The sequence below is a fragment of the Cololabis saira genome, chromosome 20, assembly GCF_033807715.1.
Source record: "Cololabis saira isolate AMF1-May2022 chromosome 20, fColSai1.1, whole genome shotgun sequence".
Classification (NCBI taxonomy): Eukaryota; Metazoa; Chordata; class Actinopteri; order Beloniformes; family Belonidae; genus Cololabis; species Cololabis saira.
In genome coordinates this window covers 14907041-14976136 of record NC_084606.1, presented here as the reverse complement: position 1 = coordinate 14976136, position 69096 = coordinate 14907041, and the positions used below count along the sequence as shown (strand labels likewise).

Sequence of the window (69096 nt, the reverse complement as noted above, 5' to 3'; positions counted from 1 at the left end):
ACCTGTCGGCGCAGTGTGAGGTATATGAAGGTGATAAACACTTTGTCCATTAATTACTGCTAAACTCAGGCCACTCTTGAAAACATTTTTGCTACAAGTGATTGTTTTTTACATCCCTAACCTTTTTTGTTTTGTGTCTCAATTGTGCAATAAGCAGTGATTGAGTTTTCTGTTAAGACATGACAGAAAAATGTCTTTGCTGGACCTTTGCTGCTTTATTCTGGACCAAACCACGTGTCTGGTAGGTTGAACCAGTGTAACCTGTTTCCTCCTCAGGTGAAGCTAGGCAGTACAAGTGTTACAGTCTGAATCTGAAGACAACCAATCAAAAGTAACCCAATTTTTTATGCTGTCGTCTGCCCTTTCGCTGAAATCATTCCGTTCTCACAAGCTCTGACACAATGCAGCTGTGTGTGATCCTCTGTGGACTCCGTAAGTCTCTGACTAAAACGTTAATTTCATTTGGGATTTGAACTAATGCTTAACAATAATTGGCAGGTAAAATTTCTATAACGTTGTCTTTCTGACCTAGTTCACCTGTCAGCTGTGATCCACGCCGCATCAGTCACACAGGACACGGGTGTGAGGTCTGCCACCGTTGGGGAAAATGTGACTTTACAATGCTTCTACGACAGCCAGACAGCAATGCACTTCTCCTGGTACCGACAGCCAATAGGACGCAGACCTAAGCTTCTTTTTCATCTCTACAAATATGACGATCCGTCCAAAGTCTTCAACCGCTTGGAGATGAATCTTCGTTTCTCTGTGCAGAGGAAGGACGGGATAAACCATCTGCACATCGCTGATGTACAGCCCTCAGATACAGCGACATATTACTGTGGAAGCTCCCATTCCAATATGGTGGAGTTTGGCGAAGGGATATTTCTGAGTGTTGAAGGTATAGTACTTTTTTTTTACCTCTGAATTTAGATGTTAATGATCAGATTTAAGACAATTCCTTGACCTAAAAAGGTTTCCAGTAAGCAACTATCTATTAAAAATAGTCTTGCGTCTTGATATGGTATCAATCATTTTCAATGAAACAGATTATATTTACATGCTGAATGTCTATAAATCTATTTAATGTACAAAATTATTAAAAATTACAATTGTTTAGTTGTCTGGATGGTGATTTACAGGAATGGGCCAGCAGGGAATCCTCCAGGAACCAGCGTCTGAGACCATCCAGCTTGGTGGCTCTGTGACCCTCACCTGCACAGTAAATACTACAGCCTGTGTTGGAGGAGATGGTGTGTACTGGTTCAGACATGGCTCTCAACAAAGAGTTATCCACACACACAGGGATCATTGCAAGCCCAACTCTCCACCAGAGTCTCATTCACTGACCATTTGCCATTTGGAGATGACGAACGTGAGCTCTTTAGATGCAGGAACCTACTATTGTGCTGTGAGTTCCTCTGGGAAGATACTGTTCGGTCATGGAAGCAAACTGCTTGTCAGACATGAGGCCGAAAACCAAATAAGAATCTTGTTCTGGCTGTCCATCATGAGAACTGGAATTCTGTTGCTCTTTCTAACCGTTTCCCTGCTTGTTGTTTTCATAAAGAGATGTTAAAGCCCATAATGCACAATGCAGGGGGATGTGCAGTTTAGAAGGCTAGAGATACAAGTTGCCTTTAAAAAGTCTAGTTTCTTCATTTTCAGTGTGGCTAAATAAAAATTGTGCACCTGTGTTATGCAGAAACCCAAGAAAGTGGTCTTGGGCCAACAGGTTTGACTTGCAATACCACTGATGGCTACTTGAGGCTCAAAATGTTTCTCTGTCTTACTAAGTTCCATTCAAATATCATTAATTTCTCAAATGAAATGTAAAGTCAATAAATCTCCTTACAATCCACTGTGGTATAATGTCTCTATGTCACTTTTAATCTGTCAATAATGATTGATTTCAAAATATTACACCTCAGACATGGCAGCTTCTGCTCTATTGATTCATCACTCTCAAGCTCCACCGCCTCGTCCAAATATGGTCACCCCCCTTTCCTGACAGATCAAGATGGCACCAGCTGAACACCAAACTCAAGACCTCAAAATGGCAGTTGACAAGCTACAGCACGTCTGATGGACGGTCTATAGCTCCACCTCGCTTCTACACACACCTCCGCTCACATGCTGTGTGTGTTGAAGATTAATCCATTTGATAAGGTGGAATCTATTGTTTCATCAAACCATGAACCGGAGCAGCGTTTGGCCCAGAAGCTATGTGGTTTTAGGTACACACCCACACACACAAACCACATTGTTATGAAGAGCTGTAGAACATCGGTTGAATGTTTACATCAAAACAAGGAAATCCTGCTTGAAACCACCAATGTGCTGAAATAAAAGACAGAGCAGAGCATGAAAAGACATGTTCACAATGCTTGAGTTTATAAGTGACCACAGGAGAGCTGCAAATAGTGTTAAAGCCAAAATGCATGCAATATTTTGAAAGAGGGTCCACAGACAAACATTTACTGTGAGCAGTTATCTTTCGTTTTATCAGAAAGATAAAAAGCTTCTCTCTGGACTTACTGATTCACATGTACAGTATACAAGAAAAAAAATCATACTACAGGGGCTTTGCATCTGTATATATATTTAAATTCCCATGCCATGCCACGATAAAGATCAGACATAGATTCTTTCATTTTTGCTCTTTATCAATGTTTTTCTTGTAACCTTGGTAGATGAGATGAGACAAGGATACTCTTGAATGTTTTCCAGCCTTACTACAAGCTGTCAACACATATAGATACAGAACATTTTTCTTTTGTTTCTCTTCTTTATGATCCAAACTGAAATTATGTTACTTAATTTAATTCATTTACTTTATAAGTGTGCTTCAGTTCTGCCAGATTAAGCTAGAATCTAAGCCTGCTGTCACCGGGAGAGAAGACAATGACATTTGTTTTGACAGATGTAATGACCTCACACGGACAATGTTTTGCATCTTTGGATGTATTTGTATATTCTATAGTTTTTTAACTAAAAAAGCTTAATCGTAAAATACTTTAAAGGGTTTTGACTTCAGAGGCCTTGTGATGTTTGCCTTAGTTGTACTTAGACCACACTGAGCTGCCTCTTCCTGTCAGACTGTCAAGTGCATCTAAGCCCCTCCCACAGCAGACCACTTCACCCCCTTCATTAAAAAGTCTGAGATCCGGAGTGCTGGATTACTGACTAAACTGAGCAGGCGCCCCATGTTTGAGGGCAGCAGTCCTCATGCAAATGGCCCAGGTTTGACGTCTGCCATGTGGCCCTTTGCAGCATGTTGGGCCCACCCCCTATCTCTATTGCACGCTTTGCCCCCACTTCCTGTCAAGCTATGTTTAATAAAGGTTACCAAATCTTTACAAAAAGAGAGAGACAGGGAGACAGAGGAAAGACATGTGTCATCCATCTCTGCCCTGCAGAAAAAAAGAGAAATAACAAGCAAGAATCCTGAAAGTTATCATTTTTTGTTTTTTTGTTAACACAAAAGTGCATCCTCATATTATTGTGTTTGAGCTCTGAGGTGCAGTTCCAGCTACATCCTGTCCATCTGGTGGCAGCATTTACAACATGATGCTCTGCTCTCTCTCTCTCCCTCTTTCTCCCCCTCTCTCTCTCTCTTTCTCTCTCTCTCTCTCTCTCTCTTTCTTGCCAACTTTCTCTCTTTCTCTCTTTCTATTTATTCTTGAATTTGAATTGCATGTCTTTTGTTTTTAATTAAATGTGATGTAACAAAGAGATTTGATTCAAAACAGTAGCTCATGAAATTCAAACAAATTAAAAATATCAATGATTTTACAAGTAATCGGGGTCACTCCACAGTGGCAAGACCCCATCGGAGGATGTGGTTCATTTTGAGTTTCTTAAGGCCCCGGGTGTTGTTGGTCTGTGCTGATCCATGTGATGGAGAAACTGGGGTGATGGTTTTTCAAAACGAGAGTCAAAGTGTCACTCACAACAGGGGGATATCAGTGCTCAGCCTCCCTGCAAAAGCATAGTGCATGCCAAGTTTTTGGAGAGAAAATTCCAGGTGGTAGTTACATTTTCAAAGAATAATACAGTCTTTACCCTCAATCACTTTACCAGTCAGTCTGCATGTGTATGGAATCTAATGATTGTATGAAGATAAGCTTAAACAGATGCCCCTCTTGTTACTGTAACAAACAAAACCATCGTGTAGGAAGTTAGAAATCTAGTGATGCGTGATAAGCTGTTAGTTTTAAACTGTGAGGTATTGTCTTTCATATAAACACACATGCTGAAGATAAGGCTGCTCTAAAACAACTGCAGTGCAATGTGAAGAAAACAAATTATGGGTAAAATAATAAGAAACATGTTTTATTGTATTCAGTAAAGAGTTTGGTACTGGTACTGAGATCTCCCCAGGCCCTCAGTGAGAGACACCAGAGCAAACCATTTTGTCTGCACTTACCAGTGATGCATGTGCTTTTTGTAAGATGGCCTCTGCACTCTGCGCCACAGTACACTGTTATCTGTAAGCCACAGGCCAGTTCCTGTAAGGGACGACTGAAGTTTCCACCAGCGGAAACCTGTTCACTGTAATTCTCACAAGCTTTGCCACAGAACTCGAAACAGAAGTCACACTAGGAGATAGCTACATTAAAAGATGCTGCTTATTTGTCTGCTTACAAAAAGTTATTAATAGGTTAGGGGATTTTTGAGCATAAGTTGTGTGCACTGCATAACATATAACTGAAGCCTTTTTCATTTTGCGGTTTACAATGCTTCCACAACCACACCCCAGTCCTCCTGTAGCTAAAAAGAAGCTACACCCTCTTTCTGTTCTTAGTTTTTGCAAATATTAACATCATAAAACTATATGTGTGCCTTACCAGGTGTTGAAATTAAATAAATACTCTCTCAAAGAAACAATTATATGACATATTACATTATGCCATTATTTGCTTGTCAAATCCAAAATATACATAGTAGTCACATAATGTGCCTGTAAAACCACTTTAAGCAGCAAAGTTTGATGGCTGTATTCCCCAATGTGAATACGTTTGCATAGTGAGTACTAGAGGGAAGAATTGATAGTAAATTATAACACATTCCTGACTGAAAACCTTTAACAGTGTGAATAAACTTGTACATATGACAATAAAGGTTGAGTTATCATCAGGTTATGTAAAAGATTGTAATAGATCCAATAGAAAATGTTAAGTAAGAGGTAAACATCTTTGCATACATTTGGCAAAGTTATACAAAGTCCTGGAATACTTCCAATAGTCACAATACAACACTCGGACAGATGTGGAGAAAAGCTGTAAAATAACAACATTTTCTGAGATATAACATTGTAATGCTTATTTCTGAGCAAGCAGAAGAAAATAATCAATAATGTCCATATTTGCCACTTCCTTCAAGATACGCCTCCACAAAATCAGGGGTTCTGTAGGATTTATGTCAGGTTTGGGATTAACCAGTTAATCCAAACAGGCACTAATAAACATTATTCTGATTTTGCTCCAATTCCAACCCTGTTACTACAAACCAAGGCAGTACAGCTGCAGAATTATATGTTGGGCCGTTTCAACTCCTATGCCATTCACACATCACAGTACTATAAGGAACGAATGCATACACCGGCAGGGCTATGATGTAAAAAGTTTTTTTTTAGGAAAGTATTTAATTTGTCTCGTAGAATATCTATTGATATTAGTCATAGGGAAGGGTACAAAGGGTGAAGAGGCCAGGATTTGAATGGGATTCAGTTTAGTTTATATGATTAGTTTAAATTTATATCAAAAGCCAACTCTGGGGATTTTACAGAGAAAGCAAACAATGAGGACATTGTTTAAACCACAGAGTAAAAAACATCAAAGACAGTAGAGCTTCCTCAGTGTGCATCATTTCATCTCACCACACTTACACTACATACAAATTTCAAGTTCCACATCTGCATCTATATCTACAAAAAGATGCAAAGATACAACCCACATCAATGCACAGTGATAATGTAACACGCGCACTTGAACGAACTTATACCAGAGGAAACCTTCCACTCTTGTGGTGTTATTCCTCTATATCTGATTTGTTTGGAAAGTTAACACTTAAAGCACAAAAAGGGAGGCTCTCGGTGACCTGGTAACCCTGCAAAAATATATCAGAATAGCTCTTGAAAGCCCACCTCTTCCAAGAGCACCTCCTATCTTAAACAACTTTATGTCTCTAACCTTTTAATCCACACCGACATGCTCTCTGCAGGTCACAATGTTTACTGTGATTTTATAGTTTTTTCCCTATAGGGAAGTCCCTTTGGATAAAGCTTTGTGTCTTTGTGTCACGTTATGTAAAGTCACAAATCGCTTACAGTTTATGTCCAAACATATTAAAGAATAAAAAAGACGTGAACAATACCAAAAACAGCATTTGCATGTGTATTTGTTTAGGAAAAACCTGAAAATTATTTTTGATACTTTGCTTATCAAAAAGAAACATTTATCTAATTAAAAATTTCAGAAAATGTAGTCCACTCTCTGTAACGGCTCAGAGCCTAAGGATCCCAAAAGTATGATATCAGAGACAGCGGTATAGTCCAATGTTCTTTAAATCGGATCCGGGAAAACAAACAGGGGTCAAAAACCAGGTGAGCAGGCAGAGAAATCCAAAGCAGTGAGACTAGCATTTTAAACCAGGAAAACAGCCAAGGATCAGGATACAGGAAGACAGTCAGAGAGAGGCATCTAAGGGCAGTCTCCATCTTCTGATTCATTCCCTCAGTCTGGCCATTGGACTGCGGGTGGAAGCCGGATGACAGTGAATTGATGGCCCATGGTCAGAGACAATGTGTCTAGGGAAACATGATGCAACAATAGTTCAGCAGTTTGCTTAACAGATGGTAACTTAGGCAAAGGAATAAAATGAGCTGTCTTGGAGAAACGGTCAACAACAGTTACAACAACCGTGTGACCATTTGAGGGAGGAAGTCCTGCAATGAAGTCCAAGGACATATGGGACCATATGTCCCCACTGAAGAACCGGGGAGCAGAGGTGGGCTGGAACAAAGAGTCAGTTATCGGGGCAAGCACTGGGAACAGGAGACAGAATTAGCCTATATTACCTTGTCCTCCACTCGCCAGGTAACGGCACCGACCAAACAGGCAGACGGGAGGATCCTCTCTGGCTCCGACTGAGAGCTAATGATCTAAATGTGACCAAATGAGTGCTGCTCATACCCTTTTAAACAATCATCTGGTAATCAAAATCCCCATGCAGGTAATGGTAACTTAGGGAGAGACAGAGGCTTCTGTGTGTACAATTATATCACCTTTATTGGTAACCACAGTTAAAAGAAACAAGGCATTGAACAGGTAAAATGGGTACTTTTAGGTACGGGACCGAGGGACACAATGACACTTCCTACCACATCACTGCAAACGTAGATAAATAAAAACACTGCCCAAAGGCACAAATGAGCACACCAATACTATTAAAAATGCTATAAAAACGTCACACTGTAGAAGTGGGGAGGGGGGGGGGGACACCGGTCACCATGTACAAGGTACACCAAAATAAAATGACTTTTCCTAGAAAACTAGTTGAGGCACAAGAGTAGCAACGCTTAAATTAAAAACTGTATAAAAATAAAACTGAGGAAAGGAGCACCACCTGGGTAGTGCAGGAAAAGGGAAATAGGAAAGATAGGGTGAAGAACAGAGAGAGGCACCAATATATTATGTTTAGTTAGTTTACTACAGAGACAACTGTAAACTTTAGACAGCGGATACTGAGGGGGTCAGAGGGTGTGATTGCAGGTCAGGATTCACCTCCTGAAGCTCTGGCCTTCAAAAATGTACAGAAGAGAAAAACAGGGGGCAGACCAGCACTACTACTACTACTACAAGAACAATGGTGATGAGATACTTCTAATAAATAACTGTGGATTGAAGAAAAGGAGGAGAAAAAGGGTGAAGGGCACCACTCAGTGGATCATTTTGGTGTCCCCCTGCAGCTTTGCCCTGTTGCAGCATAGCAGGCTTCAACTGTTTGCTCATGTCTGAAGTGTGCAATATCTGTGTATGAAGAATGGATTTTTTGGTTTTTCAACCTCTCTAACACCAGGCATACACATACAGTATGTGGTCATCACACTTTTTACCGTCTATGTCAGTGGTCCTCATTCCTGGTCCTCGAGAGCCGCTGTCCTGCATGTTTTTGATGTTTCCCTGCATCAACACACCTGATTCTAATTAGTGGTCATCACCAATGTTTCCTCCAAGTCTGCACAGTTCTGTTGGTGACACAGTCATCTGTATCAGGGTTTACTGGAGCAGGGAAACATCTAAGATATGCAGGACAGCAGCTCTCGAGGACCAGGAGTGAGGACCACTGGTCTATGTCATAATCTTACATTTCTTAATGGGGGCCCAAAGCCGCAAGAAAAAAATGCACTAAGAAGTGTTAGGAGGTTAAATAAAAAAGACAGAGGATTAGATGAACCATATTATTTGATTACTATGATGCAATGATCTTCTCTTATGAGGAGGTCCAAGTTCCTGAACATACAGTGCAAAGGCCCTATTGTATCTGTAGGAATTTTTGTTGTTTTTACTTTTCCGACGAAATTAGGGCCTTTTTGCCCCCCTGAATGTGCCCCAAAAGTCACCAAATTTTTCACGCAAAGGCAAGCCTGGCGAAAAATTTAATATTTAATGGTTTGCATTAATGGGCGTGGCCTAATGGCTCAACAGCGCCCCCTAGAAAACTTTGTGCCTCAAGCTCCACAATATGGTTTGACGTACATGCACGAAAATCGGTACACACCTGTATCATGTCGCAACTTAAAGAAAAGTCTCTTGGCGGAGCAGAGCACAGGAGAGAGACGTTTAAATCAGCGCTTCCAGATGTGATCATCAGTTTGTCAAGTGTTTTTAATGGAAACATCAGACCTCCTGCAGACTCACAGCTCGACCTGGACCCAGCAAGGCAGATCACAATCTGGTCTTTCTCTCCTCCACCCATAAACCAATCATCCAGAGGCAACCGGTCACCAAAAGAATTGTGAGAAGGTGGTCACCGGAAGCTGAAGAAACTCTGCAGGGTGTTTTGAGGATGTACTCTGTGAGTCACACAGAGATGACATCAATGCCATGACTGAGTGTGTGACTGTGTGTGATATCATCTTCTGTGTAGATAACATCATCCCAACCAGAAAAGAGAAGTCTCCCCATTAATAAACCCTGGATCACCAGTGACCTGAAAGAGCTGTGTGTGGGTAGAGATATAATTGAGAGTAGTACTGTATCTGAATCGAAAAACATAAAAGAAATGTATTTTTGTATAAAAAATAGAATACTTTTTTGACATAAGTAAAAGCTATGTCTACACCTTCACTATTGTCTCATGAAGTTGGTCACATTTGTCACAAACATTCCTCCAGTCACAATGAAAGATAAAACCAGAGGTTTTGTACAAAGAGCTAAATACACTCCCATCCCAAGTTATTCAAACACCTACAGACATTTTTTTATCTAAAGTATCCACACTAGATCAAATAGATACCAAATGTTATGATTAAAAAACTACCGTGGATAAATTTCCATTTGATCATATACATCAATGTTTCATTTGGATGTTTATTGATAACTAAAGGCCTAAAAGTTTTAGTCATATGTGAATAAAAAAAAAAACATGAAATAAAAATTTGAGTTTTAATGGATCAAATACAATATAGGATCTTAAATGTGCACAATGCCAAATTTGAAGACAACATGAATAAAAGTGTATCTATTGGCTGCTGAACATAGGTAAGCTACAAAAATATTAATATGCATCTCAATCTCTGCTGCTGATTGTAAAACGAATATTTATTGAATAGCAAAACATGTTCAGTGCTGCAGTCGTAGAACTTTAGCGCAAAATTAAGTTTTTATCTTTTGGCCGCGAAAAAAAAGGTGAAGCACAAACGAATGTATATCTACCTGGATATCAAACATATATTCCTTGAACAGCTAAACAAGTTCAGCACTGCAGCTGTACACTGGAATAAACACAATCGCTGTTGATGGTGCTCCTCTGTCTTCTGGATCTGTTGGCTTGGTTAAGATCTAAAGCAGCATATTGTGGACTAGCTGTGTCTTGATTGGGTGTCTAGAAAAAAAAAGAATGAATTAAAGAAGAAAGGTGACGAAATGAACTTTGGCAATAATGCCTAATCAGCCTTTCAGCTTGGAATCTAAAAGGTCAAGTCTTACCCCTGTGCTTGCTGTGGGGGGAGCTTGAAATGTTTCCTCTGGTTGTGAGAAACAGAAAGAAGTCTGTTATTGAAAAGACATGTTGAGAGGATACGGAGAGAAAAAGCCTTTATAGTCTTCATTTTTGTACCTGCAGATTGAATTCTTTTGCTCATCTTGTACATTTGGAAAATAAGTACAACTACGAGGATGGAGGTGAACGTCAAGGTTCCAGTCAAGAAATACACCAGAACAGAGTCACCTGCTGAGAGCCAGAAAACAGAAACAGAGATTTCCGCTTTTATCTTTGTCTTCATTAAAACTTTGCATATGGTTATTGACCCAAATGGCAGTTCATTATTATTGTAACTCACATGTGAAGTCCAGTTTGGTCTGGTTTCCAAACAGTATGTGTCCACATGAAGCAACAGCACAGTAGTAGGTCCCAGCATGAGACACATTCAGGTTTTTCATCGGCAGGTGGTACATACAAGTGTGAATTTCTGAGTCGGGTTTCCTCTCACACTGATCATTCCCGCCTCCATGGGTGTAAATGAGGGCTGGATGAGATTCTTCTGACTCTTTGAACCAGTAAACACTGTGTTCTCCTCCACAGCTCCCAGCGTGTACTGTGCAGTTCAGAGTCACCGAGTCTCCTGGCTGGATGGTCTCAGATGACGATTGATGGATCAATGCCTGGATGTTTAAATCTGAATCCTTCACACTGACTGCGGTACCCTCCGCAAAATTCACAACCATGACCTTTTGAGCTGCACAGTAGTATGTACCAGAGTCTGAACGTTTCAGATCTGAAATTGTCAGGTGATAATTACCATTTTCTGTATCCAATGTGAAGCGGGAATTGTTATTGAATTTTTCATAAAAAGTGATTTGCGTGCTGTATACATAAAAGGTAGATATAAGTGTTGGTTTGTCTCCCAGTGATTGCATGTACCAGTAGAGGAATGATACATTGTCATAAAAACACCTTAAAGTGACACTATCTCCAACATGAGCTGATATAAAACTACCTTCTTGATTAACTGATGAAGATGTCAGATGAATTTTCTGAGCTGAAGGGAAATTGGGAAAAACAGAACAATCATTAAAAATTAACCCAAATTCAACACTGCTACGGTAAAAAGGAACAGGACATTTAATAAATCTCAAAACTTACCCATTGAAACTAACAAACATGTCAAACAGAAGGCAAACGGTGCAGATGTCATGTTTGATCTTCGCGTTGAATGAAAAGTAGCCTGAAGCGTTCTTCTCTCTTCAGACACAAGACTGTGTTTGATTGGCCCGTCTGAAGTGACACAGTCTCTCCTTCTTTGGTAACAAAGTTCAGAAACACCTACAAGTTTGGTTGTTGAAAAGATATGGGAGGGGAAAGAAAGATGAGGACCTTTGATGTCATTTAACTTAACATTCTTTTATAATTCAGGGTAACATTTTTCATTATGTTGATTTATATTTGAAACTATATCGATAGCAGAGTTATTACACCACATTTATCAAGAATGACACACTGTTGATTCAGGTGGTCAGAGGGTGGGACTGCAGGTCAGGATGTCACTCGCTAGTGCATCCCCTCGTGTCTCCACCCTGTACAGTAAATAGAACAAACACTGGCCAGAAGTGTTGTACACAGAGCCGCCCGATCTCCTCTGCGACCCTTCCGATGAGGCTGAAGGTGCACCCAGCAGATGCCAGTGAAAACTAAACTCACAGATGCAGGCAGATCCACCTCTGCACCCTATCAATCCAATGTGTTGTTTTCACTGATCACCACTTCTGCTGCGGGAATTGGTCACCATGTAACGCTGATTGGTCCGATTCTTCTAGCTGCCTTGTTGTCACTACTAGCTGCTATGTGCTCTCCTGCTCTCTGCGATCTCTCCCTCTTCTAAGTGTCAGTAGTCTATGTAGTAGACTCTAACTAGTCAGCTTTAACAGGTCAGTAAAACTGCTGATAGGCCCGTTCTTGACACACCCACAACCTCACAAGTGACTGTGATCAGCCAATTTGTCCATTTCCAAAAAGTCCAGAGGAGTCAACCAATAACATACAAAATACACTAAAAACATGCAATAAAAACTAAGATAGTAAAATCACACAAAGACAATATATATACACTCACACTATAAAAATAAAACTATTCCACTGCATAACCCCCCCACACACACACATTTTAACTGTGACAGTGCCTGGCACGTTATTCAAATATCGACCAATCAGAAGAAGGGGCGGGGCTTATTTGCACCAATTATGGTCAAGGACTCAAAACCATGTCCGATGACACCACCCACGAGTCTTTATGTCAAACCATTCATAAGTTATTGCAGAAAATAGGAACTATCACATATCGATCAATCAGAAGAAGGGGCGGGGTTAATTTGCACCAATTAAGGTGAAGGAGTCAAAACTGAGTCCAATGACACCACTCATGACTCTGTAGGCTATGTCAAACCATTCAAAAGTTATGGCAGAAAATAGGAACTATCAAATATGGACCATTCAGATGAAGGGGGGTTGGCTTTTTGGCGTCTATCGTCGCCACGGTAACGCTTTTGACTGAGAAAAGTAATGCCCATTGTCGCAGGATCAAGACGCTCATTTTGATGTATAACACACCTGGGTGCCTGTTACGGTTCGGGCCGCATTAACGGCCAAAGAAATGGTATAAATTGCGCCAAAATTACACGATTAATTCAAAATTGCTGACTTCCTGTTCGGTTTCGGCCATGGCGCCAAGAGATTTTCTTTAAGTTGCGACATGATACAGGTGTGTACCAATTTTCGTGCATGTACGTCGAACACTATTGTGGGGCTTGAGGCACGAAGTTTTTTAGGGGGCGCTGTTGAGCCATTAGGCCACGCCCATTAATGCAAACCATTAAATATCAAATTTTTCGCCAGCCCTGGCTTGCGTGCAAAATTTGGTGACTTTTGGGGCACATTTAGGGGGGCAAAAAGGCCCTCATTTCGTCGGAAAAATAAAAACAACAAAAATTCCTACAGCTACAATAGGGCCTTCGCACTGTCAGTGCTCGGGCCCTAATAATGAGCTTTGCTTCTGTATGTTCAGGAACTTGGACCTCCTCATAAGAGAAGATCATTGCATCATAGTAATCAAATAATATAGTTCATCTCATCCTCTAGTCAAGCAAACAGTTGGTGCTACCTTGGAACTGTTTTTTCTGGCCCGGAGCCAGTTATTTGTCCATGGAAACAGAAAGCCCGGTTCCAAACTCTTTGGACTCTCTCAATTCTGGACAACTCTGTTGTCTCTCTGCCTCAAGTAAACGAACCATGTGCAGCAGTGTCTGATTCAGCCGCTCGACCCCACAATTTCCAGCTGGAGATGGTTTTACTTTTTACTTCTGGATGACATGAGCCCATAGGGCACTGAGGTCTGTACAGTTTGATTTTTTGTGGGAACGTGTGAAGAGATCTGTCATAACCAAAATGTTCTTATGTCTGTCTGTGGGCCTCCTTAATGTAAGGAAGTCCAAAGCTACCACCTCAAGGGGATATGAAACTGTAGTGGGATGCAAGAGGCTCTAGGCCCATCTCTATTCCGCAGGCTACAGACAGCACAACCTAACTGGAATCCATGCACCTCACCTTCCATACTGAGCCAATAAAAGAAGCGACAGATCCTGGACAGGGTCTTCTCCACCCCTGCATGAGCAGCTGCCTCGTGGTCGCTCTTCCACACATCATCACGTCTTGCTGTAGGACATAGGATTTTAAAGTGGATTTTATGAGTCTTCGAGTCCATTACCTCTCTGCACAGCACCCCCTCATGGAGTTGAAGCCTCCTCCACTGGTCTAGGCAGTGGTCTAGGCAGTGATTTTCTCGTTTGTACATATGGGGAGGTTCCCTATTCCATGTAGCTTCTCAGCATCTTTAGACCAACATCTTGTTCTTGGACCCCTTTCCAGTCACCCATCTGCGGTAAAGGCTGCTGTAAATCATCTGGGGGAGCAATTTTGGTGCTTATGTGGGCTGCTTGACAGTCTGCTGGAAACCTGGAGAAAGCATCAGCATTAGCATTCTCTTTTCCAGCCCTGTACTTCACCTCAAAATCAAATGCAGCCAGCTGTGCCACCCAACGTTGCTCTGTTGCCCCCAGTCTAGCACTTTGTAGGTGGGCTGGATTATTGTCTGTAAATACAACAAACTTGGCCCCCGTCAAGAAGTCTTTGAACTTTTCAGTAATTGCCTATATAAGGGCTAAAAGTTCCAATTTGAAAGAACTGTAGTTCTTGTCATTCCGCTCTGTAGGATGTAGACTCCTGCTGGCATATGCAATCACATGTTCTTTGCCATCTTGTACCCAGGCCAGCACAGCACCCAAGCCTTGGTTACTGGCGTCAGTGTAAACAACAAATGGTTTTGAGAAATCGGCATAAGCCAAAACAGGGGGTTCAATGAGAGCACATTTTAGATGTCCAAATGCTTCCTGACATGTAGACCACTGGACCACCATGTTTTATCAATGGATAGAACTTCCACTCAAGTGGGCATTTAAGGCAGGAGCCTTATGAGCCAGGTCCTGCTCAAGATTTCTTCCCTCCTAAAGGGGAGTTTTTCCTTGCCACTGTTTGGCTTAAGGTTTTTCTCCCAGTATGGGCAGTTTTAACCTGCCATTGTTTATATAATAATTGCTCGGGGGTCATGTTCTGGGTCTCTAGAAAGCGCCTAGAGACAACTTCTGTTGTAATGGACGCTATATAAATAAAATTGGATTGAATTGAATTGAATTGTTGCCTCAGCTTCTGCAAGACAGTCTCTTGTTGCTGTAGATGAGTAGAAAAGTCAGGTGAGTAGATTATTATATCATCCAAATAGACCAACACAGATTCTGAGATGTGGCTGCTTAAGCCCCTCTGCATCAAGCACTGAAATGTAGCAGGGGCATTGCAAACCCTAAATGACATATGACTGAATTCAAACAAGCCTAATGGGGTTGTCGGAGTGGTTTTCTCACGATCTTTAGGATCCATTTCCACCTGCCAATATTAACTGGCAAGATCCGGTGTGGAGAACCACTCCGCTCTGGTCAAGCATGTAATTGTCTGTTCAATTGGAGGGAGTGGAACGGCATATTTATGAGTTACTGCATTACGTTTCCTGCAATCCACACAAAACCGCCAGCTACCATCCTTCTTCCTCACCAACACAATGGCCCAGGTAGTACTACTTTCCCGGATAACACCCTTTTTCAAAATGTCTGTCAGGAGTGTGTTAATCTCCTTATACATCAGTGGTGGTAAAGGGCAATGTCTTTGTTTAATCTGTGGTGCATCACTTGTGTGAATTTGATGTTGGACCAAATCTGTTCTTCCACAATCCTCTTTATTTGCAGCAAACACCTTCTGCCATCTCTGAAGTAGGGCTTTAAGCTCCCATTTCTGCTGAGATTCCAGGCTCCAAAGGCCCAGTTGCTTCCACCACGACCACTTCGACCACATATCAGTTCACAGTCCCCCTGAACATCAGACTCATTCACCTGGTACAGTCGGCCCAATTTCTGGTAACGACCTATGGTTACTTGATATGCATTGGCATTACAAACCCTGATGGGAAACCTTCTCCCTTTAGCAACAGACAAGGTTATGGCTACCCTCCAGCCTTAAGCATCAGCCAACGCTTCTACCAACACTACACTTTCCACTGCAGCCTTGCCTTTGCATGTGTGGCACCAGACCATAACTTCACAATTCAGGAGTAGTCTAACTCCTCTGCGATCAGCAGGAGGGACATAGCCCAGAAAGGCATCAGCTTTGTTGGTAAATGTCTGTTGGCTAACAATGAATTCCTCTTTCCATGCTCTGTGGCATTTTAACTTCTGAGGGAGATAAGCAGATTCATAATTCATAATTCATAATTCATAAAACATAATTCCAACATGCATTAATGACATTCATCCCAATAATTAAAGGGTGTGTGGAACATTCATTTTTTCACAGCCACAACTCCTGTATCTGGTATTTTCACTCCTTCTACTTCAACATCCATTACAGCGTTACCTGAATATGGTATGTCAAGTCCATTTGCAGCCTTCAAGGCAAATACCAAAAGTGTGTCAGTCTGGTACATAGCTGGAAAATGAAGAGCCATCAGTTGCTGCTGCACCAATGTGACCTGAGAGCCTGTGTCCAATAATCCAGTCATTTTAACTCCTCCCATACACACTTCTATAAGAGGACATTATCCCACAAAGGATGTGATGGCCCCCTGCTTATTTAACATATAACTTGTCCCCACCACCTGAGCCTCAGCAACAGGGTTTGTTAGTTTAAAGGCTGCTGTTGGTGTAATGTGTTTTGGCAGAACCTTGCAATGTGTCCAGCTTCCTTACAACTATGGCAAATGGATTCTCCATCTCTGGTCCAGCTGTTAGTGTAATTAGAGCACTTTGCCTTAAACCTCTGTTTATTAAGAGCTGTACTGGCTGAATTTTGCTGTGGCAGGAGAGGTTCAATCTCATTAGCAACATCTTTTAGAAGATCTTTCATTTGAATTTTGACATCATCTTTCCAGTGGACTCAGTTGGACTCTTTCCAGTCAAACTCACTTGGTGGCTTAGTACATCTGGACTCACCCACTGTGAAGCAGGTAGTTTGCAGCCCTTCATGTCTCAACTGTTCCTCTTCAAAGAGTCGTCCCTCCCGATACACTGCTGCAAAATTATCTTCCAGGTGGTGACGTAAATAGGCTCGCAGAGTCTAATCCCTTCCCAAAATGTTTGGGGCCAAAAATAAAATCTTTATTGGAATTTTTAATCTTTAATTTTAATTTCCAGACATCCAGTCCTTGATGTCCCTAAGACATGCCTGAAGTTTCGCTAATGGTTCTGTTTCATCTGGCTTCTTAGACAAATAGAGCTGCGTATCATCAGCATAGCAATGAAATTGTATGCCGTGATTCTGGATTATACTTCCCAAGGGGAAGTATAAACCCTAGCACTGAACCCTGTGGAACACCATAGCAAAAACACTGTATACACTATATTTTTCTGTGAGCATTTTGGCCATTCCAGAAAGATAAAAATCAGAGATTCCAGCCAGAATGCTCAATTACTCTGAACTGCACAGTACACAATGAGATCTTTGAGGGAGAACACAGTGGTTACTAGTTCGAAGAAGAATCTTAAGTAGGTCTCATCTACACCCATGGAGGCAGGAAACTACTGTACCTGTGTGAGATGAAGCCAAATACTCAAACACTTGTGTCTACACCCTCTGTAGTAATAATAGTCCCCCCTTTGTGCGTGCATATGAAAATGCGGATGATGTCACAGAAAGTGGGAGCCGCTTATTAGGGTTGCACTTTTGCGTGTACATGTACAGTACGTGCAAGCCAATGATTAGAGGAAACGTCACAATAACAACCCTGTTTATTGGGCTTGTTGAGGATATAAGCAGCTCAATCTGGAGGCTACTCATTTCACCTCTCGCAGGGAAAAGATTTGAGACAGATGCTTGGAAAGATCCAAGACGACCACTAGACTAGCTAAATAATCCAGCAGAGGCTGGTTGTGCCTGCTGGTCTTTAGTAGTGGCTGAGAAGATTGAATGATAACGTGCAGGTGCGCAAACAGGAACAAGCCAAGCTCCGCCTCAGGGTTCTGCGAAGCCTGTTAGCCCCACCTAGAGCTCAGTAGCAGCACAGCCAGGACATGATCGTGACAATATGGAGTTTTTGGTTTAAAGTTTTTGTGGCACACCAAAACATCATCTTTCAACTGTTGTGTTTGACAGGTTGGTATGAGAGGTTTCTGCTAAAAAGCTGTTTGGAAATTGTTCCTGAAATCTTTTGGTTATATTCATAAGCAGTGGTACTTTGATATTCTTTTGATCTCCTGGCAATCCCCCCCAAACAAACCATGCTTGGTCAGTCTCCTTCAAATGCTCTCGTGGACTTCAACATTAACATGCTTAAAGGGGGTGTATGGTCCAACATGTTACTAGAATTGCATTGTCTGACCATTGGGTATATGTGATGGGACGTTATCTCCATGGAAAATTGGCAACTGTCTTGAAAGCTTTCTGCTGTTGGATTAAGTTTCCCACAGTAGAATGCTGAACATCAAATTTTATGAAAATAAAACCGCAGCCTTTGTTTTTTTTTCAGGATTCTGTCTTGGCAGTGTGTCAACTCATACCTGAACACTCCGTGCCAGCAACACTGATGGCCAGTCCATCAAAGGCTGATGACAGGAAGCACATGGCAGCAATTTACTCCTTTTTAATGCTGTTGAATAATTCTTAATATTGCCCACGTGGCTTATGATTTTTGACTTCATTTGTGTTTAAATAGTGGCATGGTGAAAAATGTTTCTTATATTCTACAGTGCTAATTTTCTGACAAATGAAATTAACAGTGTGCCATTCTTGATAAATGGTGTGTAATAACACTCCCCTATTGATATAGTTTAAAATGTAAATCAACATAATGAAAAATGTTACCCTGAATTATAAAAGAATGTTAATTTAAATGACATCAAAGGTCCTCATCTTTCTTTCACCTCCCATATCTTTTCAACAACCAAACTTGTAGGTGTTTCTGAACTTTGTTACCAAAGAAGGAGAGACTGTGTCACTTCAGACGGGCCAATCAAACACAGTCTTGTGTCTGAAGAGAGAAGAACGCTTCAGGCTACCTTTCATTCATCATGAGAATCAAACATGACATCTGCACCATTTGCCTTCTGTTTGACATGTTTGTTAGTTTCGATGGGTAAGTTTTGAGATTTATTAAATGTCCTGTTCCTTTCTACCGTAGCAGTGTTGAATTTTGGTAAATTTTTAATGATTGTGCTGTTTTTCCCAATTTCCCTTCAGCTCAGAAAATTCATCTGACATCATCCTCATCAGTAAATCAAGAAGGTAGTTTTATATCTGCTCATGTGGGAGATAGTGTGACTTTAAGGTGTTTTCATGACAATGTATCATTGCTCTACTGGTTCATGCAATCACTGGGAGACAAACCAACAGTAATATCGACCTGCTATGTTTATTCCAAGCGAATCACTTTTTATGAAAAATTCAATAACAACTCCCGCTTCACGTTGGATACAGAAAATCGTAATTATCACCTGACAATTTCAGATCTGAAACATTCAGACTCTGGTACATACTACTGTGCAGCTCGAGGTCCACTGGTTGTGGATTTTGCGGAGGGTACTACACTCAGTGTGAAGGATTCAGATTTAAACATCCAGTCGTTGATCCATCAGTCGTCATCTGACACCATCCAGCCAGGAGACTCAGTGTCTCTGAACTGCACAGTACACACTGGTAGCTGTGGAGGAGAACACAGTGTTTACTGGTTCAAAGAGTCAGAAAAATCACATCCAGCCCTCATTTACACCCATGGAGGCAGGAATGATCAGTGTGAAAGGAAACCTAACATGCAAACACACACCTGTGTGTACAACCTGATGATGAAGGACCTGAATGTGTCTCATGCTGGGACCTACTACTGTGCTGTTGCTTCATGTGGACACATACTGTTTGGAAACCAGACCAAATTGGACTTCACATGTGAGTAACAATGCTAATGAACCCCCAGTTCTGGTCATTAAAAATATACAACCAAAGTTTGACTAAAGACCAATATAAACGCTGAAATCTCGGTTTCTTTTGTCTGGCTCTCAGCAGGTGACTCTTTTCTGGTGTATTTCTTGACTGGAACCTTGACGTTCACCTCCATCCTAGTAGTTGTACTTATTTTCCAAATATACAAGATGAACAAAATAATTCAATCTGCAGGTACAAAAATGAAGACTGTAAAAGTTGTTTCTCTCCCTGTCCTTTCAACATGTCTTTTCAATAACAGACTTCTTTCTGTTTTTCACAAACAGAGGAAAGGTTTCCAGCTCCACCCGCAGCAAGCACAAGGGTAACACTTGACCTTTTAGATTCCAAGCTGAAAGGCTGATTAGGCATTATTGCCAAAGTTCATTTTCTGATCTTTCTTCTTTAATTATTTTTTTTTTTTTCTAGTGTCCCAATCAAGACACAGCTAGTCCACAATATGCTGCTTTAGATCTTAACCAAGCCAACAGATCCAGAAGACAGAGGAGCACCACCAACAGCGATTGTGTTTATTCCAGTGTACGGCTGCAGTGCTGAACTTGTTTAGCTGTTAAAGGAATAAATGTTTGATATCCAGGTAGATATAAATCCCTTTGTACTTCACCTTTGTTCTGCAGCAAAAAGATAAAAACTTCAGTTTGCGCTAAAGTTTGGCACTAGTGAAATTTGAAGGTCCTATATTGTCTTTTCGGTCTCAAGCAGAATGTTTCTACATTAAAACATTTTGTTTTATCTCTTTTTATCTATTTACACATGACTAAATATTTTAAGCCCATAATAACACATATCAAATTAAACATTGAATTAATCAGCTCAAATGAGATTTACTCTTTGTAAATTTAGTAATCTCCATTTAGTCCTATAAGAGTATTTTAGATAAAAAATGCTTAAAATGCTGGATGTGAGTGTATTCAGTTGCAAGTTAATAAATTCTTATTTTCAGAGCTTTCGCTGGTTATATTCAGATACTGCATCACTGTCCATTATTTGCTCCTGTGTTGTGTTTCACCGTAGGCCTACTGGTCTCCTCTCTGCTCTAGTTGACTGGTCTTTATTTAAATTTCCGATGTGCAGCTTTTTCAGTTAAATAAAGTTGTGATACCAAATATATTTCAATCGGGGTCTTATGTGAATGTGATTATAGAGACATAAAAATTAAAACTGTTATTTACAACAATTTACAAACAGATGAATCATTTGTATCAATTAAGCTGTATATGTTAATAGTGGTAACATTATCTGAAAAAAGAAAATGTCTTTCTTTCAGAATAGTCTAAAGTTAAATCAGACAAGACAATCTGAAAACAATGATATCTGCACAGGTCGTCATCTTTATGACATGTGTTTTCTTGAAGGAAATAGTTGAATTTTATTCCTTTATTAACTGCAGTTCACATCTTGTACAGTGTCTTTAGTAACGTTTAACATAAAATAATTTTAATATGATGATTTTATTGATCTTAACAGTAAAATCCTCAGAATTAGAGAAGAAATCAACCATGCCCACGCAGTAGTGGCTGTGGGGATTTCTTTAGCTTTACTGACTTCCTTATATTAGGCTCTGACACGATTCTACAGTGCTTTGTTTCTGTAGAGCTCCCTGAGCTGACATCATTTACAGTATCAATAGACCTTAATCATCCACGTGTCTGTTAGACCCCATCTCGACTTGTATACTAAAAAATGTACTTTTCTCTTATTGACACAACAATACTGAACCAGATCAACTCATCCCTAAACATATGATATGTGCCACAGGTGTTTAAAATTACAGTAATTAAACCTTGATTTAAAAACCTTCTCTTGACCCCGACATTTTAGCTAAATATAGACCAATTTCCAACTTTCCATTTGTATCTAAAATTCTGGAAAATGTAGTTGCAAGCCAGTTATTTGACCATTTGTATAGAAATGATCTGTTTTGAAGCTTTCAGTCAGGGTTCAGAAATGCATCATAGCACAGAGACAGCACTGGTTCGAGTCACGAATGACCTTCTTATGGCCTCAGATGAGGGATTAGTGTCCATACTGGTTCTACTGGACCTCGGTGCTGCTTTTGACACTGTAGATCAGCATTTTACTGCACAGGTTAGAGCATGTTGTTGGGATTGAAGGGACAGCTCTAGGTTGGTTTAAGTCATGTCTATCTGACCAGTTTCCAGTTTGTTCATGTACATGAGTTGCCTGTCGAATAAAATGAACAAGAAGCCACCGTCAGAGTCGCTCTTTCGCTGATTTCCGCCTCCTGACTCAGACATCTGAGTCCAACCCCCTAACCAATCAGTGATGTGTAGTGAGATGACGTCAGATGCAGCCGACTCAGCCCACTTAGAACCTCGGCAGAGTAGTTACAGAAAAAGTATCTACTCGGCACGTTAGACCCCTAGTGGAAAGGCACCAAACCTAGGCGAGACACAGGAATACACACAACGGCCACACAAGCCTTTAGAATCTGCAAGAGAGAAAACAAACAAGCAGAAACGGGAACAGGCAGAGAAACAAACAACCAATCAGGACTCCTCAGACAGCAAGTTTACTTGTGGTTCCTAGAGTTTCAAAAGTAGAACGGGAGGCAGAGACTTCAGTTATCAGGTTCCTCTCCTCTGGAACCGGCTGCCAATTTGTGTTCGGGAAGCAGACACCCTCTCTACCTTCAAGATTAAACCTTCCTTTTGGATAAAGCTCATATTTAGTGATGGCTCAGATGCCCTGAAACATACCTCAGTTACGCTTCTATAAGCCTAGACTGAAGCCCCTCTCTTCTCTTTCTTTTCTTCTACTCCAACTCTATTAATAACATAATTGTTGTCGATAGTAACCTGTGTCCCTTTTCCCAGCAGGTGCTCTTGATCTTTTGTGCCTGTTATCTCCTCTTTCTTGATACAATCTGTTACCTTAACAAAGCAGTAACTGTTATTTTATTAGCTTTGTATTAATTGGACTAACTGAGAATGAGTTGAACTGTGTTGTTGAAGTGCCTTGAGATGGCATTTGTCATGATTTGACGCTATATAAATAAAGCTTAATATAATTTAATTCACCATCAAGTGATTCTTGCTTCTCTGTGTGTGAAGTGTGGATCTTTTTTAATTAATTAATATTTTTTTTACTTCAGTACCACAACAAATGACATCTACAGCTACGGACGATGAGGTTAACTAGATTCTATGACAACTATAATGCAATCAGCTTCTCAGATGAGGAGGTGCAAGTTGCTGAACACTCACGAGCAAAACTCAAAAACCTCCAGGTTGTAACAATGTTTTATTATTTTCAGATACATGTAAAGGGTTGAGGATAAAATACAACAGAGTCACAAACAATAATGATTTTATATGCAAAAAATAATCAGATTTCATAATAAAGACATTCAGTTGCAGTGGAAGTGAGCACAATGAAAAGAGAGAAAAATTAGGATTTGACCTTCTTCTGTCGGTCATGTCCTCTCACAGACCAAAGCAAAAACCATGTTTTAAGTATAACTCGTAAAGTTCTAAGATCTATGCAGGAAACACAGTTAAAAATAAAATGTGACTGACCTTTAAAAGACTTTAAAAACATGTATTTTTAATTATACATTTAGCCTCCTAAGACGCTATAATATACTAACAAAGTTCTACGGTTTTACAGTGTAGTACACACATTCACTCCAGGTGGGATCCCTCTGTGTTCTTGATCTGTTGGTCAGGTTGGCACTCAAAGTAGGACAATAGATGTTTTCTGCACGTAGGTAACCCTGGACACAAAGTGTTTAGTAGCAGTTTTAAGAGCGACATGAAGTGAATTGTTTGTTGTTACTATTACATATCTAGTGCAACTGATCACTTCAGTTATATTATTAAAACTCACTTTTGCATCCGTGGTGAGACGTGGTAATCCTGTTTTGGACTCAACTTGTGAAAAAGAAAATGTTTCATATAAAAATTTAATCCAGTGAAAACATAGGGTGTGAGAATAATTATTGTTATTTTATTTTATATTTTTTTTTAAGAGCTACCTGAAGATTCATAGTTGCTTTTCTTGTTCATCAAACACACCGAGAAAGCAAGTAAAACACACAGGATGGAGGTAAACGCAAGAGCTCCACACCAGAAATAAGATACAAAGTTGACCTCATCTGCAGGGAGAGAATCTCAATAAATATTTTATTAAAAGTGTAATTCTGTATTATTTTTGAAGCTCAGTTATAATGTTACTCACATGTCAAATCCAGCTTAGTTTTGTTTCCAAACAATATTTGTCCACATGAAGCAACAGCACAGTAGTAGGTCCCAGCATGAGACACATTCAGGTTTTTCATCAGCATGTTGTAGAAACATGTGTGTGATCCTGAATTGCGTTTCCTCCCACACTGATCATTCCTGCCTCCATGAGTGTAAATGAGGGCTGGATGAGATTCTTCAGAGTCTTTGAACCAGTAAACACTGTGTTCTCCATCACAGCCCCCAGTGTGTACTGTGCAGTTCAGAGTCACAGAGTCTCCTGGCTGGATGGTCTCAGATGACGACTGATGGACTTCAGCTTGGATCATGGAACTTGAGCCTTTTACAATGACTGTAGTCCCCTCTGCAAACTCAAACTTGAATAGGTGGCTACTTGCACAATAGTAAGTGCCTGAATCTGAAATGAGCAGATTATTTATCGTCAAGTGGTTTTTACCTTTGTCAGTGTCCAGTGTGAAGCGTGAATGTTTTCCAAATTCATCATGAAAATATCCACCGCTCTCATATTTGTAAAAGGTGGAGATGAGCTTTGGTTTTTCACCCAGGTTTAACTTGTACCAGTAAAACCGTGCATCAACAACATCGTCACAGAAACACTGCAGAGTCAAGCTATCTCCAGTTTTAACTGATACGAACCGTCTCACTTGTTGAACAGGTGAGGACATTTTTATGGCATCTGTTTGAGCTGCAGTAAAATAAACATAATAAAAACATACGTTACTAAAGACACTGTACAATATTTTCAACTGCAGTTACGAAAGCAAAAACTCACCAATTTCCCCAATGAAAAACCATGTCATTAAGGTAACGACCTGTGCAGATATCATTTTGTTCAGGTTGTCTTGCAGAATGAAAATGACCTACATCCTTTTCTCACTTTTTAAAGAAAGTCTCTGTATAATGGGCCACGCGGAAGTGATGCAACACTTTCTGCTTTGAAAACCTGATCACATGCTTACTGCAACTTTTGATGTCAGTTTTGGAAAAAAAACAAAAAACATTCAGAACGTTCAGATGGTAAAGACCACAACGACTCATCAACTCTGAATAACTTTTATCACTCTTTCTTTTATGATGAAAACAGAAGGTAAGGATATGAAAATCTCAATAGGAAAATATTAGTTCATTTCTGTCTCTGGAAAGTGCCTAGAGAAATTTTGCATAGATGCTATATAAATAAAACTGAAATGAAAACACCTCAAAAAACATTACCCTGTTTTAACTTTGCATACCGTATTTTCCACACTATATGACGGCCTTAAAATCCTTAAATTCTATCGGTGTGCCTTATGTACAGTACAAACTCTTCTTGTGCTTACTGACCTTGAACTAGTTTTATGTGGTACACACTCTCTAAAATCTGTCAACATGTTTTAATTCGTCTTTGGTAACGAAAAAGCCGGTCCGCTTGATTGATGATCGGACCGTTCAGCTGACACATTAAAGTTGGTCCTTGGTTGGATACGGGTTGCAACGTCAGACAACGTTAGATAACTAATTATGTAGCGCTGGCAAGCAACCATCATCCAACATCTAGTCAATGTTACATTACCATCATTAGACATCAAGCCAACCTTTAATTTTTTAGTGTTAACTCAATTTATTAAATCTATGTCATTATCCGATTATGATCAAATGTTGGAATCAGTGCTGGCCAACGATTAAAATTTTTAATCTTAATTAATCCATGATTTCTGTAATTAACTGCGATTAATCGCATATTAATTTCATATTTATTCACACATTTTGTGCTGTTCTAAATTACCTCAAGGTATTTTTTAATGTTTTTAATACTGTTAACAACCTGAGAAAGGGCAAATATGCTGCTTTATGCCAATTTCCACAAAAAAATCTTTTGACCTGAATGTAACATTCCTTCATAAATACAAACACAATGTAGTCCCCAACTTTACACTTGGAAAGACTAACTTGTTTTAAGCAGCTCAGTGTAAAACAATGAACCATATGCATCACAAACATTGTACAAGAAGTGCATTGGTCAGTTAAATTTTCCCTGTAATTATGTCTCTCATATGGAGGAAAATAAAAGGCTCAAAAAATATCCTGTTCTCCTAAGTGGGTTAAAAACAGGGGGATACAAAAACTGAATTACAAACAAATAAAGTGCACATGTAACGGAACGGGAGTAACTCAGCCATTTCCTCACCTGAATCATCAGTGCGAATCGCAGTGTGCGCCCGTCTGTGCGCGCGCGCGCGTGTGTGTGTGTGTGTGTGTGTGTGTGCGGCGGCGGGGGGAGCATTGTTGAGTTTTATGTTTTATGTAAAGCGCTTTGCGTTGCATTTCTTATTTTGTAAGAAAAGCGCTTAACAAATGCAGTTTGATTTGATTTGACTCGTCCTTTTTTGCAAGCTGCTATCCAGCGTTGTCTGATTTTGACGAGGGGGGGGAGCGGAGCAGCGCGGCGCTCTCTGGTATTTGAGACTCGACGTACTTCGATGGTAATTCATTTCAAATCGATGGTACATGTAAATAACTTCAGTCTTGTCCAGCGAACCATCTGGCATCTTTTTGAAAGTGAACTTGCTGTTCAAAAGTCCCTTTTCATTCTCCATCTTTCAGTTCACCAGACTTTTCCTTGAACTACGGGTACCGTCAAGCAGAGCCGCCGCAAGGGGTGTGCGAACCGTGCGACCGCACGGGGCCTCGCGCCCCAATGGGCCTCGCGCTATGGGCCGTTTTTAAAAAAAAAAAAAAATTTTTTTTTTTTTTTCGTTTTTTGTTTTCGTTTTTTCCCTTATAAATATCAACAGTCACATTCCATTACAGACCTAAATGTGTACTAGTCTGTGCATATCAATAAAATATATGTGCAATGATGACGCGTGTCTGTTGTTCAATACAACTGATCAGACCAAGCGCATTGACACAAGCTGCTCTGATCCACACGGTGGGAGTTGGAACAAACTGTCACACAATGTCGAGAGAACGAGACAGATTCAGGAAATTTCCATCAGGGGATGAAAAAAGAAAAAAACTAAAGAAAATGGAAGAGTTTAATGCCTCTCTGAAAGGCTCGTTTGATAAATTTGTCACAAAAATCACCAATCCGACCGGGTCTCAAGCAGCCGTGGGGCCCCGCGTCGAGGCAAGTCAAATGATGATGAGGCAGGGGAAGGTATCCAGTATTTTGCTAATTGGAGAGTTAAAATTGCGCATATAGACACCCGATCCGACCCAAAAAACCCAAAAATTTCGAGGGCCCCCCCAAGCCATTTCGCACAGGGCCTCGCAAATCTCCCAGACGGCTCTGCCGTCAAGCGCCTGAAATATGTGCACCTTTTTTTTTTCTTTTTTTTTTTTTTAATCGTGTGCGTTAAAAAAATTGTCGGCGTTAAGAGAACGTTAAATTAACGCGTCGTTAACGCACTAACTTGGACAGCCCTAGTTGGAATACAACGTTGTTCCAACCTCATGCTAACTTCAGGTGTCCGCTGAAGGTCCAGAGGGTCGTCACCACGGCCCAAAAAATAATCGGCTGCACTCTCCCCTCCCTGAGACACCCAGTGTCTCAGGAAAGCCAGGAAAATCATCAAGGACCCATCTCACCCCGGACACTTTGAACTGTTGGCATCAGGCAGACGTTTCAGGACACTGAAATCACGCACAAACAGACTCAAGAACAGTTTCTATGCCAGAGCCATAACTACACTCAATACTGCTAAATACTCAAACTGACTTTTTCCATGTGCAATACTGACCGAACCGTGCAATACCTGCCATAGAATCATGCAATACCTGCCAAATGTAAATACTGTATGTTGTCTTCCTGTTTATGTTTATTCCTTTTAAGGATTATTTATTTTTATAGTTGTTGTTGTTTTAATATATCTATTTTTTAAACCATGCACCTTAAAGAAGATTGCATCCAATTTCGTTGTACCTGTACAAATGACAATAAAGACATTCTATTCTATTCTATTCTGTCGCTGGCAACGATGAACCAATCAGAGAACAGGACGTAGTACGACGCTTACCCACACTTTTTATTGGTGGATTCTTGGAAGATGAATGATTTAAAATTTGAGTTTATTTTTCTGTATCAGTTACAACCGAACGATGTTCTGAGTTATTCTGAATGAGTGGAAGAAAGTTCCACTTATCAGACTTTTTGTTTCACTTTATATATGTTTTATCATGCGCCTTATAACCTTGTTATAAGGCGCATGTATGAAAATAGGCCTATATATATATATATATATATATATATATATATATATATATATATATATATATATATATATATATATATAAATATATATATATATATATATATATATTTACAGTAAATGACTTCTGTTTAAGATTACTATGACCTAAAGCCTGTGCTAAGAAGGAGGGTTAGTGGATATACAAGGTCCTTTCAGAGTCGTTTCTGGATTTTCAGGGTCAGAAATCTAGTTGATGTCTTATTGAAATGTAAAATGTGCAGAAAATGTAACTCGTTCCAGAGGTTGAAGTTCTATAGCACCGCTCTTCGAAAAATACCCCACATTGCTAGATTTAACAAGTAAACTGGAAGGCAAAACTTGTATTTCCTTAATGGGACCAATGGGAACATTTAAATACACCTAAGTAGGATAAACATATAACAGTCCATACAGAATAAAATACTTTTTAAAGTGTGCAGGCTTTAAGGTTTAAACTTTAAGGGTGAGTAGGACAATATCTGCATATAAAAACAAAAGGATATGTTCATATATAAAAAGCAAATTAGTACAGTTTTGACCAAAAGACAGCGCTATGTCTGCTTCACTATGGTCACACACAATGAGTGAGACTGATCATTTTTGTCATAAACATTTCTCCACAGTCAAATAGAGAGACAAAACCGTCTAAAGTGTTTTAAATACTTAAAAACATGTTTGATCTATAATATAGGACCTTAAAAGTACAGAATAGCAAACATGATCTAACACAAATTATAGTTTATCGTTTGAATGTGGAACAAAGCTAAGCTATCTCACGCTCTCTCACGCTGTCAGCTGCTCACGCTCTCTCACGCTGTCAGCTCCTCTCTCACGCTGTCAGCTGCAGCAGGAAACCACCAACACCGTTTGTCAGTTTGACAGCTGTTAGCCAGGAGGCTAATTCTACTCACCTCCCGGATCTCTGGGCAACAGACTACAAACCAGCGCCGATTCAACGCAGTGGGCCCAATTCGTTGGGCCCGTGTCTGTAAGTGTCGCCCTGAGCCAGGACTTTTTATGACTGTGATCCCTCCTTTAGCTGTTTCAAGTCTACTTATCACGGCGGGCTACAGTGTAGCCCTCGCTGGTACGTTTACACACAGCACCGCTATCCACTTACAGCAGCTCTTAAGAGCCCACATCATTTTACCATTACACTTTTACTGGCCATATTTGTTTCTTATCCCCAGCTTTCTCCACCACCGTGAGTTCATTCACCACATCATCCAGATTTGGGTAAGCTGTAATTGCCGGCGCTGGCTAGCAGGCAAGCTCCGCTAGCCAGAGGTGGCATACATATTAGCATTCGTCGCAACATTCGCAGCCTGCTACCCAAACTTGATCTGTTGAAAACCTGGGTTCACACTGTTACACCTGATGTTCTTGCTATCTCTGAGTCTTGGCTTGAGAAAAACATAGCTAATTCTGACATTTTAATACCAGGTTATAATATTTTTCGCCAGGACAGAGCTACTAAAGGAGGCGGGGTCGCTCTCTATGTTAAAGATCATCTGCAATGCGACAGCATTTTATTTATTTTTTTTGGGGGGGGGTGGGGTGGGGGGGGTGACGACATCCACTGCCAATCCAGGAAGCAGGAACACACGGAAACACACGTCAAGCACTGGAAATCTGCAACAAAAAACCACAAACAAAGCACGAAACCGGCACGGTGCCGACCAAAACATGAACAGCAATCGACCCAAATCTTGAGATCTGATCGCAGTCTGAGCTAAGCTACCGCTACCTAACCCCAAAAACTACAGAGCAAGCATGCAGGTGAACAAGTCAGTGTGTATGTCTATGTGTGTGTATGCGTGTATGTATATGATCATGCGTGTGTGTGTGTGTGTGTGTGTGTGTGTGTGTGTGTGTGTGTGTGTGTGTGTGTGTGTGTGTGTGTGTGTGTGTGTGTGTGTGTGTGTGTGTGTGTGTGTGTGTAATAAACCAAACAAAGCTCCACCTGAAGTGTATCTATAGTGGGGGAGGGGGGGGAGCAACCCCGCCACCCGCGAGACCAGAGGCTTACACGGAAGAACCCGGAACCCAGGCCACCAGCAACCCCACAGAGGGGAGAAGTAGGAGGGAGGCAACCCACCGCCTGCGAGGCCCCCCCCCCCCGGCGGCGGCCGAGAGGGGGGGCCCCCCCATGGCGCGGAAAGAAGCAGCCAGGGATCCCGCGGCGGTGGACCGCGACCCAGGCAATCCCCGGCCACCCGGACACGTGGCCAGGAGGCCCTCACCCTCCAGGCCAACGACCCCCACCCGGCAGGGGGCCAGCCTGCCCGGAGAGACAGAGCCGCCCCGGCCGCCGATGCGGGCAGGCGTACCCGCCCCCATGAAAGTGGCCCTCCAAGACCAGAGGGGCGCCCCACCGCAGAGGCAGCGGGGGGGACCGGAGATGGGCCCGGAGAGAGGGAACCCCCCAACAGGGCGACACCCGCGCAGGCCTGACAACGGAGGGCCCCAGACCCAGGCATCCCATTCATTTATCCATTCACCTATCCGATACCTATACTAATAATAAGATATACTATAATAATAAGATATACTATACATAATAATAATACTAATAATACTAGTAATAATAACAATAATAATAATAATAATAATAATAATAATAATAATAATAATAATAATAATTATAACCACCTTTTTATAATATAATATTGATAAATTATTAAGTTTTGTTGTCCTGCCAATGGAGGCTCAAATCCTCCATGGCAGGACACTTCCACACCGCATTCTCACCGACACAGACACACAATCACGCACCGTTTCCCCCTCCCCGGGGGGGGCCCAGCACCGCCAGAAGGCACCCCAGGCTGCACGGCGAGCCCCGCCAGGCCCGGGTATCCCGACCCACCTATCCCAGGCCGGCGAGGGAACGCGGGTGATGTGGGACCCCCTCCCGCCCCTGGTGTTGAGTGCATGTGATTAATGCCATAAAAACAGGGAGGGGGAGGGCCAAGTATCGATTTGACACCGACCCCCCCCTCCCGAACTACGTGTCATTGTCAAATGTATTTATTAAGTGTTGAATGTGCAGTGTCTACTTTGCTGTTAAAACCGTGAGGCGGGGAGTGCCGGGCCACACGGGACAATGCCCCCACGACCCGGACCCCCCGCCCCTCGCCTATGTGCGTATGAATCGTGTAGGGGGGGAAGGAGGGGGAGCGGAGGCCGAAGCCAGGAAGCAGGACCAGCAAAGCCGGCCCTGATAAGACACCCGCGCCCCCCGACCGGCCATCCAGTAGACGGGAGCCGGCCCTCCGAGCCGGGCCAGGGCCCCACCGTACCTCCACGGGCGGCCCCGGCGCTGCCGGAGCCCCCGGACGGAGGGGGAAATGGTCCAACATCCCCCCATTCATACTGACAACATAAGACATAGATACCTGGGAATGGTGCCACCCCGCCGCCGCGCCCGCCCGTGCACCCCCCGGTCAGGGGATGCCCGATCCCCGGACCCGGCCCCACCCGGAGCCACCCCGGTGGACACCCCAAGGGTCACGGAGTCCCCACATCCGCAGGGGCACGCGGCGCCCGCCCAGCGACGGTGGACCAAGCATCGCTGCCTTCATTGATCTTTGAGTGGCCTTTGGGTGACAGAGGCCTTTGACTCTGTCACTCATCCCATACTCCTACAGAGGCTCTCCAACATGGGTCTTTCACCCCACTCCTGTAATTTGTTCTCCAGCTATCTACACCACAGAGTCCAGCAAGTCAAGTCCGAAAATTTCATATCAGCCCCTCTGACCATCACCAAAGGGGTGCCTCAGGGTTCTATTCTAGGCCCAACACTATTCTCCATCTACATCAATGACATAACCAGGTTTGCCAGCAACTCAAAAATCCATCTATATGCCGATGACACCATCCTTTACTCTGAGGGCCCGTCCCTCCAGTCCGCTGCAGCCACACTACAACACAGCCTCACTTCCGTTGAACAGCACTTCCACAGTATCCAGCTCCTCCTCAACACCAAAAAAACAAAATGTATTGTCTTTGTCCGGAAACACACTCCCACCACTGTTCCTAAATTGTTCTGCGCCGACGGCTCTGAACTAGAGTTCGTATCCAGCTACAAATACCTTGGCCTCTGGTTGGACTCGCCCCTCTCTTTCTCCACCCACATCAAACACCTATAGTCAAAAGTCAAAGCTCGTCTGAGTTTTCTCTACCGGAACAAGGCCTCCTTCACCCGTGCAGCCAAACACACACTCGTCAAAATGACCATTCTTCCCATTTTCGATTACGGTGACACCATCTATAGTATCGCACCTCACTCTACTCTCAGTAAACTGGACCCACTCCATCCGTTTTGCAACTGGGGCTCCTTTCACCACTCACCACTGCGACCTCTATAACCTGGTAGACTGGACCTCCCTTCACACCAGACGGCTCCATCACTGGTTTCTGCTTATCTACAAATCTATCCTCGGCATTACTCCTCCTTACCTCTCCTCTCTTCTGCACCTCTCACAACCTGCCCGCACTCTAAGGTCCAGTGCCTTCATCAATCTCTCCATCCCCAAAGTCTGCACCACCTTTGGGCGCAATGCCTTCCGGTTCGCTGCAGCCTCTGATTGGAACACCCTACAAAAAACCCATAAACTTTCTGTTCTCACTTCCATCTCCACCTTCAAACTACATCTTTTATTAAGTACAACCAACTCCTGCACTTGCCTTTAGTCCTCCTTCGGGCATACTGACTGTTTTACTTGATTAATTGTTTTATCTTTTGTATTGTGTTTTAATGTCTTTTTGTGTATTTATATAACTTTGTTTTTTCATCTTAGCTCCCACCCCTTACCCCCCTAGGCTGCACTTGTAAATAAGAAATTTGTTCTTAATTTGCTTGCCCGGTTAAATAAAGGTTAAATAAAAAATAAATAAAATAAAGCTAGCAACATATTTGCACATTTCTTAGGTTCTGCTGCTGAATGTAAAACAAATATTTCTTGAATAGCTTAAGAAGGTCACTCATGTAATATCATCATTGGTTCCGCTTTTTTTATGAATCTATTGTATAAGTTAAGATTTAACTTAGTTTAATATAGCTTTATTAAAAGGCTATGATGCCAAATCATTACAAATCTTATCTCAAAGCACTTCAAAGATACAATTCAACTCAACCTTCAACTCGACTTATTGTGAGCAGTAATGCATTAATTGCATTAATAAATTAAAAAAGAAAGAAAGAAAGGACATTGACAATCCTGTGAAGCTAAAAAATTCTAATTCAGTTTGGAATATGTAAAGATTAGTCTTACCACTCTGCTTGCTCTGGGGGGAGCTGAATTTATGTTACAGCGGCAGACGAAAGGGAAGCAAGAAATAAACAACACCGTGAAAAAATCGTAGGCTTGTGTTTTCTGGACATTTTGTCATAGTTTAATTAACCAACCACACTGATCTGTCAGTGTCGAATGAGATAAAGAGTTCATAAAACAGGGATCAGCAATATAGAAACTATGTCCTGCCATTATATAATATGTAAATAAAATAAAACCACACACTTTTAAGAAAAAAAATATTATGGTTTTATTTTAATAAAAACCAGTCAAGTAGAGCAGAGAGGAGACCAGTACGGTGAAACACAACACAGAAGCAAATAATGAACAGTCATGCAGTATCTGAATATAACCAGCAAAAGCTCTGAAAATAAGAGTTTATGAAATTGCAACTGAATACACTCACGTCCAGCATTTCAGACATTTTTGATGGGCTTAAAATATTTAGTCATATGTGAAGAAATAAAAAGAGTTGTTTTAATCAAGAAACATTCTCCTTGAGACCGAAAAGACAATATATATATACAGGTATAGGACCCTAAAATTTCACAGTGCCAAACGTTAGCGCAAACTGAAGGTTTTATCTTTTTGCAGCAGAACAAAGGTGGAGTAAAAATTGATTTATATCTACCTGGATATCAAAAATATATTCCTTGAACAGCAAAACAAGTTCAGCACTGCAGCCGTACACTGGAATAAACACAATCGCTGTTGGTGGTGCTCCTCTGTCTTCTGGATCTGTTGGCTTGGTTAAGCTCTAAAGCAGCATATTGTGGACTGTCTTCATTTTGTCCCTAAGAAAAAAATTAATTAATTGATTTAAGAAGAAAGATCGCAAAATGGATTCTGGCAATAATGCAAACCTGAAAACTCAAATTCAACTTTGTAAAGTTAAGTGTTACCCCTTTGCTTGCTGCGGGTGGAGCTGGAAACCTTTCCTCTGTTTGTAAGAAACAGAAAAAGGTCTGTTATTGAAAAGACATGATGAGAGGATACAGAGAGAAACAGCCTTTACAGTCTTCAATTTTGTACCTGCAGATTGAATTATTTTGTTCATCTTGTACATTTGGAAAATAAGTACAACTACTAGGATGGAGGTAAACGTCAAGGTTCCAGTCAAGAAATACACCAGAACAGAGTCGCCTGCTGAGAGCCAGACAACAGAAACAGAGATTTCAGCTTTTATCTTTATCTTCATTCACACTTTGATTGCAAATCTTTACAGACCACAACTGGCAGTTGATTATTTTTGTTACTCACATTTGAAGTCCAACTTAGTTTTGTTTCCAAACAGTATGTGTCCACATGAAGCAACAGCACAGTAGTAGGTCCCAGCATGAGACACATTCAGGTTCTTGATTGGCAAGTGGTACATGCAAGTTTGAATTTCTGAGGCAGATTTCCTCTCACACTGATCATTCCTGGCTCCATGAGTGTAAATGAGGGCTGGATGAGATTTTTCTGACTCTTTGAACCAGTAAATACTGTGTTCTCCTTCACAGCTCCCAGTGTGTACTGTGCAGTTCAGAGACACCGAGTCTCCTGGCTCGATGGTCTCAGATGACGACTGATGGATGAACGACTGGATGTTTAAATCTGAATCCTTCACACTGAGTGTAGTACCCTCCGCAAAATCCACAACCATTGGACCTCGAGCTGCACAGTAGTATGTACCAGAGTCTGAACGTTTCAGATCTGAAATTGTCAGGTGATAATTACGATTTTCTGTATCCAATGTGAAGCGGGAGTTGTTATTGAATTTTTCATAAAAAGTGATTTGTGTGCTATATACATAGAAGGTAGATATAAGTGTTGGTTTGTCTCCCAGTGATTGCATGTACCAGTAGAACAACAATGGTTCATTGTAGAAACATCTTAAAGTCACACTATCTCCAACATTAGCTGTTATAAAACCTCCTTCTTGATAAACTGATGGAGATGATGTCAGATGAATCTTCTGAGCTGAAATGAAAATGGAAAAAGAGCACAGTCATTTAAGTTTGCCATAATCAAACATTACCAAGATATAAAATAGTAGCTACATGAAATATTTGTAGAAAAATGAACAAACAAAACTCACCTACTATGACTAAAAAGTGCCATGTCAAACAGAAGACAAACTGTGCAGACGTCATCATGTTTGATTCTCGTGTTGAATGAAAAGTAGCCTGAAGCGTTCTCCTCTCTTCAGACACAAGACTGTCTTTGATTGGCCCGTCTGAAGTGACGCAGTCTGTGCTCTTTTGGTAACAGAGTTCAGAGACACCTACCAATCAAGTATGGTTGTTGAGGAGATTTGCAAGGTGAAAAAAATTAGGACATTTGTTGTTCTTAAATTTCTTTTTGTGGCTAAAATTTGAGTTAAATTGAGTGTAAGGTATTTACAACAATTATCACAACTCTCTTTTGAAAAAGTTTTGTTCTGAAGAAGAATTGAATTGCTATTTTATTCAAAACATATACTAGTTAGTGCACACAGAAAAAACAGTAAAAAAAACTAACTGATATGTATATGTTTGATAATAATGTAATGTGGGATGAATACTGTACGTGTACTGCACATGAATCTAGTAGCAGGAAAAAAACAAAAGTGTAGATCTCATTTAACATTTTACTACCTCCAGTGTTTTCCTCATGGGGAGCCTCCATGCTGGGAGTGACTCTGGCCTGCAGGGGGTCGTCCTGGGGGTCGTTCTAGCCTGGATGGTTGTGGAGCTCTGCACCACGGCTTTACCGCTGTGGTGTGGACTCCTCTATCTGTCCGGTCCGGGATGGTCTCTGCGGAGGCCCCCCCCCCCCCCTTGTGGTTGCGGGTTATAAGACCTCCTGGCATGGATGGCTCCCTGATACCGTTTCCTTTTCCTATTGTAACAGATTGAGATAAGTAAAGTAAAATAAATATAAGGAACTTGTAGCCTCTTTAGAAATCTTGTTTTACCTTGATTTGGAAAAGTTTGAATTTGTTTTATAAAAGGCATATATTATCTGTAGATGGAAAATGTTTGTTGATATTGAGGTTAGACAAATGATGGTCAGGGAGAGCCAGGACTTCAGTCTTAGACAGCTTAAGGTGAAAGTGGTTATCCTTCATCTATGCAGGCAGGTCAGAGATGCAAGCAGAGAGTTGTGCAGAGATTGTGGAGTAGTAACAGATTTGTGCGTTATCTGCATAACAGTCATATGAGAAACTGTGTGATCAAATTATTCGGTCCAGAGAGGTGGTGTATATGGAAAAGAGAAGGGGCCCAAGTATTGAGCCTTGGTGCATCACTGTGGGGAGGCGAAACAATGAAGATGCTTTCCCTTGCCATGATACTTTAAAGGAGTGCTTAGTAACGTAGGAACAGAATAAAGACTGAGCTGAGCCTGGGATGCCCAAGTTTGAGAATATAGATAGCACTATATTGTGGTTAACTGTATCGATGGCAGCAAATACTGTAGGTCAAGAAGGATAAGAACAGAGGATTGACCCACTGCTCTCACTGTTCTTACGTGTTCTGTCACAGATGTCAGAGCAATTTCAGTGGAATGGCCATTTCTGAACCCAGACTGATTTATATGGAGAAGGTTATTTTGTGTGAGGTAGTCCATGACCTGTTTAGAAACTGCTTTGTCCATAACCTTAGAAAGGAAAGGATGAAGGGAGACCCACTGATAGTTATCAACCAGAGCAGGGTTGACTGAGAGTTTTTTTTTAGTAGCAGTATGAATATAGTTTGTTTCAAAGCTGATGGAAAAGTGCTTAAGGCAAGGGAGAAATGTATTACATACGCAACTGTTAGCATAACTGTCAGAGCTACAGCTTGAAATAAGCTTGAAGGAACTGTGTCCAGCGGACAGGTAGTACGACTGCTACCAGTGAGTAGTTTGGATACCTTACACTCAAGGGTGAGAGTTTGGGATCATATGAGTCACCAAATTGATTACTGATGTTGGCTAGCTTTCCTGTAAAAATGGAAGTTATCAGGTCGACAGCTTAAAACAGGTGGAGCTGGGTTCACCAAGGGGTTAAAGACAAAGTATTTTCTGTGTGTCTCTGGTACAGCTGGTCTTGTCATTGTAATCAGACATTTTTGCTTTAGGGATTAGGCTATGTAGAAAATCAGGTGAGGAGAGACTGAAAGTTTTTGGGATCAGCAGGATTAGAGGTTTTGAGCAATTTCTTTTCTGCAGTCTTGCGCAATATACGGATGGGCTCAGTCAGCCATGGGCTACGCTGAGTTGAGCATGCAGGTTGGTGGATAGAAGGCGCAGACCATCCAGGCAACAGCTCAATGTAGAGCTGAGAGTATCTGTAGCTGTGATCCTCAAGCGAGGGGAACGTGCTACAAGGACTGTCTTTCACACACTCTTACGCCACACCTCCAGTTTCTCACACTAAATAAAATCTATAGTTTATTTATCTGACCTACCCGTTTCATCGTGCCAAACACAATTTGCGATCCATCGGTTACCCCTGTTATGTACAGGGCTTTACAGGCAAGTAGTAGCAAGTTAATTTGGCAGGGTCAAGACCACACTGAACTGTGGCTTGGCTTAAGAAGATGGGTGTTTCAGCTGCTACCATGGTTAGTAACATCCTACAAGCTAAAGAGGCTAGCCTCAGTAGCAGTTGTTAACTATAGGCAAAGGTGCTGGTTGCTGATTTGCTAATATTTGTGTCTAAAAACCTCCAGGCCATCCCAGAACCAGTTCTAGTAGACATTTGAAATCATCATTAGCATAACAAGCCATGATATCTTTAGAATGATTTTGCTCTCTAATGTCTTTATTCAAGAAAAGTTCACTAAAAGCACTATCTAAAGTGCCTGCTGTTGGGCCTCCTGGCTGCCGACTTGGCTCCCAAAGGCCACAAGCCAGTCAGCAGCCTTTGCCTCTAGACCTTAGCAGGTCAAACCAGAGGCAGTCACGGTGCTCTGCGAAAACAGGTTATGCTGTCTTTAACATAAGATTATGCCCTCTTAGCTCTTACTTCACAGCTGTGAAAATGGACTTCTGGAGCAAGTCCCTAGTCAGTTTAAGAAATGCAATTTTCCCTGCTTCTTTTTGCACCAGGCCAGATGTAGCCCCTTGGATGGATCGGAAGCTAGTCAATGTCAATCTGTAGATGTATTCATTGTCATATTTATGAGGACTTTTTTTAAAGGTTTTTTGTGGCACTAGTGGCCTTTATAGAGAAAGTAGGTAGACAGGAAATGGGTAGAGAGAGTGGGGGAGACATTGCAATATAGAGCGACAGGCCGGGATTTGAACCTGCGCTGCCTGCATGAGGACAATAAACTCTACAAATGGCCCCCGCTCAACCCACTGAGCTTCCAAGGCCCCATATTTGTGAAGACTTCTTGACTAATAAAACTGTCCTTGTTTGTTCTTGACGGTCCAAGGCTTTCCAAGGCATCTGGAGAAAGCAGCAATGTCCAGATGCATCTCTGCATTTGGGAACAGTGGGGCCAAAATGACTGCATGCGGCCCGAATTGGTAGAAATTGTCATATTTATGGTAAATGTGTGCAATTATAGACTTTATGTGTATATGGATCCATTCACACAACATGATTTACATTTGTGATGTCTGGGAAAAAAAAACAATAATTCTGAGGGCATGGCACCTCTTATTTTGGTGGAGCAGTGCTCCATGATCATTTACATGTAGCAGAATTACATTTAATACAGAGCAAATTTGGGTTGTGGGCAGCATCACAGAAACGTGAGAAGCTATATATAACTTTAGTCTGCTGTGCTCCACTAGACTTTTCATGCCAGAGACACCCCTGAGCATATCAATGCATTAAATAAAAAAGATATGGTTTTCTTACACCTCTACACAAGGAAGTATGGGAAGCAATGAGTTTGTATGTCAAATCCCTTGGGACACAAGGACAGATTTCAATGACTTGTTATGAAATGTTCTCGTCATTTTGATTCTGTAAATGAGTTCATATTGTTATGTCAATAAATTAATTGAATAATCAATTAATTAATTTCCCTATGTAGGTTAATAAAGTATTTTTTAATTTGAATTGAGTTGAAATTGTAACACATGCCGTAAAACTTCAAATAATGGCCGAGTCCCAATTTTGCCGCCGGTCCCAATAGTCGCAAAATATTTTTTATATTCAACGCCCATTCTAAATAAAGGCTTTGTCAAACATTGTTTTTTTTCTCGTGGATCAAAAAAATATTCTACCGTATGTAAATATAGCCGACCTAAACACAAAAAAATGACTTAAAACGAATTGAAAAGTGTATAGACCTCCCTGATGACGTGTTATGAAGTTGAGCGGCTTGTGTATCAAATAGAGAGGAAAAAAAAGGAGGGGAAAGGAGGTAAGCTCGTAGCCTTTAGCTCTTTGCTCACCTCTTTTCCCCTCCTTTTTTTGCCTTTCTCTCATCCCTTAGTTTGGATACTTCACAAGCGTGCCAGACACCAGCATGAGTCGTGCAAGATTATACGAGTGATGGGAAAAGGGTTGTATCAGACCATAGCTGACGACGAGGAGCAGTTCGCGCCTAGCGCTAGCTGGCTAGATCGAAGACGCACAATAAGATTTGGGTTGAATGAAGACACACAATTAATGAACGCAGGTCCCAAATAAACGCCTTTTGATTTGAGCAATTTAAGCAAATAAACGCCTGGGCCTTTATTTGGTGTTTTACGATATGTACAGGCCTGTCGATTGGTTGCTGTCATGGGCAGGTCACTTTTCCAAAATATTAATTTAAATGACACATATGAATTTGAACTAAAACCATATAAGTTGTGAAAGATAAACAAGGCACACATCAGGGGCTTTCCAGCACATGAGTTAGAGATCGATTTGACACCTTCCCACTATGCCGAAAGAAGGTGCTTTACTTCTTCAAGGGTTTTGACATCAAGAAAGGTGCTGTGTTCTTATAAATTCAATCCAATCCAATCCACTTTATTTGTATTGCACATTTTAAAAACAACAAGGTTAACAAAGTGCTGCACAATGAGTAAAATAAAACATGATAAAAATAGTAAAAAGCTAAAAACAGAGTAAAATAGATAAGAGCACATTAAATTAAATTAAATTAACAAAGAGGAGTCAGATCGGTCCATATTAGGGTCTGGACTGTTTAAATTCCTCTTTAAGTTTACAGCTGTAATTTTTTCCTTTTTGTGGGATAAGAAGAGAAGATTTTACAATTCCTGACCTTGTTAATCTGTGATGACTGCCCCTTTTCCATAAAATTGTACACATATTCAGAAAATCTGGGTTTATTGATCAAGTTAACAATTTTGATAATTTGGTTTAACTAAACGCTATCATCTAACAAAACCCCAGATAAAAGAGTGTTTAGCAGACATGGGAACACTCAGATTGAGATTTTTTCCTTGGACTAAAAGTATGTACACTGTGTGGTGTGAGACAATAAAGATAATTGATGAAAGTAAGTCACAACAGTATGGCTACAATGGTTAACACAAGTTAAAAACATTAAAACATTAACTGTGAACACAATGTGGATTTGAACTGAGATGTAGGTGTTGTTTCTTTCAACAGGATAGACAACTAAAAAGAAAATGTCATCTCAGTTCTATCAGCATGCAGTGGTCCTTTCAGACATTTCAGTTGCAGGCTTGTGGGTTTACAAGTGGCTTTTGTCTTACAGTAAGTAATATTCACCTGAGCACAAACTCACCCACAAACAGTGCTTCAATTATATTGTAAGATATAACGTTTTTTAAAAAAGGCAACAACTCACCCGGTTTGAAAGTAGTTTAATTTCTTTGCATTATTCATACTTGAAATTGCGTCACAACATTTAATATGCATAACTGTAGTTTACATTAATACGTTCTTTTTTCACAGGTGGAAAAAGATAAAAGGATGCAAGCATCCTTTTTGCATAAACTGAACATAACTGAATGCATGAGTGAAAGAGTTTTCAAGTACAAAGAAGTTTGAGAGCACAATATTTGTAGATGCAGCTGTATATGAGACCAAATACATTGTCTTGGAGTGCAGCAGAGCAAATGTGCAAAAAACAACAAGAATTTTAAAGCTGCGCAGCACAGCTGATCCAGAAAACAAGGACATTTGTAATTAAAGATAGTAATATTGTATCAAACATATTTTAGCTGAAAAAGGAAAACAGTATTTACATACAAACTTTGTTTGACACTTCAAAGAGAATAAAGGTTCTTACATGTATTCAATTCCAAACCTTATCTAACCTTTAAAAGTTTTTACATTTTGGCTGTGGACCAAAGGAAAGCTAAAAACATGATATCATTAAATAAGTACCTTGAGCACTGGTCTTGAATGTAAAACTAAGATATCTTGATTGAATATCTACATTTAGTTCAGCTGCTTCACACTGGAATAAACACAAGTACTCTCGGCGCTGCTCTTCTGTCTTCTTAATCTGTTGACTTGGTTAAGATCTAAAGCAGCATATTGGGGGTTGTCTGCATCTTGGTTTTTCCACTAAAAACAAAACGCATAGAGAAAGATCACAATATGGACCCAGGTGGCAAAGCAAAACTTGAATTGAAATTGACCTGGTAAAAAGGTAATTCTTACCCCAACGTCTGCAGTGGGGGGGGCTGGAAATCTTTCGTCTGGTTGTGAAATACAAAAATGGTCTGTTATTGAAGACATGTTCAGTGGAAACAGAGGAAAAGACTTAATAGTTTTCATTTCTGTACCTGCAGATTGGCAACGACTTGTTTTGTTCATCTGGTGCACTGCGATAATCAGTAAAACAACTAGGATGGTGGTGAAAATCAACGCTCCAGTCAGGAAATACACCAGAATTGAGTCCACCTCGCCTGTAGACAGCCAGGCACATCAGAGAGGTCCGATTTTCTTTTTTACTATTATTATTTGTCCTCATGTATCAATAAATTATATCTTTAAAAACCACAAATGGCAATTCATCAATATTATTACTCACGTGGGGCGTCCACCTTGGTCTTATTTCCAAATAATATGTGTCCACATGAGGCAACAGCACAGTAGATGGTCCCAGGATCAGACAAAGTTAGGTTCATGTTCGGCAGGTTGTACGCGCATGACTGTGACTCTTTGTTGGATTTCCTTTCACCCTGATCATTATTTTCTCCGTGAGCGTAAATGTATGCTGGGTGTACATCCTCTGAGTCTTTGAACCGGTAAAGAGTGTGTTTGTTTTGTTTTCCATCACATTTCACAGCGATACTGTGCACTGCACAGTTCAGAGGGAGCCAGGGCGAGTCTCCTGTCTGCATGATCTGAGGGGCTGACTGATGCACCAAAACTTGAAGATTAAAACCTGAACCTTTCACACTGACAGTAGCACCGTCGCCAAAAATCAAGACCGCTTCGGAGCTAATTGCACAGTAGTAAGTCGCAGAATCTGAATATGTCAGATCTGATATTGTCAAGTGATGTTTATCATTTTTTGTATCAAGACTGAAGCGTGAATTGTTATTGAATTTATCATGAAAGGTGGTTACCATGCCATAGTCATAGAAGGTAGAAATGAGCTTTGGTTTCTCTCCCAGAGGTTGCATGTACCAGAAAAGCAGCGTTGAGTGATTATAGAAACAACGCAAAGTTATCGTGTCTCCAATATTAGTTGATATAAAACCACTGTCTTGAGTAACAGATGGAGAAGATCTTGATGGGGTCAGATGACTCCTCTGAACTGAAATAGAATACAATAAAAAAAAACAATCACTTATATTTGAAAAATATCAGCAAAAACATTACATAAGCTTTAATTAAAAAATATGTATAAAAACGTGTCAAAACTCCCAACTCACCCATTTTCCCTAACAGCAAACATGTCAGACAGAAGAAAAACTGTGCAGATGTCATCATGTGTGATTCTCGTGTGGAATGAGAAGAAGCTTGATGCTTTTGTCCTCTCTTAAGAGACAAGACTGTGTTTGATTGGTCCGTCTGAAGTGACACAGTCTGTCCTTCTTTGGAAACATAATCGCATAGTGGCAGACACCTACAGAGTCAAAGTTGGTTATTGACAAGATTAGGACGGTGATAGGTGAAGAGATAGGAACTTTGAGGCTATATAAATTATAATCCTTTTTTATTTTGGGGTTAAATTCAGAATTGACATTTATATGCATTTTAATGTCGTACAATGTAGAGTAGAAAAATACATAAGCCAGAGACTTGGCATAAAACAGATACATCTCACAGGTGATACATGTCTGTCATCATGTCTGACAGTAGCGTGTTCTGTCGTTCACCCCCACACACAGAGGTTTTTTCCTTGTGTTTTATCTGTGTAACAATCTCTGGAGGTACGTGCACAGTCATTCGAGTTGTGTATGGCTGCATGGACATTGCTGTGGCCATAAGTTCCATTGGTTGGACCAAATTTTGCCCTGCAGGGGTGTTTTTGATTTTGTTTTATTTCATTTGGCTTCGGAAAGTTACACGTTGTGATCGAGAGTTTACAACTGGCTGGCTGAACCGTCGCCATTGTGGTAGTTGCAACAGATGCAGTTCCTTTAATCATCACCAGGGGCTGGCTGTAAAAGCAAGTCACACACACACACACACACACACACACACACACACACACACACACACACACACACACACACACACACACACACACACACAGACACGCATACATTCATACAGCCCGGGAAATAAAACAATTTTGCCTTCCATAATCAAATAGTAAATCCAATACAATTGCACTGTTGAAGTTCTATGCACATCATCCAGTAAAATTGTATAAGGCTACAAATGTATGCATAATGTTTAATGTTACCTCCCCCTAAACGAACCGGGTTATAATAATCACCAGAAAAAAACAAAAGAAACACTGTTCCTATCCGCTAGAAATGAAAATAAAATACATTTAGAGAGTAATTTAAAACAGCACAAATAATAACTGTCAATCACCTGCAGTGACCACAGTTAGACCCTTCTAGACCAACCTGGATGGATCATGGTGGCAGTAACACACAAGGGTGTGGTGTTGTCAGTTATTATGGTTCCTATATGTGGTTTTATAAAGAATAACCTTTGACAGTTTCATACTTATGGTGTCACACTTCCAGGATGATTTACACTGGTAAAAGAAGGTCATCACAATTGGTCCAGACCATCTCCAAATGTGGATTGAGTGATCACATCTTAGCACATCTTCAGATGCTTCCTAGATCTATTTACAGTTGCACTTAAGCTGATCACTTTTGACAATCAGAATGGCAGAAATTGTCAATTTTCATATATGGTTATATGACCATACACATTGATTTTTACAGGATATAGTATACTTAAAGTCTACGGTTCTTTTACCTCAAGTCCCACAGCGAGCGTTTCCAAAGCAGATTGCTTTCAAATGCTGCAGTATTTAATATTATTTCTAAACTGACTTCTTATCAGTTTGATCTATTGTTTGTAAGTTGATGCAGTAGTAAGCAGCTGCCAAGCGCCAGAATAGACTCAACGGATATTTCCAGTGGAGCACAGTGGACGGTTGATTCTGGGACACAGCATGACGTGGGCTGTCTGATCATTCTCATTGAATAGAATGGTGGCAACTAACATAGGGCTTTTCAACCAACTCAAAATTGGTGCTGGAGCCAGTTTGAAACAGGTTCTACAAAGAAATGGATTGATTTTCATCTGGCAGGAGAGCTCCGGAGAGCCAGGACCCTATGTCATTTATGACGTCACCAAAGCAGAAGCAGGAAATCCATCAAAGGAGCATGGATAATGAATAAAATTAATGGAAATTGAATCTCATTATGTGCAGATGCTGATCCTGGTCCAAAAAATCTTGTTTGGAGCCCGGAATCAACTTCATGCAACTTTCCATCATAAATATGGATAGTGTTTAGATTTCAGGATGAAAGTAAGTCTTTTCAGAGTCACATGTTTGCTGTACAGTATATTTATCTTTGATTGCATGGTTAAATCAGTAAGAACGCATCTAGAATTTCCCAGTGTTTATATGTTTTAAACTCATGGAGTTTGTTTAAATATGACAGTTGCATAATTGTGTTTGGTTACAATAACCACACACTCGTGTAGTAGTTTTTGTATCTGGCCCAGCAAGGTTTGGGTGCCAGCATAGCACCCGTTTTCATGTCACCAATCAGTGGGTCCTTCTCAGCTGGTGGCCTAAAAACCATAGAACTGGTGGTAAGTCTGGCACTAGCACTGGAACCGCTATGATCAAAAACTCCTGAGAGTGGCTGGCAGTGGCTGACGCAGCGCTGTTGGTGTTCCACTCTCTGTGCAACCCAGGGTTCAGAGTAAGAGCAAGAAATGAAAAACAAGCCCTGGGGCCTCATTTATAAAAGAGTGCGTAGAATTCAAACTAAAAGTGCACGTAAACCCAAAAGCCGGAAATGGCGGGCGCAAAATAAAATCTGGATTTATAAAACCGTGTGCACGCACACTTGCACGCAATGTTTGCTTTATAAAGAATTTGCCTCATATCCCGCCCTCTACACGCCCACTTTTTACCATATATGGGCAATGCAAAGTAGTATTTGCATATGAATGAGCCTGCTGAGCATGCGCAGTGGCTTCCTGCAGCCTGTTTGGGCATCAGGATGAATGAGATGTGTCGAGCAACCGTGCGACTAAATTTCACGGAGACTGAGATCGAGATGTTGTGGATGAGGTGGAGGACAGGAAAACAACATTATTTGGTGGTCACAGTAAAAGTAGAAAAAGTATATAAATAGTATAAAATAAAGCGAGTGAGTGGCAGCACGCCGTTGCTGCGCTAAATGCCGTGAGTGCCACAGCGTAATTTCCACTGGGGACAGGGGGGACATGTCCCCCCTACTTTCCAAAATCATGTTTTTGTCCCCCCCACTTTTTACAGTTTAAAAACTAACGATAGGCTCAGCCTGTAATTGCAAATCATCAAGACACCCTGTGCAAAGGCGATGCGAAGACAGGACGGCAGCCCCGCTCCCCCTCCTCCCCTCCCCTTTCCCCTCAGTGCTGCTCAAGGCTGATTTATGGTTCCGCGTCACACCAACGCAGAGCCTACAGCGTAGGTGCGCGTCGCCGCGTACCCTACGGCGTAGGCTCTGCGTCGTTTTAACGCGGAACCATAATTTAGGCTTACACCCGCACATAAAGGTTTCATGCGCGCGTAAAACTCATTATATATTTTTAAAAATCTGTGTCCCTTTAACGCTAAACGCTCTACGGAGCCCCTCATTTGTTCTGTCCTCAGTCACTCTACGGTTGGAAGTGGCCGGTGGGTGATGAGGAGGTTCCCTCATCACCCGGCACGGCGCCCAGCACGGCGCCCAGCACGGCGCCCTGCACGGCGCCCTGCACCGCGGCTGCAGCAGCACCACCTGACTGACACTGTCCTTCACACACAGAGGGACACGATCAGCACTATTTTATTATAAGTCTGATATGTGATGACATTATTAAGAGTATGACATGAATATGGCTTCATTTCACCACCTCACTGCCTGCGTCGCCAGTTCCCCATATCTTAAGTATGTTCCTACGGGAGGGTCAGGGTTGTCGTAGAGATACGCACATTTTTCAGTTAGTTTTTTCTTTTTAAATCCCAACCTTTGCGTAGAAGGTGGCTTGCGCATCTTTCAAGCCCTGTTTTGTGTGCAAGCAAGCTTTATAAATGAGGCCCCTGGTCAGTTTCCGATTCCCTTTAGGGAGATACCGGCACAACACTTTTTGCAGAAATGCTGTGAAAAGGCACTGCTTCAAGATATAATATTATATAATCTACAAGGACAAAACAGTAGGCTGGGATTTTGGGTCAGCAGCTCCTTCAGCACTTCTCTCTGTTTCTCTTCCTGGGCATGGTAGACTCCCATTGTAGCTGGATAGGCATGGGGGGGGCGGTGAGTAGCGGAGAAGAGAAGTGAAAATGGAGGAGCATGTGAAAGTTGTCGGCCCTTAGTCACATACACAGTCACATACACAGCCACACAAACATATACATACACACACACACACACACACACACACACACACACACACACACACACGCATGATCATATACATACACACACACACGCACATAGACATACACACTGGCTTGTTCACCTGCATGCTGGCTCTCTAGTTTTTGGGGTTAGGTAGCGGTAGCGGTAGCTTAGCTCAGACTGCGATCAGATCTCAAGATTTGGGTCGATTGCTGTTCATGTTTTGGTTGGCTCCGTGCCGGTTTCGTGTTCTGTTTGTGGTTTTTTGTTACAGATTTCCAGTGCTTGACGTGTGTTTCCGTGTGTTCCTGCTTCCTGGATTGGCAGTGGATGTCGTCACCCCCCCCTGGAATGGTCGCTGTTTGTGTCTCTGCTTGTTCTTGTTTATTTTCTGTCTTTCCGAATGCCAAACGCTTGTGTGCCCCTTGTGTGTTGTCTTGTGTCTCTCTCATGCCCCCTTGCTCCTATCCCCTTTATATATATCTAAAAAAAGAAAAAGCTACAAACAATCATGAGAAAAATGGCTTATGGGCTTCTGGCATGTTGTTGCTGATACCTCTGAGTATTAAAAAAAAACACTTTACTATTAGCGGCAACATCAACATCAACATTAAAACTCCACAATTAACAATAAAAAAATGTACTGGTAGGCCTTGATTGACACAGCATTAGTATTGGTGTCAAAGTTGAGTATGTCATCAATAATGGTTCTCAAGTGCATGTATCGATTCACCATCTCTCTGAAATCAATGATCCCCTCCTTCCTTTTTGGTAGCAGTATAATTGTAATACTGACAGTCCTTACTACCAAGCAGGGAGAGAATTAGAGTAATCTGCATACCTAGGGTTTGTCTGCCTCCATGATGACTCTGGCAGTCATAAGGAATGTCATGGCAGCAAGACATTAAGATATTTGACCCAATAGACTGTTATATGGTGAATAAATGAATGCATACATTAAAAAAAGGCCTTTGTTATTTATAAATGTTTTATTTTTTTATTTTACATCTTAAATTCACCTCATGAATGAATGTGAAATGTTGTTCTGGAGACCAAAACCGTTGATTTTAACCCCCAGTAAAATTATAAATGTCAAGTTAAAATTTTGAGACCTAATGGAGATTAAGGTACCTAACCCAGGGTACCTAATTCGAAGCACAGTGTTAAAGTTACATCCAGTATAACTACATGTAAAAAACATACCATACCGGGTTAAAACTACACATCGGCCTGATTAGCCGTGCTCCTGTAGTTTGTATCTTAAAGGGACTGGAAAATAATCTTGGATGTCAGTAAAACTTACAAAAAAACACAACACTAGGCATGGATAAGACTTCTGGATTATATTTTATTGTATCTATATTATATGCAACAAACACATCCTGACCTGAGTTCTGAGTCTGAATGGAAAACAAATCTTGAATATTTTGTCTAAATTTCATCCTACTGTTGCACACTGGAATAAACGCAGTCAGTCGTGGTGGTGCTCCTCTGTCTTCTGGATCTGTTGATCTGGTTAAGATCTAAAGCAGCATACTCTGGACCGTGTGTGTCTCCACCTGTACTCTAGAAGCAAAACAGATTAAAGACGAAAGATCACAATAGGGACCCTGAAAATAATGAAACAATGCTGACAATGTACACAAATGTAACTTGTAATTTGAGAAGGAAAAGCCCTACTCCTGTGCTTGCTGTGGGGGGAGCTGGAAACCTCTCCTCTGGTTGTGAAACACAGAAATTGGTCTGTTACTGAAAGGACATGCTCAGAAGAACATATAAAAGGTGTCTTTGTTTCAATACCTGTGCATTGATTTCTTTTGCTCATCTTGCAAACTAGAGATATCAGTAGAATAACAAGGATGGTGGTGACCGCTAAAGTTCCAGTCAAGAAGTACACCAGAACAGAGCTAGCTACAGGGGAGAAGGCACCAGAAACAAAGATTTCAGCTTTTATTCTTGCCTTCATACGGACTTTGTTATGATATCTGTTACGGCAAGTCTTCAAAATTATTACTTACATGAAAAGTCCAGCCTGGTCCGATTCCCAAACAGTATGTGTCCACATGAAGCAACAGCACAGTAGTAGGTCCCAGCATGAGACACATTCAGGTCCTTCATCGGCAGTTGGTACATACAAGTGTGTATTTCTGAGTCGGGATTCCTCTCACACTGATCATTCCTGCCTCCATGAGTGTAAATGAGTCCTGCATGAGATTCTTCTGACTCTTTGAACCAGTAAACACGATGTTCTCCATTACAGCTCCAAGTCTGTACTGTACATTTCAGCATCACTGAGTCTCCTGGCTGGATGGTCTCAGATGACGACTGATTGATCAACGCCTGGATGTTTAAATCTTTGTCCTTCACAATCACTACAGTACCCTCCGCAAAATCCAGATCCACTGCATAGCTAGTTGCACAGTAGTAAGTCGCTGAGTCTGATAATTTCAGATCTGAAATTATCAAGTGATGATTACGATTCTCTGTATTTAGACTGAAGCGTGGATTCTTCTCAAATTTACCCTTCAAAGTGACTTTCTTCCCGAACACATAAAAGCTAGAGAGGAGCATGGGTTTCTCTCCCAGAGGTTGCATATACCAGAAGAACCAGGGTGAATCTGAATCACAGAAACATCTCAAAGTCACATTGTCTCCAACATGTGCTGAAATAAAACGTCTCTCATTACGATCAGATGAGGATGGTTTCAGGTTAATCTCGTGAGCTGAAACTGAATCTGTAAATGAATAAATATAAAGTCATTAAAGTTTGAAAGAATCTGACATAACCTTCAGATAAAGAAATATTTGTATGAAAAAGATTTGGCTGAATCCAAACTCACCCATTTTCCCTATAAACAAACATGTCACACAGAAGAAAAACTGTGCAGAAGTCATCGTGTGTGATGCTCACCTCGAATGAAAAAATGTTGAAGCTTTCTCTACTTTTGAGACACAAGACTGTGTTTGATTGGCCCATCTGAAGTGACACAGTCTGTCCTTCTTTGGAAACATAAACACATACTCACAGACACCTACAGACTCAAAGATTGACAAGATAAGGACGGTGAAAGAAATGTAAACTTTCATACTCTTACACCTCTCATTCTGATTGAACTTATTTATATTTTAATCTGAAACAACAAAGAGTGGGCTCTAATTACATGACATTTAACAATGAGAATTCAGTCATTTGTACTTTTCATAACTCAACAAAAAGCTTTCCTATGAAGCAATGCGGCAAAAGTCGCTTACAGAATTGAATTAGAAAGCAAACTTTGCATTATTCTATTGGTACTACATGAGCTAAATGTATTTTTCAAATCATTTTAAACTCTGCAGATGCACATCGGAACTCTTTCCACATTGCACATCATATTTTTTTTTTCTTTTTAATCTACACTTGAAACTTTCATTGATACGCTGCAATATTATGTAATTATATGCCACCAGGGGCGGAGCTTCAAGGGGAGCTGGGGGGGGGCGGTATTCCCCCGGCCCGGGGCCCAATGGGGCCTGCCCCTGAGGCAGCAGGCCCCGCCCGCAAGATTTTTTTTTTTGTGGCACCACTTGGTTCATATTAGCTATAAAGCATTGTATATATACAAAGGGCCCGGTCATATGCCCCGCCCCCCGGCCCGGCTCTGATATGTTCCACTATCTATCTGCATTCTTGTGGTGTCTGGATTCAGGTGCATTTGTGTAGGAGTGTTATCACCTCTACATCCTGCCGCAACCTCAGTACTTTCCACACTGATTGACAGAAAACAAAAGCTTGGACATAAAAGGCTCTTATTGTACTGCTTCATTTCTTTTCTGCATTCACTGTAAAAGCAATGTTACTCAACTAAAGCTGCTTTCAAACGGCGATTATGGAATAAAGATGCACTGCTATCCTACAAATCATTCAAAACAGAGGTAGTCTCAAGACCTTTTTTTTCTTTCAGCTGTTCCCCATGGGTCGCCACAGCAACTAGCATATGTTTCCATCTAACTCTATCATGTGCATCCTCTTCTCTTATATCAACTTTCTTCATTCAATGAAATTTCTCTGCAAATATAGTAGTAGTATTATTAGTAGTAGTAGTATTAGTAGTAGTAGTAGTAGTAGTAGTAGTAGTAGTAGTAATGTACTTTAATTAATCCTCCAAGGGATATTAATTAATTCATTAATTTATGTCCTCTTTCACTGCACCCATAAATCTCTCCTATTTGGTCTACCTGCATGTCTCCCGCCTGGCAGTTCCAACCTTATCGTCCTTCTACCGACTATTCACTATCCTTCCTATGGGCATTTTAAAACCACCTTAGTCTGGCCTCTTTGACGTTATCTCCAAACATCTAAAATGTGCTGTCCCTCTCATGTACTCATTCATGATCCTATCAATCCTCATTTCTCCCTCACCATTTTAACCTCTGCTACCTCCAACTCTGCATCCCTCTTTTCATCAGTGCCACAGTCACTAAACCAGAGGTGTCAAACACCAGTCCTCAAGGGCTGCCGTTTTGCATGTTTTAAATGTTTCCTTACTACAACACACCCTGATACACTTTTACAGAAATCTGCAGACATCGATAGCAAGCTAATGATCATCCATCAATTTGAAGTGTGTTCAACACCCCAGCTCTAAACCATAACATCAAAGGTCTCACCATTGTCTTTTATTTTATTTTTGCTGATAGACTTTTACAGGGGTCTGTTTTCACCCCAGACACTTTTCCCCACCTGTTCCAACCTGCTTGGACAGACTTCTTCACCTGTTTTCCACACTGTCCATTGCTCTGGACTGTCGACCCTAAGTACTTAAAATCTTCAACCTTCTGTATCTCGCTAGCTGAAGTCTCACTGCTCACTTGGGTTCCTCCCCTTCTTACACTTGTATGCTGTCTCATTGCGGCTTACCTGCATTCCTGTTTTTTCCAGTGCATGCTACCTCAACCTCTCTAGATTTTCCTCCACCTGCTCCCTGCTCATAGTCCATGGAGCTTCCTGTCTAAAATCATCTGTCAGCCGATCTATCACTAAAGCAAGCAAGAAGGGGGTCAGAGCTGATCCTTGGTGCAGTCCCACCTCCACCTTGAACTCCGCCGTCAATCTTAGGCCGCGTTCAGACTGCCAGCCAATATCCGATTTTTAGCCCATCCAGATTGAAACTGGATGACTCTTTTGAAGTCTGAACAGTCCCAAACCGCATGAGATCCGATTTTTGCAAACCAGATCGAAACCACCTCCGGGAGGTAGTTTCATATCGCATTCATATCGCATTTGGGCAGTCTCAGTCTGAACAGCTCCAAACACTCAGATCGGTTTTGACTGTCCGTGACGTCACTCTACGCGACGCCAGACCATACCCATGCGCCAAACCACCCGCCCATTTCGAGTTGTGGAGCTACGTTACAGGTATGGAGGAGTCGGAAGATGCCGAAAACAGCAGTCCTTGGACAGAGGAAGAAACGAAATGCCTCATTAATCTGTGGTGAGCTGGCTCCATCTTATTATTGTTTTTGTTGTCGCAATTACATGACGGCACACAATACACGCGCTGGGTGACGCCTCCGCTCCGACGTCGTTGCTACGGCAACCCGTCAGATCAGTCAATGATGTGGCCCAGTCTGAACAGAGCCAGATGCGATTTGGACACTTGCTAAAAAACAGTGTGGCCAGTCAGTCCTGAAAATCGGATATGAGAAGGAATCAGATATGAATCAGTCTGAACGCGGCCTTACAGCACACCTCACCCCTGCCTGTCTTGCACCACTTTAACATGCTTCTTTGCTACTCCAGACGTTCCCATACAATACCATAGCTCCTCCCACACAATGCTGTAATCTCTTACCTACATTATAAGTGCCAAAGACATGAAAAAAGTGGTGACCATTTAGTGCATAAAGTGTCCTGCATTCCACACTCCTTTTTTTGTTTATTGCACCATCCAAGGACTAGAATTTAATGTAATACATTTAAGTGTGCATGCTCCAAACTTCTCCAAACTCCCAACTTCTACTTGTTTTCACTGGTGCATGCGACTGTCATTCTAAACTAGTGTATACAGAAGTTGTATTTATGATACATGATAAAGCAAGTGTACTCTGTTCTGTTCATATGTTGTTTTGACTTCCAGTCCAAATAGATTTGGATTAATTTGTGTAGCAGCATTAGTATCATTCGTCTGACGGTGCCTTAATTCTATGAAATGAAACCTGATGACCCACTTGTCCATTTGCGGATGTCTTTGTGGTGTGATGCTTAAGGTGCACTCATGTGGGGGTATCGGCATCTCCACATCCTACCATGACCTCAATACCTGCCGCACTGACAGACTGAGAACAAAGGTACGCGAGTAATAAGCATGCCAACCTTCATCAGCCTCCTCAAGAACTAAAGGGGCTGATGACCTTTCTTCACCAACTGTATAGTGTTACGTGTCCAAGTGAGGTCCTCGCTGATGCAGACCCCCAGATATTTATAGCTGCTCAACCCCTCCAATTCCTATCCCTGGATAAGCAGTGGCTGATGAGGCCTCCTCTCCTTACTCATTTCCACTATCATCTCCAGGTTGAGGTTGCTGTCCTCACACCCTGTGACAAGGGTGTGCGGCAGACCCAAATACAGCACAATGGCACGGAGTGATCAGTAAAAGTCTTTTTTAAAGCCAACTCAGTGGTACTCAGTGGTAACGATCAGAGTGGCAGGAGAGCGAATACCAGAAAACCAGCTGCTGTGAGCTCTGAGTAGATCTGGAAGAGGAACTGAAACGCTGGTCAGTCATACCCCTTTTACACCAAGCTGGTTCCAGGGCTGGTTCTGGGCTAGAGCCAGACTTAGCACCAGTTCTTTGGTTTTACACAGCCTAAGCACCGGCTCCTGGCTCTCAAAACTGGTGCTACACCAGCCCCAACTCTTTGCTGGGCCAGGCGTAAGAACTGCTTTACGTTGGGGGCTACGTGCTTACGTCAAGGGCTGGGGGCGGGGCTGGGGACGGTGTTACTGAACAACCAAAGCAGAATAAACACGGAAGAGCGCCATTTTTAAACAACGGAGCGTTGAAGACGGCCGTTAACTTAACAGACTGTTAAAATCTAACGTTAAAATGGATGTAAAGCAGAAGCAGCAATGGTCAACTTGCTGGATCGCAAACTTTTGCTGTCCAAGAAAGGCTTGAGAAGCCAGCAGCAACACTTGGGGTGCGTCCCAATACTCCCCCTCGCCCTAGGCTCTGCGTTGATGTACGGGGCGACGAGCGCCGTACGCCGTAATTTCTTAACAGGCGTAGCTACAACTGATAGATTGCATCTATTAAACCAACATTTATTTTCCTAAATTATTTTTTTCATCCAGCGTAATTCTCAACAGAGTTGCAGGTTTCTCCCCCGGGAAGACGGCGCAGGTTGAGCCGGCGTGAGGAGCTGCTGTGCCCCGGGGCTGCCGGCTCTCGAGTCAAATTTCTTAACAGGCGTTATTTGGATAAACTGAGCCCAGGTTGGGGATCTTAAAGGTTACTTTTACGCCTGAAAAAAATATTAAAACTTAATAAATGGCCATATTAACAGCGCTACAGCAGGAATTAAAACAGCTTTTAACTGTCGGCTTCCTCATATGGTGTGACGATCGACGCAGAGCCTACGGCGTAGGTTACGCGGCGACGGGCGCCGTACGCCGTACCCTACGCCGTAGGCTCTGCGTCGATTTAACGCGGAACCATAAATCAGCTCCGGAGCCGGCAGTCACCAGAAATGTGGTGAGCCACGTGGGACAGTTTGTCCTCCTTGGACTCCTCCGATGATGTGGGGTCCTCCCTCTCGTCAGGACCAGCTGTGGGCGTGGCGGTGGAGGTACTGGGACTATTTGCCGCTGAGAGGGTTCTGGAGGGCTGGTCCGGGTGGTGCTTGTGGAAGTTGGTGATGAATCGTGGGTTGACCATAAAACCAGCGGGGACCCATGATCTTGCCTCTGGACCATAACCCTCCCAGTTGACAAGCCCCTCCCACGGTGGCAGGAGCGGCAGGAGCGGATAAGGAGGCGAACAGAGTAGACTAGACCTCCATTGAAGAAGCGGAGAGGCGGGGGTACAGGAGTGGAGGGGACCAGGGGGCTTTCCATCACAGGCTTGATTTTAGACACGTGTAATGTAGGTTGGACCCGCATGGACCGGGGAAGTTTCAGGCGGACTGCAGCAGGGTTGATGATTTTGAGGATGTCGAACGGACCAATGAACTTAGGAGCCAGCTTTTTGGAGTCACCTCGAAGATGAAGGTCCCGGGTTGATAACCAGACCTTCTGCCCCACTCGGTAAGTGGGAGCAGCAGAGCGTCTGCGGTTGGCTGAGGCAGAGTATCAGTCCACAGACCGCTGAAGGGCAGCCATGACCCGGGCCCAGGTGCGCCAACATTGGCGGATGAAAGTCTGTACGGCTGGGAAGTAAACCTTCTCCAGGGCTGGGAACAGGTGGGGTTGATACCTGTAGGCACACTGGAACGGGGAGAGGCCGGTAGATGAGCTGACCGGCGTATCGTGAGCGTACTCCACTCACATTAGTAGTTTGGACCAGGTCGATGGGTGGCTGGCCGACCATGCAACGGAGGGCCACCTCCATCTCCTGGATCTTCCCCTCTGGGGACTGGGGATGGAACCCGTAGAAACAGGCTGGGTGTGGCTCCGATGAGGTTACAGAATTCCCTCCAAAAGGCCGAGGAGAATTGCGGCCCCAGTCGGAGACCACGTTCACAGGGAGGCCATGGAGCCGGAACACGTGTTGGAGGACCAACTCAGCAGTCTCTTTGGCCGACGACAGCTTAGGCAAGGGGAGGAAATGCGCCATCTTGCTGAACCAGTCTACCACTGCGACACCAATTAATTGAAGGACCCATTAGCTCATGGAGACTCCTCCCGGTTGCAATGGGGTTTGACCAGTGGCTACTGTGTCAAGTCCAGACAGCGTGTGTCTCTCCAGCTAGTTGTCACTTGTTAAGGGGTCATGGCAATAGACCAGATCACATCTGATTTAATAATTTAATCCTAGTTTGCAGCCATCTTTTCACCCCCATTATACCTTTTCATAACTCACAGAGCACTCGTTTCAGCACTGTTACCACCTGTTACTGCCTCCGGAAACTATAAAGAGCTGTAACAGCCGAGGAGTTAACTATTATCCTGTTACGCCTCCATTCCATTTACACAGCACTGAAACATATTATTTTACATGACTGCTGTGGCCTATCATAGAATCTAAAATACAAGAAAAGCATGTTGAATTTATGTTTAAATCCATGCAAGTGAGGACCACTGGCAGCAAGTGAAACAGAGTATGAAACATAAAGTTGTTAACTAGGCACACAAGCCTTTGGAATCTGCAAGAGAGAAAACAAACAAACACAGAAACAGGAACAGGCAGAGACAGGCAGACAGACAGGAGGAGACACCCCCCCCGCAGGCAACAGAGGGGACCATGACCATAGGAGGAGGCACCCAGGAAACCTACAGTGTTGGACCAGGATCCAGCTGAGCACCATCCACCTGGCATAGGCCGATCACGTGGCCAAGAGATCCACACCCTCCAGGCCCACAACCCCCACCCGGCGAGAGGCCAGCCTGCTCGGAGAGACGGGACCACCTTGACAGTCGACGCCGGCAGGCCAAAACCCGACCCAATAAAAGCGGGAATCCCAGAGCCAAAGGCATGTCCAGCTGCAAGGGCAGCGGGGGGAAGCGGAGACGAGTGCGAGAACCCCCCGACAAGGAGCCACCCAAACAAGCCCAACAGCAAAGAGCCCCAAACCCAAGTTAGATAACGGACAGCCATTCATCCATCTATCCATCCATTTTCTATACCCGCCTAATCCTTTGCAGGATCATGGGAATCTGCTGAAGCCTATCCCAGCTAATTACAGGCGAGAGGCAGAGGTTCACCCTGGACAGGTCGCTAGTCCATCGCAGGACACCCATTCACACGGACAATCATTCTCAACAGGGGCGGACTGGCCATCTGGCACACTGGGCATCGTCCCGGTGGGCCGTTGACCCAATGTGAGCCGGTCCGGTCCGCTACGTTTTTTTTTTTGTTTTTTTTTCTAAATTCCCTCCAATTGGGCCGGCCGATTGGCTACAGAGGGCTAGCAGTGTATTGCCAGCATCGACATATATTATTGGTCTATTGTTTGTCATTGTCAATCAATCCTGGGCTGACAGGCTCAGAGAGCCCTGACAGTTCTGTCAATCACTGCAGAGCCAGGGTGGGCGGGGCCTCGTAGGGGATGGGCTGCTGCTTGGCCAGTTCAGGAGTAGAGCAGCTTTCAAACTGTTCGGTAACTTGTGGAAAAAAAATGGACAGAATGAAAAAACGCCCAGGTGACGCTGAGAAACAGCGTTTGAAAAAGCGCAAATATCTAAATCACTGGTAAATGTGCTAAATTGACGGACCTATTTGGTGCCGGTGTCAGCACCGCAGCACCAGGAGAAAGCGAGGAGGTCCCGGAGTCGGACCCGACAATGAGGAGCGAGTGGAGGCAGATATGGTAAGTAGCTCCTCAGGGATTGAAGCCGTTATTTTTCTAACTTTGACAATCTAACATGTGACAACATATTAGCTGTTAGTAGTTGTGGTTGATTTTGTTTAAATATGCTGAATTATGATATTATGGGTTATTATTGTTCAGATGATTGAGCTAAGCTAGCTAACAGCTCACGTGGACAGATAGACAGACTTGCAGAGAAGAGTGAGCTGCTTAAAAAGCTGCTCCACTGATAAGGCGAGAAATATTTATTAATATTATTGTTATTATCACACATTGTCATGGTTAATCATTTATAATCATTATGGATGTAGTAATTCATTATTTTTCATTTTAATGATTCTTTTCAGAAGTTTTATTGTGCTTATGTGTTGATCCTTAATAGTGTGATCGTGTACACTAAATTATCAATTACTCTCCATTTCAGGTTGTTCTGATATATTTGAGAGTCGTTTTCTCTCTGTTCTACATGCAGACTTGTTATCTCATTTGGGACCACTGTTAGAATTTGGTAAGTTTATCATGTATTTTTTATTTTTTTTTTATCCCGGTTTTTCCCCATTTTATCACCCAGTGCTCCTACCTAACAGTCCTGGGCATTGCCATCCTCTACCAACCCCGGGAGGGCCCTGCACTGAGCTCAGGTCTCCTCCTTAACCTGAGGAGTGAGTAGGCCGCATCTTTTAACCAGACAGGGTGGGGTTTCTCCGCCCGGACGTAGCGCGTGGAAGGATCACGTTATTCCGGCCGGATCCTCCCCACCCCATCTGGCGCCCCGGTTGGCCAGAGGGGGCATGTGTAGCCCAAAACTGTGTGCATGTTTTTGTGAGGGTAGCTCCCATTAGCTACCCATCTATCATGTATTTTTTAATGTTGTATAAATTCATACTTCATAATTATAATAATAAAAGTTTTAAAAGAAACGCACATCCAAAAAGTAAAAAAAAAAAAACATTGTCTTTATTTTTCAGACTTAAAGCAGCACAACGTAACTTTCAGCTTTTGTTGAGTTTAGCGGCATCTTTTGGACAAAAGCGGTAGTGCTTTACCAGAAAGAACACTACGTTTCCCATGAGCACCAGCGCGTACTGCCGGAAAGATCCTGTCCCGTCGCGTGCATTTGTTTTGATCAGAGAAGACGGGACGGACTTTTCTGTTTCACCAAGTGAACAGACGGAACGCAAAAAAAGATGTTAAACTGCTGGAAAGGAACTGGAATTATCGGGATATGTGCTTTATTTGTTCACTGCTATCAACTTTTTTATTGATAAAGTAAACTCTGTCAGGCAGGCTACCAGCAATTATTCGGGTACGGATTTATCTGCTTCCCCGGCCCATTCCGCTGTATTGGACCACTTTCAACTGGTTTCTCTCTCCTCCCTTGATGACATCATGAAGTCTTTGAAGCCTACTAACTGTCCTCTGGATGTTATTCCGGCCAAAATTTTAAAGAGTTCTTTTAATACTGTTGGGCCCAGTCTTGTGATGCTTATCAATGCCTGTCTTAATTTAGGAGCAGTCCCAGCTGCCTTTAAACATGCCGTGGTTAGGCCCCTTTTAAAGAAAACGCATCTTGACTCCTCAGTTTTGTCAAATTTTAGACCAGTCTCTCATTTGCCTTTTCTGTCTAAGGTTTTAGAAAAAGTTGTTTTTACCCAGTTAAGATCATTTCTGGAGAACAACTCTGTTTTTGAAAAGTTTCAGTCTGGGTTCAGGTCTCGTCACAGCACTGAGTCTGCCTTGTTAAAGGTGCACAATGATATTGCCCTGTCTGTTGATGTCAAGTGCCCTATTGTCTTAGTGCTGCTAGATCTCACAGCAGCTTTTGATACAGTCGACCACACAGTCCTTCTGTCATGCCTGAAACATTATGTTGGCCTTCACAGCACTGTACTCAAGTGGTTTACGTCATATCTGTCAGATAGAACCTTCTCCGTTATGCTTGGTGATTCCTGCTCCTCCTGTGCCTCCCTCTCATGCGGCGTCCCGCAAGGTTCTATTCTAGGCCCACTTCTTTTTTCATTATATATGTTGCCACTTGGGTCCATTATAGCCAGACATAACTTATCATTTCATTGTTATGCAGATGATCTACAGATCTATCTGCCACTGAAGCCTAAAGTCACTAGTGCACAAAGCTCCCTGCTGGAATGCATTGCTGACATCAAACAGTGGTTGGCACGCAATTTTTTACATTTAAATGAGGACAAAACGGAGTGCATTTTGTTTGGTGACACCGTGACGGCTGACTTTGGCTCTTTGTCCGGATCTTTTAGTCCCAAAGTTAGGAATCTGGGAGTTATTTTTGATAGCTTTTTAAAATTTGACCGACAAGTGGACAATGTCGTGAGGACAAGTTTTTATCAATTGCGTCTTTTAACCAAAGTCAAAACATTTTTGAGTCGTCACGACATGGAGAGAGCTATCCATGCTCTAGTCAGCTCCAGATTGGACTATTGCAATGCACTTTATGTTGGCATTGCCCAATCCTCTTTTAGCCGTCTTCAGCTGGTACAAAATGCAGCTGCCCGTCTTTTAACGAACACACCCAGACGAGAGCACATCACCCCGGTCCTCTATTCCCTTCACTGGCTGCCTGTTCGTTTTAGAGTTGATTTTAAACTTTTAATGTTTGTTTTTAAAGCTCTTAACGGCCTTGCCCCTCCTTATTTATCGGAGATTTTAACAGTGCGTGAGCCTGGCAGAGCTCTGAGGTCCTCCAACCAACGTTTGTTGGAAGTGCCCAGGTCAAAGCAGAAGCGCTGGGGTGACCGAGCCTTTTCAGTTGCCGGCCCCAGGCTCTGGAATAAGCTCCCCTGTGAATTACGCACCATCTCTGACCTTGGCCTTTTTAAATCTAAAATTAAAACTTATTTATTCAGGGTGGCTTTTAATACCCAGTAGTGTGGCGACACTTTTTATACTTGATGTTTTTATATGTTCATATGTTTTATTCTTGTTTTATTTTGTTGTATGTTATGTAAAGCACTTTGGTTCACCTTGAGGTCGATGTAAGGTGCTATACAAATAAAGTTTACATTACATTACATTACATCAAGAAATATGACTTTCCTTTGTAGTATGCATGAGAGAAGACGGCGCGAGATTTGTGGACTTCTATGTGGTGTCCGCTGATGATGTAGTGGGCTGGTCTAGACAGAAAATGCCAGGGCTGAATTTTTGTCCCAGTCCACCCCTGATTCTCAATCAAGTCTTTATGCATTCACGGCACCATCATCGTTATTGACCTTGAACTTAAGATTGCACGACTCGGGAAGTCCCGACCAGCAACAACTGATGCACAGTTGTTGCAGTGCTGCAAAAAGAGAAGAACTTAAGAAGAATTGCAGGACATGAGCCAAAGCTACAGTTGATCTCAAATCTGACACAGTTTTTATGTGAAGCATGTTTTATTTTTTTCTCTTTTTCTCTTCTCTTTGCAAAGGAGAGCTGCAATGTCAATTTTACTTGTTCAGCGGCAACAAAGACATCTAATCTACACCTTAATTGATCCAAATTACTCATCAATCAATCGTTTGTATAAATTGTTTTAAATGTCAGTTTTAATTGTTATCGCTCTATAAACACAGACATCACATAAGAACCTTATTGAAATATATTTGGTATCACAACTTTATTTAACTGAAAAAGCTGCACATCAGAGATTTAAATAAAGACCAGTCACGTAAAGCAGAGAGGAGACCAGTACAGTGAAACTCAACACAGGAGCAAATAAGGGACAGTGACAGTGATGATATATATATATGTATATATATATATATATATATATATATATATATATATATATATATATATATATATATGTATATATGTATATATATATATATATATATATATATATATATATATATATATATATGAATAAAATAAGAGTTTATGAACTTGCAACTGAATACACTCACGTCCAGCATTTCAGGCATTTTTGATCTAAAACACTCATATAGGACTAAATGGAGATGACTGTAAATCTACAAAGAGTAAATCCTCATTTGAGATGATGACCAATGTTTAATTTGATATTTATTATTATGGGTTTAAAATATTAAGTCATATGTAAAGAAATAAAAAAGAGATAAAACTAAATGTTTTAATCAAGAAACCTTCTGCTTGAGACCGAAAACACAATATAGGAGCTTAAAATTTCTCAGTTTAGCGCAAACTTAAGTTTTTATCTTTTTGCTGCAGAACAAAGGTGAAGTACAAAGGGAGTTTTATCTACCTGGATATCAAACATTTATTCCTTGAACAGCTAAACAAGTTCAGCACTACAGCCGTACACTGGAATAAACACAATCGCTGTTGGTGGTGCTCCTCTGTCTTCTGGATCTGTTGGCTTGGTTAAGCTCTAAAGCAGCATATTGTGGACTAGCTGTGTCTTGATTGGGACACTAGAAAAAAAAAAGAATTAATTAAAAAGAAAGATGAGAAAATGAACTTTGGCAATAAAACCTAATCAGCCTTTCAGCTTGGAATCTAAAAGGTCAAGTCTTACCCCTGTGCTTGCTGCGGGTGGAGCTGGAAACCTTTCCTCTAGTTGTGAGAAACAGAAAGAAGTCTGTTATTGAAAAGACATGTTGAGAGGATACGGAGAGAAACAGCCTTTACAGTCTGCATTTTTGTACCTGCAGATTGAATTATTTTGCTCATCTTGTACATTTGGAAAATAAGTACAACTGCCAGGATGGAGGTGAACGTCAAGGTTCCAGTCAAGAAATACACCAGAACAGAGTCACCTGCTGAGAGCCAGACAACAGAAACAGATTTCAGCTTTTAACTTGGTCTTCATAGAAACTTTAATTGAATATCTTTATGGACTACAAACGTTAAGTCATCAGTACATGTACTGTACTCACATGTGAAGTCCAGTTTGGTCTGGTTTCCAAACAGTATGTGTCCACATGAAGCAACAGCACAGTAGTAGGTCCCAGCATGAGACACATTCAGGTTTTTCATCGGCAGGTGGTACATACAAGTGTGAATTTCTGAGGCAGATTTCCTCTCACACTGATCATTCCTGGCTCCATGAGTGTAAATGAGGGCTGGATGAGGTTTTTCAGACTCTTTGAACCAATAAACACTGTGTTCTCCTCCACAGCTCCCAGCGTGTACTGTGCAGTTCAGAGACACAGAGTCTCCTGGCTGGATGGTCTCAGATGACGACTGATGGATCAACGCCTGGATGTTTAAATCTGAATCCTTCACAGTGACTGTTTTACCCTCTGCAAAATCCAAAATGATTACACTTCGAGCTGCACAGTAGTATGTGGCTGAGTCTGAAAGGTTCAGATCTGAAATTGTTAAGTGGTGATTACTTTTTTTTATGTCCAGAGTGAAGCGTGAATTGTTCTTGGAAATTTCATTAAAGGTGACTGTCATGCCTTTTATGTAAAAAGTTGAGATGCGCTTAGGTTTTTCTCCCAGAGGTTGCATGTACCAGTAAAGCCACGTTGGATTATTATTATAGTTACATTTCAAAGTCACATGGTCTCCAATATGAGCTGATATAAAACCAGTTTCTTGATGAACCATTGAAGATGATGTCAGATGGATCTTCTGAGCTGAAGGGAAATCAGTAAAGTGAATGAAAAAAAAAACATACAGTCAATATGTTTTACCGAATCAGCATAACCATTATATAAAAGGAAAACATTAAATTTGTATAAAAAAAAAAGTCAAAACTCACCCATCTTCCCTAGAAATAAATACGTCAAACAGAAGACAAAGTGTGCAGATGTCATCGTGCGAGATTCACACATTGTATGATAAGAAGGCTGAACCTATCTTCACTCTTAAGCGACAAGACTGCGTTTGATTGGCTGACCAGAAGTGACACATTGGTGTTGTAGAGCTGCATGGCCCTGGGAACAAAAGAGTTCCTCAGCCTGTTTGATGAGCATGCCAGTGACAGGAGTCTGTCACTGAATATGCTTCTCTGTTTATTGAGAGCACTGTGCAGTGGGTGGTGTTCATTCTCCATGATATTCAGCAGCCTGCTCAGGTTCCTGCTGAGACACTAATGGCGCTTTTCCACTAGTACCTACTCAGCCCGACTCGACTCACTTGGCCTCGGTTTTGCACTTTTCCACTAGGGGTCGTGGCGTGCCGAGTAGATACTTTTCTGTAACTACTCTGCTGAGGTTCTAAGCGGCTGAGTCGGGCTGTACATCATCACACTACACCACCGATTGGTCAGGGGGATGAGAGTCAGACATCTGAGTCCGGATGTGACATCAGTGAAAGAGCAACTCGCGGCTTCTTGTTCATTTTATTCGACAAGCAATAGCAGCTCAAAAGTCTGTTTGGTGATCCAACTCTGAGGTGCAGATGTTCATAAACCTGGTGGCTGAGGAGAGAATTAAAAAGGGATCTAGACGGGCGATAAGGAACAACCACATCTACCAGGAGCTCTGTCACTTCATAGCTGCTCGCGGCTACCAACAAACTAAAAAAAATTAAAAAGCGTCACCGCTTGAAACTTCTCTCACTCTCATTTTTTAACTTGATATCGAACATAAGCCACAGACCGTGCAGCACATATATCATCTCCTCCATGTTCTACATCTTCAGTATTGTCTTCTTCGCTTAGATCACACAATCAAATATGTCACAGCAGCTTCGCTCCAACTCGCCCACTTCTGATCTGGGTATTGAAAAGAAACAAGGGTAAGGCGAGTCAAGTCGAGTCGAGCTGAGTAGGTACTAGTGTAAAAGTGCCATATGTACGTTTATATGCACTAACAGAAAGTTGAATTATTGCGTTAATCCGACCAATAACTAATTTTTAACAAACTAAGGTGTATACACCTTGGGCTGTAGTCAAACCAAACTGAAGCTATTGAGATCGAGCTTTTAGTGCCAGATAATGGAATTCCTATTTGGAGTTATTTTGGCATTGTAATGAAGCGTATTTTGTTACTTGTATATTTTTCACATATGGCAACTTAATTTATTTGCACAACAACGTAGGTGATAGTAATAATCTCACATTGTACTTGAGTCACAATAGCACTTAATTTGCCATGATTTGCACAATAGATTTATCAAATTGCACATTTTTTAACTTTATTTATTGAATGTGCGTGCAGGCTTTTGGGAAAGCTTGTGACCGCAGTTGATTGGGTGCCGTCGGGCAGGTGCAGGAGTGCGCAATTCATCTTCTGCTGCAAGAGGAGAAGAAAGTTAAGCTCTGCCAAAGTTGCACATTATGAACACATGAAGTGCAAACAGCAAGCAATTTAGAAATATTTGTGAATATGCGTGTGAAGTTTCATCAGTGGGAAGTGACCAAGTTAGTGCTGTGGGGAGAAAATACGTTGTTTGTGTTTAACACTTACCTTTCCGGTCCGGTGTCTGCTCCAGGGTGCGTGGCCAAAAGATTCCCCTAGAAGCACGGCGCCATCATAAAGATTCCGGGAGAGACCCGGGACTCCCCCTTCCGGAAGTGTTAAGCTCTCTGACCCTTTTTGTACAGTGCGTCGGTATTGGCTGACCAGTCCAGTTTATTGTCCAGGAGTACACCCAGGTACTTGTAGGAGTTGACCACCTCCACAACGACCCCCTCAATGGTGACTGGTGGCAGTGCAGGCTGAGGCCTCCTGTAGTCCACCACCAACTTCTTGGTTTTGGTGGCGTTCAACTGCACATGGTTTAGCATGCACCACTGTACAAAACTATCCACCAGGCTCGGATACTCTCCCTCCCGTCCATCCCTGATACACTCCACAATCGCAATCATCAGAGAACTTCTGGTTGTGGCAAGACTCCGTGTTGTACTTGAAGTCAGAGGTGTACAGGGTGAACAGGGCGGGTGAGTGCACGGTCCCCTGTGGAGTCCCAGTGCTGCAGACCAGGGTCTCGGGGGGTGATGGTGTGGGGGTTGAGGAGAGCAATGTGCAGGTAGCCGCAGCTGATGGGGGAGGTGCAGGAGAAGGTGATGAGCAGCCGTTAGCACCTGGAGCAGGGCAATCAATCCTATTGTAAAAATAGTCACGCTGGTTCGCTCTCACCACATCCCCCTCTACAGGGCTGCTGCTCTTCTTGCAGCCTGTGATGGTTTTCATGCTATCCCAGACTTCTCTCATGTTGTTTTCCTGCAGCTTCAACTCAACCTTCCGTCTGTAAGCCTCCTTTGCCTCCTTCAGGCTCGTCTTCAACTCACCCTGCACACGCCTCAGCTCTGCTTGGTCCCCCGCTTTGAATGCCCTCTTTTTCTTGTTTAGTAGATGTTTAACACTGCTGGTAATTCACGGTTGTAGCAGTGTGAGTGCCACGGGGGCCCGACCGACAGGATGGAGAGACCCGGAGTTTCGTGCAGACCCTTTTATTTACCCAAATCACACACACGCAGTGCACAAGCACCTTCACAGCAGCTTCACAGGCCCCTTTCTGCTGTGCAGCTATGCCTTATGAAGGCCGGCAGGGTGGAGAGGCTGATTGGGCCCACTTGTGCCCTAATCAGCCTGAGTGGCTGCAGCTCCTCCACCCTGCCACAACGGTTTATTAGAATTAGGATTGTGTTTGTTGTCATTGTACCAGTACAACGAAATTGGCAGTACAAACCCTAAAAGTGCAGAATAAAAAACCCTTAAAGTGCAGAATAATTTAACATTAAAAGCATATAAACAATAGGGTAGCAAGACACTGAGCAAAGATAGGCACATACGCATGTCATTACTCTAACACAGATGGAGGTTTATAGATAAAGGTTTTTGCGGTGTTAAGCACTGTTATAGCCTATAGCCACTGTTTTTAAGTCTGTTGGTCCGAGCCTTCAGAGACCTGAAATGTCTGCCCTGAATGTCTCAGAATGTTTTTAGCCGTACTAAGACAGCAGGGGCTGTACAGTTCTTCCAGGGTGGGTAGTGAGCAGCCAATGATCTTTTGGGCTGTGTTAACAACCCTTTGGAGGCATTTCTGGTCAGCCACTGTGCAGGTGGCAAACCCCACACAAATGCAGTAAGTCAGGATGCTTTCTATGGAGCAACGATAGAATGACACCAAAAGTTTCTGAATCAAATTTTTATTCCTGAGAACTCTCAGAAAGTAGAGTCTCTTTTGTGCTTTCTTGATGGTGGATGTGGTGTTAATGTTCCAAGTAAAGTCCTCCTGTATGTGCACACCGAGAAATCTGTTACCCTCTCCACCTGTTTTCCCCCGATGAATAGGGGTTGAGTGTCTGTTTTGGCTTTCCTCCTGAACTCTTTGACCAGCTCCTTGGTCTTGGAGGTGTTCAGAACAAGGGTATTGTCTGAGCACCACATTGACAGCTGCTCCACCTTGTCCCTGTAAGCCGACTCATCTCCCCCAGTGATGAGCCCCACTCTTATCTGGGCCATAAAGCCTCTGAGTTCTTTTGTTCTCACTGAAGGAGACGAAATCTCGTCCACCATTTTGAATCAGGTGAGATTCAATCACCATGTGACTTCGTCAGCCATCTTTTCTTTAGCCACACCACGTGTATGAACAGCCATCGTGACTGTCAGGGCTGGTGTGGTGAGGACCCAGATGCAGAAGAGCGAGAGGCAGGAGTTCAACAAAAAAGGGTTTATTTTACAAAAAGGCAAGAAACAAAAACCAAAAGCGCTGCTTGGCAGGATCAAAAGTCACACAGAAACCGGGATCAAAAAACTAGAGCAAAAACTTGGCAGGACACATGGAGGAAAGAAACAGGACAGAACCACAAGGAGCAAGGGAAAGACAAGACCAGATCTACACAAGGGGGTAACGAGACACAGGTGTGAACAATCAGGGCAGATGGAAGACAGGCGGGGCAAAACAGAAACACAAACTGGGGGAAATGTCAACCACTGACATAACCCCCCCCCCCCAAGGGACAGATCCCAGATGTCCCCTATGGACAGATCACCCAGGGCGGGTGGAGGGGGCCTGGAGAAGGGCCCAGGCCAACACACGGCCAAAGTTCCGGGGGCCGTCCTCGGGACCGGACAGACTGGCGATACAGCTCGGGGTGTCGTCCTCGAGGCCGGGCAGACCGGCGAGATAGCTCGGGGGGTTGTCCATGAGGCCTAGGCTTGGGCCTTGGTGTGGGGCCTGGACGACTTGGCGCGGGACCTGGAAGACTTGGCGTGGGGCCTGGAAGACTTGGCGCGGGGCCTGGAAGACTTGGCGCGGGGCCTGGAAGACTTGGCGCGAGGCATGGAAGACTTGGCGGGGGGCTTGGACGACTTGGCAGGGAACCTTGACTTGGCGGGGAACCTTGACTTGGCGGGGAACTCAGGATACGAGTAGCCGGCTGAGGGGGAACCCGGGTCCGTGGCGCTGGCTGCGGGGGAACCCGGGTCCATGGCGCTGGCTGCAGGGGAACCCGGGTCCGTGGCGCTGGCTGCGGGGGAACCCGGCTCCGTGGCGCTGGCTGCAGGGGAACCCGGGTCCGTGGCACTGGCTGCGGGGGGTCTGGGACCATCACCGGAGCAGGGGCTGATGCGTCCAGGACCACCACCGCCGGTGCGCCCAAGACCACCGCCGGAACAGCGGCTAGCTGGGGCTGGCGTCGACGCCGTCGTCGTCGGTGTCGCTCCAGAGCCTGAATGCTCCTGGGGCCACCCCGAGCCAGGCGTGTTCCCCAGAAGAGGGATTCCAGCTCATCCGGATGCCGCCAACCAGGAATAGTGAGTTCCGCCTCCCGGTACACGATGTCCCAGAAGGCGGAACTCTCTCCCGCTGGGTCCATACTGGTGGTTCCGTTCTGTCAGGGCTGGTGTGGTGAGGACCCAGATGCAGGAGAGCGAGAGGCAGGAGTTCAACAAAAAAGGGTTTATTTTACAAAAAGGCAAGAACCATAAATCAAAAGCGCTGCTTGGCAGGATCAAAAGTCACACAGAAACCGGGATAAAAAAACTAGAGCAAAAACTTGGCAGGACAGATGGAAGGTAAGGGGGTAAGGTAATCTTTATTGTCTCCCTTGAGAGAAATTTGTCTTGGACAAAACTAGAGACTCCAGGCGCCACATATATAACAAAACATATAAAATCACAATAAACAAATAACACATCGTCATATCCCCCCGCTCTTTGCATGCCCCCCCGCAATGTCCTGAAAACACCTCTACACAAAAGAAAAAACCCTTGCTACAGCAACATTATTGCACTTCCCTCT

At 42.4% G+C, this 69096-nt stretch overlaps 8 protein-coding genes across 11 annotated transcripts in view; 2 read left to right on the top strand and 6 right to left on the bottom strand.

Annotated features, from left to right (window-relative positions):
- Positions 1-1666, top strand: part of LOC133420452 (uncharacterized) — a 2861-nt gene extending 1195 nt beyond the window's left edge. The window contains exons 4-5 of the mRNA XM_061710145.1: positions 533-898; positions 1140-1666. Of these exons, the coding sequence (XP_061566129.1) occupies positions 533-898; positions 1140-1576 (803 nt within the window). The 3' untranslated portion in view covers positions 1577-1666. The remainder of the gene's footprint in view (positions 1-532; positions 899-1139) is intronic.
- An 8229-nt stretch (positions 1667-9895) lies between these two features.
- LOC133420192 (uncharacterized) lies at positions 9896-11419 on the bottom strand. The gene is made up of 4 exons (XM_061709793.1): positions 11368-11419; positions 10565-11263; positions 10306-10455; positions 9896-10094 (listed from the first exon to the last, which is right to left on the bottom strand). Exons 1-4 carry the CDS (start codon positions 11417-11419, stop codon positions 9979-9981), a joined length of 1017 nt encoding a protein of 338 aa, XP_061565777.1. The 3' UTR covers positions 9896-9978.
- A 7523-nt stretch (positions 11420-18942) lies between these two features.
- On the top strand, positions 18943-20813 carry LOC133420451 (uncharacterized). The gene is made up of 5 exons (XM_061710144.1): positions 18943-18946; positions 19051-19752; positions 19867-19980; positions 20073-20110; positions 20215-20813. The coding sequence occupies exons 1-5, from the start codon at positions 18943-18945 to the stop codon at positions 20341-20343; spliced, it is 987 nt and encodes a 328-aa protein (XP_061566128.1). The 3' UTR covers positions 20344-20813.
- Positions 20814-23084: 2271 nt separating this feature from the next.
- On the bottom strand, positions 23085-24879 carry LOC133419959 (uncharacterized). Of its 2 annotated transcripts, XM_061709468.1 has the most exons (5): positions 24802-24879; positions 24007-24714; positions 23804-23923; positions 23656-23699; positions 23085-23542 (listed from the first exon to the last, which is right to left on the bottom strand). In XM_061709468.1, the coding sequence occupies exons 1-5, from the start codon at positions 24854-24856 to the stop codon at positions 23423-23425; spliced, it is 1047 nt and encodes a 348-aa protein (XP_061565452.1). In that variant the 5' UTR covers positions 24857-24879; the 3' UTR covers positions 23085-23422. The 2 variants fall into 2 exon arrangements, with proteins under 2 accessions (XP_061565452.1, XP_061565451.1); XM_061709467.1 differs by having other exon boundaries at positions 23085-23699.
- An 8952-nt stretch (positions 24880-33831) lies between these two features.
- Positions 33832-35672, bottom strand: LOC133420274 (uncharacterized). The gene is made up of 5 exons (XM_061709930.1): positions 35615-35672; positions 34795-35496; positions 34567-34677; positions 34437-34474; positions 33832-34328 (listed from the first exon to the last, which is right to left on the bottom strand). Exons 1-5 carry the CDS (start codon positions 35670-35672, stop codon positions 34206-34208), a joined length of 1032 nt encoding a protein of 343 aa, XP_061565914.1. The 3' UTR covers positions 33832-34205.
- Positions 35673-41270: 5598 nt separating this feature from the next.
- On the bottom strand, positions 41271-43372 carry LOC133420182 (uncharacterized). 2 transcript variants are annotated; one of them, XM_061709783.1, is made up of 5 exons: positions 43309-43372; positions 42459-43190; positions 42211-42333; positions 42086-42123; positions 41271-41989 (listed from the first exon to the last, which is right to left on the bottom strand). In XM_061709783.1, the coding sequence occupies exons 1-5, from the start codon at positions 43364-43366 to the stop codon at positions 41861-41863; spliced, it is 1080 nt and encodes a 359-aa protein (XP_061565767.1). In that variant the 5' UTR covers positions 43367-43372; the 3' UTR covers positions 41271-41860. The 2 variants fall into 2 exon arrangements, with proteins under 2 accessions (XP_061565767.1, XP_061565766.1); XM_061709782.1 differs by having other exon boundaries at positions 42086-42333.
- Positions 43373-48883: 5511 nt separating this feature from the next.
- LOC133420160 (uncharacterized) lies at positions 48884-50355 on the bottom strand. Of its 2 annotated transcripts, XM_061709756.1 has the most exons (4): positions 50295-50355; positions 49473-50189; positions 49255-49365; positions 48884-49172 (listed from the first exon to the last, which is right to left on the bottom strand). In XM_061709756.1, the coding sequence occupies exons 1-4, from the start codon at positions 50347-50349 to the stop codon at positions 49051-49053; spliced, it is 1005 nt and encodes a 334-aa protein (XP_061565740.1). In that variant the 5' UTR covers positions 50350-50355; the 3' UTR covers positions 48884-49050. The 2 variants fall into 2 exon arrangements, with proteins under 2 accessions (XP_061565740.1, XP_061565739.1); XM_061709755.1 differs by having other exon boundaries at positions 48884-49365.
- Positions 50356-61864: 11509 nt separating this feature from the next.
- Positions 61865-63726, bottom strand: LOC133420275 (uncharacterized). Its single transcript, XM_061709931.1, has 5 exons — positions 63665-63726; positions 62835-63539; positions 62604-62717; positions 62474-62511; positions 61865-62369 (listed from the first exon to the last, which is right to left on the bottom strand). Exons 1-5 carry the CDS (start codon positions 63717-63719, stop codon positions 62247-62249), a joined length of 1035 nt encoding a protein of 344 aa, XP_061565915.1. The 5' UTR covers positions 63720-63726; the 3' UTR covers positions 61865-62246.
- Between the last annotated feature and the right edge of the window lie 5370 nt (positions 63727-69096).

Excerpts from the sequence above, each read along its gene's own strand:
- LOC133420192 (XM_061709793.1), bottom strand. The coding sequence starts at position 11,419 with ATGACATCTGCACCGTTTGCCTTCTGTTTGACATGTTTGTTAGTTTCA. Across the intron at positions 11,264-11,367 it reads ATGTTTGTTAGTTTCAATGG|CTCAGAAAATTCATCTGACA; the intron begins GTAAGTTTTGAG and ends ATTTCCCTTCAG. Across the intron at positions 10,095-10,305 it reads TATAAAGGCTTTTTCTCTCC|ACACAGCTAGTCCACAATAT; the intron begins GTATCCTCTCAA and ends CACCCAATCAAG.
- LOC133420451 (XM_061710144.1), top strand. Across the intron at positions 19,753-19,866 it reads GACCAAATTGGACTTCACAT|CAGGTGACTCTTTTCTGGTG; the intron begins GTGAGTAACAAT and ends TCTGGCTCTCAG. Across the intron at positions 20,111-20,214 it reads CACCCGCAGCAAGCACAAGG|TGTCCCAATCAAGACACAGC; the intron begins GTAACACTTGAC and ends TTTTTTTTCTAG.
- LOC133419959 (XM_061709467.1), bottom strand. The coding sequence starts at position 24,856 with ATGATATCTGCACAGGTCGTTACCTTAATGACATGGTTTTTCATTGGG. Across the intron at positions 24,715-24,801 it reads GTTTTTCATTGGGGAAATTG|CTCAAACAGATGCCATAAAA; the intron begins GTGAGTTTTTGC and ends ATTTTACTGCAG. Across the intron at positions 23,924-24,006 it reads AACTAAGCTGGATTTGACAT|ATGAGGTCAACTTTGTATCT; the intron begins GTGAGTAACATT and ends CTCTCCCTGCAG.
- LOC133420274 (XM_061709930.1), bottom strand. The coding sequence starts at position 35,672 with ATGATGACGTCTGCACAGTTTGTCTTCTGTTTGACATGGCACTTTTTA. Across the intron at positions 34,678-34,794 it reads AACTAAGTTGGACTTCAAAT|GCGACTCTGTTCTGGTGTAT; the intron begins GTGAGTAACAAA and ends GGCTCTCAGCAG. Across the intron at positions 34,329-34,436 it reads CACCCGCAGCAAGCAAAGGG|GGACAAAATGAAGACAGTCC; the intron begins GTAACACTTAAC and ends TTTTTTTCTTAG.
- LOC133420182 (XM_061709782.1), bottom strand. The coding sequence starts at position 43,366 with ATGATGACATCTGCACAGTTTTTCTTCTGTCTGACATGTTTGCTGTTA. Across the intron at positions 43,191-43,308 it reads TTTGCTGTTAGGGAAAATGG|TTCAGAGGAGTCATCTGACC; the intron begins GTGAGTTGGGAG and ends ATTCTATTTCAG. Across the intron at positions 41,990-42,085 it reads CCCCCACTGCAGACGTTGGG|TGGAAAAACCAAGATGCAGA; the intron begins GTAAGAATTACC and ends TTTTGTTTTTAG.
- LOC133420160 (XM_061709755.1), bottom strand. The coding sequence starts at position 50,349 with ATGACTTCTGCACAGTTTTTCTTCTGTGTGACATGTTTGTTTATAGGG. Across the intron at positions 50,190-50,294 it reads TTTGTTTATAGGGAAAATGG|ATTCAGTTTCAGCTCACGAG; the intron begins GTGAGTTTGGAT and ends ATTCATTTACAG. Across the intron at positions 49,366-49,472 it reads GACCAGGCTGGACTTTTCAT|CTAGCTCTGTTCTGGTGTAC; the intron begins GTAAGTAATAAT and ends TCTCCCCTGTAG.
- LOC133420275 (XM_061709931.1), bottom strand. The coding sequence starts at position 63,719 with ATGACATCTGCACACTTTGTCTTCTGTTTGACGTATTTATTTCTAGGG. Across the intron at positions 63,540-63,664 it reads TTTATTTCTAGGGAAGATGG|CTCAGAAGATCCATCTGACA; the intron begins GTGAGTTTTGAC and ends ATTTCCCTTCAG. Across the intron at positions 62,370-62,473 it reads CACCCGCAGCAAGCACAGGG|TGTCCCAATCAAGACACAGC; the intron begins GTAAGACTTGAC and ends TTTTTTTTCTAG.